The 52,500-nt window shown below is 44.6% G+C and overlaps 1 protein-coding gene across 1 annotated transcript; it reads right to left on the reverse strand.

The window, feature by feature from the left end:
- Nucleotides 1-11,841: 11,841 nt before the first annotated feature.
- dipk2ab (divergent protein kinase domain 2Ab) lies at nucleotides 11,842-38,789 on the reverse strand. The gene is made up of 4 exons (XM_061093855.1): nucleotides 38,403-38,789; nucleotides 31,116-32,005; nucleotides 17,679-17,982; nucleotides 11,842-12,899 (listed from the first exon to the last, which is right to left on the reverse strand). The coding sequence occupies exons 2-4, from the start codon at nucleotides 31,767-31,769 to the stop codon at nucleotides 12,553-12,555; spliced, it is 1,305 nt and encodes a 434-aa protein (XP_060949838.1). The 5' UTR covers nucleotides 31,770-32,005; nucleotides 38,403-38,789; the 3' UTR covers nucleotides 11,842-12,552.
- Between the last annotated feature and the right edge of the window lie 13,711 nt (nucleotides 38,790-52,500).

Genomic DNA, 52,500 nt, shown 5'->3' on the forward strand with positions numbered 1-52,500 from the left:
TGATTTTCCAGACAGAACCAGGGAATCCTTAACATCCATCCCTGTTGTGATACTTAAGTCCGTGTCGTGCCACAGGGTTAACAAGGAGATTAATGTTGTAATCCTCATCAGCTCCTGGTCTGTCAGACTGTCCTCTTAGTGACGAGTCAATCCCAATGTGCGGCCATTTCTTAAAAAGCACGTCCCACAAGGGCGTTAAAACGCTCGATTGGTTTTCACAGAACCACGTTTCCTTGTAAAAATATAAACAAATGTGACCCCACTGCTCGCCCCCCCCTGTCCTCTCCTGCCCGCACTAGGCCACCTATGTCCATGCTGGATTAATGGAAGACCTCCAGGCCGGTTTCACTATCAGCTGTGTGTGACCCACATCCCTCTGCCCCGGCTAATCCTTCTGTTCCTGTGATCTCCGAGCACCTAGCCACGTCTAATCCTTTGTGCTGCTTTGTTTCAGCATTAGATTTCATCTGGAGCGTCTTCCTGGTGATACCCCCCCCCCCCTCATCAGCTGCTGCCGGGCGATCACGGAATCTCCAACCGCCGCAGATTAAATGAGGAGAAAGCTGTTTCTCTTGATTGGAAGATTTATGTTCTGATTTTGACTTATCGCCCCAATGATAGATAAGATTAGTGGACAAGTAATTATTACACTGGGCATTCACCACAGTGGACTGACTCCCACTGTATGTGTAACAATGCAAATTATACAGCAGTGAAACGTATAACACAATCCTTTATGCATTTATTGTTATAATAGTATATTAATTATCCAGAAAAAAGTGTAAAGTTATTACTTGACGTGTGTTGGCATCCAAAGACTTCACTTACACTGACTGGAGGATTTTGTTAATCACCTCTAATGATAGTTTGGGCGGCTGCAGCTCAGGAGGTAGAGCGGGTTGTCCACCAACCAGAAGGTCAGTGGTTCGATCCCTTTCTCCTTCATTTCTATTGTTGTACCGTTTGGGAGAGGTATGTGACATTTTGGTTCTAAACCTTTCCAGCATTTTGTTGTTTGTCTCATTTCGTCAGAATAAACCCGAGATCGCTTCTACAGACATGTGAGTGGCTGTGGGTCATGACGTGGGACGGGTCATCCATTAATCAGAGAGTTGGAGGTTCGATGCCTAGCTCCTCCAAACTGCATGTCAAAGTGTCATTTGGCAAAACCCTGACCCTCAAATTGCCATGACGATAGAGAAAGTGCTGCACATAGATTCACTCTGTAAATGGGTGAACTCGTCTGTAAAGAACTTTGAGCGGCTGAGAATAGAAAAGCGAGTATAAATACAAATCATTTACCCATTCAGGATTTGAACCTTTCCATCAACTCCCAGCGCACCGAATGCAAGGCTACGTTCAAAACCCTGACACTGCCCAGGGTTTCACACAGTTCCTTCCACACATTATTAGTTCACGTATTCATGCTCGTGGATCTGAGCAAATCCAGTCCAATAACAGCTTGTTCTTTCAAACGTCCCCTCCTCACTGCTGACAGGGTGTCAGGACGAATCCACCACGCCACACTCACCGGAGTAAATTGATCAATCAAGTTCAATACAGGAGTTAATACTGTGTGACACATCGGTGTTGATGTTTTTGATTCCTCCTCGTGAGAAGCCAAAGCTCCGGGATGAAGTCCGGATGTTTTCTCTCCTCTTCTTGCTTTTCTCTACAGAGACCCTGACCGGATTCAAGTCATGGCGATGGCTTTCAAGGTTTTTAATGTTGTTTTAATGTTTTTTTAATGACGCCACAAAGAGAATAGGCCACAGTCGTTCTCATCTTTCACTCGTGCAGATATGTAGGCGCGCAAACACACACCAGCAAACACACACACACAAACACACACACACGCGGAAACTAGAATAAATTGGTAAGAGCCCCTTGAGCCATTTAATGACCCTCAACAACTAACCCAGTATATCTGCCTTGATAGATTAATAAATAAAGGTTTCTGCATCTATTATACATGAACTTATATAAATATATATACATAAATGGACGTATAGAAGAGACCGAGCTGCTTATTACACCAACGCTATACGGAGCTGCAGATGAATTATAGAGATAGTTAGTCAGTTGTGCACTTCACAGACTGATCTGGCTCCAAGAACACTAATGCACAAACCATAAACTAGAGGAAAACCTCATAGGAACATACTGCCGCCATGTGCAGTATCTTCACACATGATTTATTTTCTTTTGAGGAGCAAAAATAACCAATGTTTGTAGTCTTAGGTCTGTAGTATCTCCCAGTCCCTCCCCCCCATTCCAGCCACACACCTTCACAACCCTCTGAAACGTTCGGCCTCATGCTGCATCTTTATTTTCTCCGTCACGTGTGAGTAAAAATATCCTTCCTCCTTCCTCTTCTCCCTCGACTCTTTTTCTTGTCTTTTATGACCTTTTCACGGCCGGAGGAAACCAGGCTCCCGCCGCCGACTTTAACTCTCTATTGATTAAAGCTATATTCAACACACTGTATAAAGCACCTTTCTCCCCGGCCCCTTTCACCTGTTGACGGTCTGCAGCCATTTTATTGTGTCGGACTACGAGTCTGACACAATAAAATGGGAACGGTCGGTTTGTAACACACACAATTCCTGACCCGGTGAGAGTTGTGTTTTAAGCATCGCTCTGGAGGGATTTCTGTTTATACAAAGGGATTCTGGTATGATTGAACAAAAACATGAATTAAAAGGCACATAAATATTTGCTTATATTCAGTGTACAATAATAATAAAATCAGTCCAATCTTTTTGGTGATTAAAAAATTTAGTTTTTCTTTAATTAAACTAAATCTAATTATACTCGTTAGCTCTGTGAATTGATTGGTCTCTGGCTGACTTAAATAATTTGTTCAGACATATTTTAAAAAGCTTTTGATCGCTACATATGGTATCGTGGTAAAAAGACTTGAATTTGCAAAAGCATCCGGAACAGAAGAGATGGAAATGAAGAAGCTGGCAGATACGTCTTGTCGCCTGCTGTTAATATGGTGAAGCAAAATGTCAGATTGAACTTGTGTGTTATTCAAAGATATCACTGTGTGGTTGTTAGTTTTCATGTTGGAAGTTACGGTGAGCAGAAGGGTTTTAAATCCACCGTGTCATACGAGGGCAGATTCAACACAAATGTCGCCTGCACAAAATAAAACCCACAAGGTTTTATTTCATTTTGGCACATTGTGGAAAATGCAATTAAAAAGCACAATTATGGTGTAAAGCCAGAGAATAAACAGCAGTGAGAGTCTCTTCCTGCAGCACGCTCCTAATTTACCCATCTCGGCTCAGTCTGCTTTACTTTCAACACATTACTCTTCTTCCTTCTCCCGGCTGCAAAGTCTCTGGTTGGTCAGTCCGGATCCAATTTATGCAGTGTATCACTTTTCAAGGTCAGACGTCTGCACTTCGCTCCTCTGTGCTCAAATCTCATTTCCCCCTCGACTCCGACTGTCCCGACGTCTTCATCATCTTAAAAAGGAGAGGGAGACACATGATGTGGAATTGAAATTTTGAGCGGAGGTTTCTCAGGTAACGACCAAATTCATCGCTGAGATTAAGGATGAAGGGTGAAATGCCACGATATAATTAACAGCATCCAAAATCAGATTTGAGAAATGTTATTAGGGGAGTTGAGGTTCGCAGGAATGTTTTTAAGCCGGCGGAGGAAGACACAAGTCATCTTTTGTCTCAACCTTTGGCTGCACTCGTTTACGCAGCCCTCTCCCTTTCTATCTCTCTCACACACCCTTCCGCAAAAGACATAACTTGGCAGTCAGACACCATAACTACTCAACAAATTGCCGTCCAGCACCGCCGCAGGCCCGGGCGCATCATGTCTCAGCATTCCGACGACAGCTTTGAATTGCTTATTATGCAGTTTCTCCGGAGTGCTCTGCTTGCACATGCACGCCGCAATCTGTGTGCAGCAGCAGCTGACTGGGGAAACTCTGGAAATAATTGTCTGTCGCTCCTTGTTGGCTGCTTTGACGTCTGGCGAATCCCTTTGTGGTGCACTAACAGAGCTGTTTGAAGACTGTCACTGGTTTGGAGGGAGTACACGGTTTGCACTGCACGCTCTGGTTCACGTCTGTGGTGCATTCCAGCGTCCGCAGTGTCAGAGCGGCCGGTGGGCAGATGAGAGGTCGGAGAGGAAGAGCAGGAGGAGGATAATAGCTGCAGGTCTGACCCCGGCAGACGGAGAGGGGCAGCTCCTGAATGGAGATTTCTTTATTTAAATATCATTTTTGCACTTTCCTCTACTAGACAGACCTGGCGGTGTCCACCCAAGCATCTCTTACATGTTAAAGAGTACGAGCGGCTGCTTAATGTTGCACGCAGTAAACATCATGGTGAATTGCTCCATCTTGAATAATTGAGGATGCTCAAAAAGCTCTGATTGTGTGTATATTCTGGAGGGATGTTTTTTTGCTGCTTTGCTATGAGATACGTTCCATATTTTACCATCTGGTTTTGTCTGTAAGGAGAAACATGTTTTTTTTTTTTTTTCAGGCTCTCTTTCCTCTGGTGTGTTGTACAGGATGAAAGGAAACGCTGTTCTTGAAGCTTTTGAAACGCTTTCCTCATTTGTCTAGACTTGTGCGTCATTGTGACATCACAGTGCCCTACATTTGCATAATGCATAACTTTTTTTTTTCTTTTTTTAATACTCTTTTTATTGTTTTTTTACCGTTTTATGAGTACAAACATTAGAAAAACAAAAAAGACAACAAAACAAACAAAACAAAAAAAGTCCCACCCCAAACTAACAATGAGCACTGCAATATATATCCTTACACACATATATATATATATATATATATATACATATACATCCATGTATACACAAACATACATACATACACAATCAGCAGGATGACAGGAGACAGGCAAGGGAATAGCGTGTATAAAACAAATAGTATGAAACAAAATAAAATAAAAAGGCAGTCAGGCCTGCACAACTTTTTAAATAATAACACAAACTAAATTTATAAACCTGAACATGGGCAGAATATAACAACTAAAGATAATAAACACAGGAAGGATCCAGGTTTCCACATTGTCTCTGGTCCCTTTGCTCGACTGGACATAAAGAAATTTGACCTACAGCAACTTCATCATGTTTCCTGCTGAGCGCGACCTGTGCACTGATCTGTTCCCTGCGCCCGGTCGGGAAAAAACATTCAGCCACAGGGACAGAACCCAGGGTGGAACTTTCCATCGTGTTATCAGCTTTAGTCAAATGTCACTCAGTGAGGTGGATAGACATCAGAGCAAATGTTCCATTTTGTCCACTCGAGTGTCAGTAAGTGATGGATGCCTCCGGAGCGAGCCCTGGCTGCGGCTCGGCAGCTGCCCGAGGGGCAAATGTGAAAAGCACCATGGATTTTAGCGCTGCTTTTCACAGGGGCGCAGTGCAGATGCCATGTGAGGTCACACCGGGGTAAATATAGCCCCAAGAGGGTGTTGAGGACGTTGGTCTGGGTCTGTGCTCGTGTCCGATTAGTCGTCCTTGCCCATGCTCTGGAGGGCAGGGGGGGGGGGATTAAGTATATTACAGTATATAGTAGGGACGGGAATCGGCAGGGACCTCCCGATACGATACTATCACGATACTTAGGTGGCGATACGATATGTATTGCGATTCTGTAAGTATTGCGATTCGATATTACGATTTCCTGGGATTTCTTTTGGTTATTTTTTTTTTTTAAATACTGGACCATGGAAAAATGTTGAATCATACCTTCAAATACAACACAGTCAAATTCACTTAGAGCTTTACCAGTTTTATTTCAAATATTAACATTAACTTACTGCCGGGCAGCCAATAGAGAAAATAAATAAAAATGTTCCCTATTATTGTATAGCCCCTGTCAACTGCACACAAACTGACAGATTAAGAAATGTAAGCCACTTAGGATTCTTTTAAACAATAAATAAAAGGTAAATTTAATAGAATGAATAAAAGTTTACTTAGAATATAAACTTTGAAATAAACAAAAGGTAGGCTATTGTTGTTTGCATGTAGGCGATGCAAAGCTAGTGCTTGGGTATGTTTAGATTCTTGTGCAAAAACAAGAGCTGGTCAACATGCTCTGGGGTGATGTTGCCCCCCCCCGGATAAAGCAATAAATATGTTTTAAAAAAAAAAAAAAATTTTAAATTTAAAAATCGATTTGGGAGGCAGCATGGCGATTTAAAATCGTCATTCACAAGAATCGCGATTTGTAACTGAATCGATTTTTCCCCCCATCCGTAGTATATAGTATATTATCCTTGCACCCCAAAGGACAGGCTTAGGGCAAGCAACAGGGTCCTAATGCTGCTGTGGGTTAAAGGGTTTTTTCCGTCCTTGCGATTTCGGAAGATGCGTGATGCGTCTTCTCTCCGGCGGAGTGACAGCGGCTGCGGCGGCGTCCCTCTCTGCCAGCTCGGGCTTTGAAGTGGAAACGCAAACAGTTAGAGCAATCAGTGCAAATGTCACCTCCCATCATCTCCAACGTGCTAAATGACTTTTACATCTCGTCTGAGGCACAGCGCACCATATGCTGGGTGATAAGATTTAAATATATATATATATATATATATATGTGGGATATAAAAAAAGCGACTCTTTATCTGAGCTTCACCGCAGACGCCTTGAAAAAAATACATTGAAATAAAGAGTGGATTTTTGGAGCAGATGTGCACATCAGAATTTGACTCATGGAGCGAGGATCGTGCGATTGGCTCTGTCTGCTCTGGGCTCGTCGGCCTTGTGCGCTGCGGATGATATTTTTTTGTCTTAAGCGGGGATGAATACGAGCCCGGATAAGTGAGTCTGCTGAATAAATGATGTTTATAATCATGGCCCTGGGTGTCGGCTAATGTGCCCGGGGAGACGCGGGTGGGGGGGAGGGGAGAGGTTTGTGGGGGTTGGGGGGGGGTAAAATGAGGAGTTCCAATCATCTGTCCACGCGAGTCCCTCCAAGGCAGATAATAATGTGGGTCTAAACTGCAGCATGGGTGGGTAATGGGATTGTGAGCACGCCGGTCTCCTGCTGGATAAGCTCCCCTGATAGCGGCAATGACCTCTTCCCCAGTGACTCAGACGGGGGGGGGAGTCACAGTGTGGCTACGTTCACTGTGTGTGTCTGTGTGTGTGTGTGTGTGTGTGTGTGGCAGGTGTGATGTACGAGACACAAGAGCAGGTGAAAAGGTGAAAAGGTAGAAGGTGCACACGTCCACAGAGAGTAAACAGAGGACAGCGGAGGGATAGAGGGCTCAGAAGGGGGGGGGGGGGTCATGTTTGCTGTGACAAAGCATTCTGGGAGATTTCAGTTCAACAGCATGTAGGGAGGAGCACGTACAGAAAACTGTGGAGGAGCGAGATCAGTAGTTTAAACACCGTCTGTCCCCTCTCTGCCCGGTTGGTTTCATCCCGAGACCGTTATTCCTCTTTGTGGAGATTTCTCAAGACAACTTCCCCTTTAACACGTTGAGTGATTTCGCATTTTTTTTGTTTTTCGGATGTGGAAACCGCTGATTTGTCCTTTCTTTGCAGCTTTGTTTTTGCCTTGTTCTCCCTTGGCAACTTGAACCAGAACTTCTTCAGCAGCCGAGACATTCGCTCGAATGCTAATTAGCAGCTAATGACCTACATTTGCAAATGAATCATTCACAGTTGAGTCATTTTTCTTGACCTTCGAAGGTCATGAAGCGAAGCGAGAGACTTCGGTTTATTCATATCATCAAACTCTGCCCAAAGCTTTGCAGATGGATGGAGCTGCTGTCAGACATGAGCTGGACATTCTCTAAAGGGGCTGCATGAGTCAGATGCTCGGGACATTTTCCAGAAGTTCTCCTTCCAGCCACCGGGGGAAATGATCGGAATATTCAGAGTGGACGAAGACGATTCAAGCACGTGATGGACGTGTTGGACGTACATTGCACTGACTGTTACTTTGTTTTTTTATACTGTATTAAACTGCCTATAGTGTATTCATATTTATATATATTTATATTTTTAGCCTGCTCATAGTATATTCATCGTCCTTATATCTTTCAATTCCTGTTAATACTGTTATATTCCATATATATTTATACTGTACAGATCCTATTTATTACATTTTCACTTTAATATGCACAATACTCTGCACTTTACTGCCTTTTTTTGCACTTCTGGTTAGACGCTAAACTGCATTTCGTTGCATATGTACTTGTACTGTGCAATGACAATAAAGTTGAATCTAATCTAATCTAAAAACACCAGCGTTGAAATGAGATACCACCCCTCGCCCGAATGTTACAGAACTATACAAAATGTGCCGACCCAATTTAAATTCAGCAGCACTTTAAAAAGAATCTGCCGGTGTCGCCCGTCCTTAACGCTTCTTTATCTTTTATCTTGGAATCCCTTCTCTGTCCATCTGCTGATGTCAGAAGGTGCAGAGTTATTATCATGTGTCCTGCTGAAGTGTGCGGCAGCTTTAAAAGCAAAAAAAAAAGCAAAAAGCAGAGCGGTATCTAAATGAGGCATAATAGATGTGAGAGTGACATAACCATGTTGAAGGGATGTAAGCAGCCTGACAGGAACATTGCTTCCAGCGACTCCTGTGCTGCATTAGTGATGATTTTCCAGGAGGCGCTCACAAAGAGGCTTCACAGCTCGCCGCTGATCCGCAGCCAAACCCGGAAAAGCCCCCGAAACAAGGGGAGGCCACGCTTCACACATTGTTATTCACAACCCACCATCCACACCGGCCAAATTTATTTCCCCCCCCCCACTTAAAAAATAAAAGAGAATGAGGAAAAAAATATAGGTCATTCCGGTTCTAAAAATGGCTGCCTCTCCCTGGGGCTTGGCGGAGCATGAAATAGACTTTACATCACGTTAGCCGAAGCAACAGCAACCAAGAAAGTTTACTTTTTTTTATTTCCCCTCCTCTTCTCTTTTTGTCACTGCCCATTTTTCATCCTCTTTTGTTGCTGTAGTCTCACATGCAGCGTTTCTCTTTCTACCCCCCCCCCACTCGTCGCTGGGTTTACGACCTGAATGAGAAGTCGTCGGTTCAGCAGGTTCGGGATGTGACAGACGAGGCTGAAGTCGTGTCGAGATTTAGATAACGTGGTTTTTGCGAAACATTTGTACAATGGTTTCCACCTCTGCCTTTCAGACCCGCTGCCCCTCCCGTGCTGATAAGCAGGAATTTGAAGGTGGATTTTTTTTTTAAATGCAAAAGTGCCGGCTGATATGACGAAAAAGGGGGGAGTCACATGACAGAGATCACGATTACTTCCCCTGCCTGTTTGTGTTGCCGCCCCTGGACTCAAACCACTGGCAGGTGAATTACATCCGTATCTACGCTTCCTCTGGGTAGCGGCTGCAAAAATACAATATGCACAAAATAAGCTGCTCTCGCCTCCTTTTGTGGATTTTGACAAGTAAAGTCTGCAATTTACGGAGGCGAATTCACTCGCAGCAAATTGGATTATGCAGCGAGGAAATTTGTGGGGTTGTGTTTGCTGTAGTTTGGAGTTTACACACTTCCAGAAGCTCTTCCTCCTCCTCGACTATATCGTCTCATTTTGTTGTTTCTTCGCGCCCTCTCATCACATCCACCTCCTCCTCCTCCTCTCTCTCCCGTGTCCAATGCTCAAAGTCCCTGGTGGCTGCGCCTTGAAATGGCCTCATGTTTATTTAAACTTTTGAGTGTGGCTGCAGCGCGGCCCCGGTGCCTCATTCGTTTTCTCTGTGGTGTTTTCTTACAGCCGGCCAGCCCCCGGAGCCATTCATCAGCCGGGCTAAGTGTAGCTACAGCGCAGAGGGCTAAACAGCACTTCACCACAATGAGTGTGACATCAGCTCTCCACACAAACCAGCGGGTGTGTCAAAGAGAAACACAATTACAGAGGAGGACGAGGGGAAGAGGTGGAGAAATGACCATGCAGGGAAAGAGAGGGATGAGGAAATGAGAAGGAGAAAGAGGGGCAGAGCGCGTCCGTCATGTGGCTTCTAATTTTGGTTTGGACTCGAGCGCCAGGCTGCGAGCACGAGCAGCTAAATTAGCAAAGACGACACAAACACACACAATAATAATGAGCAGGAAAGAGCAGAGTTAAAAAGTAAAATCCCAGAGACGAGGAGTGCACGATAGTGTTCATTTTGTGTTTCCATAATTTAAGTTCCTCTGAACGGCTTTTAAATTTAATATGATGTCCTTGTAAACAAAAAAAAAAAACCTTCATGCAGCCAAAGTGAATTTAAAAAATGATCTCCCCAAATATGGATTAAAGAGAAGGACTCGCATCCAAGTTTAATGGAGAGCACAACAAAGAGAACTTGGGCTGGGATCCAAATACGAGAGATCAAAACCGAGCAGGAAAAATGTGGAAAAAAACTGAAATGGGTTTTGGCAGAAACTGACATCCAGCTGCGAGTCAGTGAATCAAAATGTAAAAAAAGGTAACATCCAACTTACATGGTCAATTACGAGAAAGGAAGATGGAGACAGAATCAATAAAGAGTCCAGACAGAATTCAATTGTATGTATATATATCTATATATATATATATCTTCATTTATTTCAATATTTAAACCCACTAAAAGTTGTCAATACAACTTTTGAATGAAAGGCACAGGAAAAATCAGACAATGCTGATATAATACTCAAAAGAAAAAAAATTACAGTACAAAAGTGAACAGTTAGTTATGCACGTACAAATCCCTCCAGGTTCCTCCGGACGGGGGGAAACAGAAATGTATCGGACACAGCGAAGGAGGGGGGGGGGCGGCTTCAGACCCACATGTACATTAGCCGAACTTCTCTTTATTGCTTTTCCAAACCGTCCAGCGCCACGTGCTTCCTGCTTCAGATGGAGAGGCTCCTATATACGTGATTATCGGCCCCTCTATTGACTCTGTGCTACACAACACTCCACTGGGAATTTAGTGTCTCAGTCAAATGGGATCAGAGTCAAATGAGCCTATATTTGTCGTTATGCTTTAATTTTGTTGCTCCGCTGAGTGTGAAAATCAACCCGACCTCCGAGTGGTGCCGAGCTGTTTAAATATTCAACAGATATTTATGGGCTGCGAAATTTGAAAAGTGCAGCTCAGAAGCCGGCTCCGGAGCCAGGTAGAACACATTTGAATATCTTCATTCCCTTTTTATACCTCGGACTCAACACTAGCAGGAGAGCTTCGAACAATAGGCTTCATTTATCAATTACAGACATTTAAAAAAGGAGAAACTGGCGCAGGAAGCCGCCGCTCACCGGGTTTTATCGCGTTTTCCCGTCCTCTTAAGAATCAGCTCCTTTTCCCTCCTTTTCTTTTAGTCGAGCTTCTTTTGCGGTTGAAGGAAAACGTGCCTCGGCCTAACTGATCGTCATTTATCAATCCTAGGGGAGAGTTACAAAGCAGTGGGGCTTATGTGGCATCGAGTATTGCCAATCTTAGTCCTGGTTCTTGCCTGAAGAGAGAATCAGTATGCGGGCCTGCCGGCTCACATGAGATTGTGTTCACATTACGGTTTCCTTTGGGCAGCTCAAATGGGGAACAACTGTAGGGAGAGGTGCTGTCACTATGTACTGCTCGGGGGGTTTTTAATATTACATATAGCCTCTTTGGTATAGGCACATCTGCATCAAGGGACCACCACTGTATAATAACTCCCTTTCCTTCTTCCTATGTGCTGCTGTCTCACTCGCTCTGGTTCCTATTAAAGGGAAAATAACACCCCAAAAAAAAAAAAGAAGATGATGATTGCCGTGTGATTGCCGATAGCCGTGAAGGGTGTTCGGTTTCTACCGCATGAAAAGCAAAACCCCCCGGCCCCCCCCGCCTCTCTCTCTCTCCGCTCTACCTGCAGTAGCTCGGCCTTCCCTGCTGCCTGACAGCGGGAGATTCATGCTACCTCCACCTTCCCTGCAGTCATGCTACAGAGGAAAGAAAAGCCGTGGCACAGCAAAAATGGAAATGTACCAATCTGCTTAGATTCAGCCCCTGAAAAATAATAAAATAAAAAAATAAAAGAGAGAGAGAGAGATCCTGGGGGCAACATGAAACAGGTGTTAAGTTTCAGTGGTATGAAACAACAACAATTCTGAATAGATGCTGTCATGGCCGTGTGATGTTGCTGCTGCTGCTGTCGCTGGGACGCTCTGCTTTGCGTTAGCCTGGGTCCGGTGAAGGATGCGTTCAGGGGATGTGTCACAGCCCTCTGTCACTCCAACCCCACCCCGGAGACATGGCAGGCCCACCCCGGTAGAGGAGCAGTCACCTCTATCCCCCTCTCTATCCTGGTTCTAAGCAGAATCTCTTAGTGCCTCGCCGCTCGTTCACACAGGAGCAAAGTCGGTTAAAAAGCTCGAGCTTTAACAAATCTGCTTTGAAGTTGGATTCTCACACTTCCTGACGCACGACCTCCAACAGCTTCCTGCTCCGGTGCACAAAGGGGAGCAAATGACATCATGTACAAGAACCAGGATCTCAAAGAGTCTGGAGATCAAGAGTCTAAAGGAATCCAGTCTCTCAGTGCTTTCGGGCTGACGCCAACTCCATTCATTACCTGGCGGTCGCAGAGGCGGAGCCAGCAGCTAGCTGTGTGAGGTATTCGCGCAGTTCCTTGGCCGCCTGGAAGCGGCCGTAGCGCTTTTTGGGTTTGGTGCACTCGTCCAGCAGAGTCTCGAGTTGTCCATCTTTGGCTATGTGGGCGGGGGGGTCGTGGAGGAGGCCCCCGGTGGTGCCCCGCCACGTAGCGTACCGCGACAGCAGGTTCTGGCAGACGGCATAGTAGTTGTGGTCCACAGTGACCCGGGAGCAGAGGGATTCCTTGGAGAAGGACAGGCAGGCCTCCCGGTCGCACTCCTCGAAGCGGCTCTCGTACCACACGTCATAGTTCTCCGGCTTGTCTGCAAGAGAAGAGACACTGACATGAACACACAGCAATAAATATACTTACTGATTAGGGTTGCAAAGGGGCGGAAAGTTTCCGGTAAATTTCCGGAAACTTTCCATGGGAAACTGAGGCCTGCTGTAGTGTGCAGGACTAGTCAGGTAAGTTTTGATGATATTACTGGGAAAATATATTAGCATGCTGATGGAGGATTGTTCATCTGTTCATCTAGCCTATTTCCATTCATCTATCCATCAATTGTAAAATATTTTTACAGACGATTCCAATTGTTTGGCTAACTATTTATATCTCTGGTATTGCATTAGTGTTTTTTTACAAACTTTTTTCTCATCTTATTCTACAGAACAATGCCACGTGCACTCTCTCATGTGTGGAGACATTTCACCCCATCCAATGTAGAAGGAAAGGCTGTGTACATTTGCAAATACTGTGCAAAGACCTATGTTAAGAATGACACAACGATACAGAAGCATAAAGTCAAGTGCCCAAAGTTTCCTCAGGGCTCAAATCAGCCTATGACACAACAAAATGTTTATATTTATGTCTGTATATGACAAGGCAAATACAGTTAGTATAAATTATCCAAAACATTTCCAGTTTATTCCCTTTAATTCCCGTATATTCCCGTTAATTCCCACGGAAAGTTTCCAACTTTGAATATTCCCGGAATTTTGCAACCCTAATACTGATCATAAAAATAACTCAATAATATTGATGGTCGTAGAGGCATAATATTCATTTCAAATATATAAAAAGCATTTGAGTCACTAGCTGGTGTTTTACAGCCTCCATCGAGTGAACAGGTCTTTAAACTCGGGGGGGAAATCATTCAAACAAAAAAAGTCTTTAACAGGTATTCAACAACTTTCTGTCAACAGCGTAGGAGTTCAAACCAACCTGCAGTTCACAGGTTGATGCCTTCCGTTTTGTGTAATAAGATTTGAATCTAAGCTGATTTGTAGTGATTACAATCCACTGAATGACTGCACCCCCACCCGGGGGAATAATAGCTTCCCCCGCATTTTCATTGCAAATTACTACTCGAGAAATCAGCCTGACCAGAGGCTTTTAGGACCAAAGCGTTTCGCTGCCTCCATCCCGCTGCCCCCTCCACAGGAAACTCTTTTTAAAAGCACAAAGCCAAATAAGTCATCTACAATAACGTTTGAAAGAAATGAACCACTTTCCAGATTTATTGAGCAAATAAAAGTCTTTCTTCAGCTCATTTTTTTTCTCCCTCTTTAGAAGCTTGTGCAGAGTAAAGCAGGGAGCCAAGAAAATAACCTGCATGATGAGAGAGAGCTATTGGTTTGTGCATTAAAAAGCAGATCAATAACATTGTTGGGAGGGGGGAGGGGGCGGACCCAGAGGATGCGAACGCATAATCAGTGTATCAGCGTTGTAATGCACTTCTCCTCTGGCTCATCAGAACAACTCAATCAAACATCCAGCGCTGCCCTGTTAGCAAGGGGCCCCTGTGGCCCCCCCGAAGAGGAGGGGCCATATCAACCTCAATCAGAGCAGGTGATGAAGATGGATCCGCCGGAGCATGCATTCCACGAGCTCGCACACGCCTGCATGCATACACATATACGCACATAAAGCAGTGAAGTGATGCCAAAGCAATTAATGTTTCGCGGCCGGCCATGCATCACGCCTCAGAGCTGATTGACAGGTGGCATCAGGAGACTGTCCGACTACCACACACCCCCCACACATGCACACTTACAGAAGGCAAGCAGAAGAGGAGGGAGGAGGAGGAGGTTCAAAGTCAAGGACGAAGAGGTGCAAAGCAAACAATAACACTGACTGAAACTCAAAAGCTAAGAGAAGACGGAGGTCTGTCTTCCTGTATCTCTGCCCTGTTCTCATTGCAGGTCTGACTGTAACAAACTAAATCCTTTTCAATTCAGGGTAATTACTTGCCAAAGGGACTGACAATGTTCAATTTGATTCATATTCTTTACAACTAAAATCCTTCAAAAAGGTGTGTAATTTTTCAGTTTGAATCTTTTATTTATTGTCTGAGACATAGAGGCTTTAAAAAGAGGGATTGTGGTTTAAATTCTGAAATGGTTTGGTCCTGTAGCTGCATATTTGCCAGGTTATGACTTGCTGAAAACCACATTTGAAAAATCCTTTCTAATTTGGATCCCACTATATTTTCATACCTAACCACATCGGACCGTTTTTTATCTGTGGTATTAAATCCTCGTCCTATAGTTCTTTCTAAGCAACGAGGTGCATGTCTGACAAATGATTCACTAGTCCATGGTGAATAGTTCAAAAGACTTTTTATCAGCAACATTGTTTATTTGTGCCATGACGCCTCGTTATAAGCCTCCACATCTCCGAAATTAACGAAGACACTCAAATTAAGCGAATACCAGGAGGTGAATCGGGAGGTCTCAGTTGATTCGACAAGAAATAATTGGGAGAGTGATGAGTAACAAGCCTCCTTTGTTTCCTGCGTATCTGGAGTCGGACTTGTAAACATTCACCTCACTCCTCTGCCTTCCCGGCTCCGCACTTGAGACGGGTCATTGGGCCTGAAATCCTTGTTAGCGTGGCCTTACTGGTGGCATTCAGGAGTACGAGCTGGTTTTCCCAATGCCTGCCTGCGCTAAGGGTGCATTATTGAATGTGAGAGAAAGACAAGTGTGTGAATGTTTTAAGTGCTGCTGCATTTGTGTGTCTGTGTGTGTGTGTGCGCGTGTCTCTCAGTGAGCGAGCGATCGTGTCCGGGAGAGAAAAGAATGAGCGTGAATGAAGTGTGTGTGTGTGTTACATTATACAGCATGTGTTTTCAGAAACCACTAGGGTTGAAACCATTCTGAAACGCCATAAACTCAATGATGGGGAATGGCTCCTTCCGCACCACTGGACTGTGCAAACACACGGGCGCACGGCGCGACTTCAACGTGCCGTGCGTTTCATCTCGCCGCAAACCCACCGCATCAATATGGATGCCAGCGATGAAAGGGGGGGGGAGTGATGCGCGGCTCTCTGTGCGTTTGATCAGCAAATCAATTGGCCTCAGTTTAGACTGATGAGATTTGCGCCACACACTTGAACTCGCTTTTTCCAAAACTCGTGCTCTAATTGCAGAGGGGTTGGACTCTCGGCGCTCGTGGAGCCGTGCGAGGTTACCGCGCCGGTTTCCTCCCGCAGTCCGACACGTGGCCGCGGCCTCGTAATACTCATTACCGCCGTCAAACCCTCTTCTTCCAGCGACTCCGTGGCGCACAAACAAACAAAGCAAAGCCCACAAACGCACAGGGAGCACATAAACATTCCAGAGGCTTAAACTCTGAATGGCCACGGTAAGCAGCTTGAGTTGTCAAGCTCTAAATGTGTCGGGCCAGACAAAGGGAGTCTCAACCTGGATTGTGCTGTAGGACTTGCAAAGGGCCAGCGTGACAGGGCGGAAAATTGCAGCTACCGGCAATAAGGTAAATATACACATTTCGGAGCCGGGCACACAAACACAACAATCCCACAAGAAATAAAGTACAAACTCCAGGGAAAGAGCTCCAGGGCATAGTGGAGTGAAGACATGTGGAATAGCTTTTTGCAATTCTCAGGTATAGGAAATCTTGTAATTGGGCAAAAATGTTACTTTATCCAAGGATGAATACATTACCATACTTTCCCTCAAACCAATAAACGTACACAAACACTGTTTCACATAGACAGGTGCAGACGGTTCATATCCGGCACGAGGCCCAGAGGTAAAATCAAATGTCAGATGATGTGAGCAACAACGTTATACTGATGAAAATAGCCACGTTTCATCATGTTATTAGAATTTTGCTCCTGACCAGACAGTAATTGTTGTTTTTAAATCTGAGCTGGAACATTTGAAATTAAGTGCTATTCCCTCAACTGGAAGGACACGTATTTTTTGTCACATTGCTATTAAAGAGAATCATATTGCAGTAATTACTGTTGTTTTAACGCCAAACACGAGTGGAACCTCAACACCTCGCGACAACTGATCACCACTTAATTGGGATTTCCACAAGAAAGGACAGATCTAAGAGACCCCACTGGGTGGTCACCCGTCTCTCTGAAGTAAACCCAGGAAGGGGTACGCCGGGGTGGGACAGAGAAAGTGTGATGTGTAGCTCTCTCTATTCTTGTTATGAGGTTTATTCTGAGAGGCAAAAAATAATAAACTAGGGCAGTGGAGATGGCTCGTTATCCCAGCGATCTTTGCTTTGATGGGGACGCTTGTATGTTAAAGGCAGACGGGACGCTGGAGGAGTGTATTCTTAGAAGAGAGGAGGCTTCAAGCATGTGCAGATCTGCCCACAGCCGTCTGTCCCCCGAGGCCTCTCCTCAAACCCCCGGCCCCTCCTCATCAGCTACAGTTGATGTGGTTCACATAAAGTGTTTTCTGGAGAATCGAAGCTGTGGTCAACGGTTGAATCACGCGCTGCAAAAATCTGTGACACACTTTGAACGATGGAAAGGAAGAACCACCGCTGCTTTGTGCGTCATAATATGAATGGAATTAATGGTTAATTATCACCTTTTACAGTTTTAGAGAAGCTCTAATCTCACAAGTGAAGTGTTAATGTTAAATGAGCAGCATTTCTCTCCTTACGTAGCCCCACAGCCACAGGTGGTTTAAAGGTGTGATGCATGTTTGAGAACAAAGATGAATCGTGATGGCAACTTCGGGGAAAAAAGCTGCATTAGACATTGCACGCATTCACACACACACACAGAGAAAACATGTGTTCAGGAAATGATGGAAGCTGCCACTCACTCTGCTTGATCAGCCTTTTGTCTGCCACAAGAACATTCTCTGCGTCGACCACGATGACCTTTCCATCGCGTGGGCCGACCGCGAAGTTATCAAAGCTGACGTCGAGCAGGTAGAGGGCAAACTCAAAGTCGTTGTTGGTGAGCTGCTCGGCGATGTCCATCAGCTGGCGCGCCAAGTCGACCCTCTTCTCCCAGGGCGCGTTGTAGAAGCTCCACAGCTCCTCGCCCACGTAGTTGACAGCTACCATGCGCCCGCACGCTCCCAGGTACTTGGCGAATGGCCACCCTTCGTCTGACGGAAAGCTCTGGGAGGGAGAAACAAATGAGAACAGAAATTGTTGATTTAGAAACACACAAAAGGTGTCAAGCTGTGTAGTGTAGACGTTGCTGACAGAAATACCCTACTGACTTTGAAAGGCAGGGGAGAAAATAACACGAATTGCAAGAACCTGGAGAGTGTCAGAAAGTATTTGTTTATCTTTCACACAAATCACTTTAATTGCGAGAGAGAGAAGAAAAAAAGAAACCGAAAAATCCCACACACCAAACAGAAGGTGGCCCTGTGCAGTCTTGGGTAGTTTTTGATGCAGAATTCTGAACACAATTGAAAATCTGCTAAAGGGCAGGGTATCACCGATTCAATTTAATAGAAGAAAAGACCAGTTTGTGGTGAAGCCCTACAGCTATGAACTGATGTATCCTGCCAGACTCGGTGCTTCCAGAGAACTGATGGGAGGTGATTTGTGGTAGCAGCAGTTAGCAGGAAGGCCTGATGTGTTGTGATGCAGCAGTGGGGCGATTTAAGCTGCAGCCTGGTGTTGGCTAACCAAGTTATTGCAGCTTGGGCCGTTGCACAGCCGCCCGAGGAGCCCCTCCCTCTCTGAAAGCCAATCGCATCAGAGATACGGCCGGGAACGCACCAGGTCACTGCAGGTAAAGTGTGAACTACTATGACTGTCGCGTCTTACTTTACTGCTTGTGGTAACTCAATACCTCACCAGCTTTCAATTTCCATCGAGAGAGAGAGAAGGCAGAGGGGGGGTTAAATATGCATGGCTGCCCTAAATCCCTTTAAACTTTAATGAAATACAAATTATTTAGAAACATACATTTAACCCCGCCTCCAGTCTGCAGCCACTCTTTCTCAAAGACAATCGCTGGACTCCCGCCACATCGAGATGCTAAAGACGTCCACGTGAACGGATGACTATGCAGCGATCTGCGGGTTCATTAGTACACCTTCGACTAGTGTGGAGGCATTTTTATCGCAGGCACTCCTCAAACTAAGCTGCTCTTGAGCTTCTTTATTACGCCCCTTGACAAGGCTATAATTTGCTAAGTGTACCGAAGGCCAAAGCATATGGATCTCGCCTGTGCTACAGTACACGATGGAACAAGCTGATTGCAGTTCTAAATAAAAGGAGAAGAGCGCCTGGCTAAGGGGTCCGCGACTGGACTAACACCCTTGGAATAATCTTACCAATGAAAAATCAAGTTCTTGATGCTGTGATGTTTGATAATGATACAGAGAGAGAGAGAGAGAGAGAGAGAGAGAGAGAGAGAGAGAGAGAGAGAGAGAGAGAGAGAGAGACAGTCTATTACAAGTCTGTTTTGGTGGAGTGAGGCTATACCTTAGGGTGGATCTCTTGAAAGAGAGATTCACCAGGAGGACAATGATAAGTTACATTTAGTGCAGTCCTGGTTGAGCCCATTTCCCTGAGGCAACCCAATCAATTGTGAGCCAGACAGAAGTCTGTCTAGAAAGCACCACTGGCATCCAGTCTGTCAGTGCCTGGTATCCCTAGTTTTAGCAATGACATCCCGTACAACTCTTGGATTGATAACCATCCTCTACACTTTATAATGTAACAAACCGGACAGAAAGAAGAATCTTAGGAAGTAGACGCGTCTCCAGAAAAGTGAGGAATTCCAGCAGATGCTGAGAAACAAAAGATAATGATGGGGTGACTGCACGGCCACATACTGTGCACTGGCTGGAAAGGAGACAATCCCAGACTTCTGAGATGTTGCTAGCTAACAGGCATTCCCACATAAGAGATTTTAGGATTAGAGACTTGACAGGCTGAATATCGAAAAATGGCTTGCTAATTTTTGAAGTTGGTGCAGAAAGATTAGGTTCGAGCTGGATCAGTTGGCGGTATATCCCTATTAGGCCCGCTTCCCTTTGACCCAGATTCAAACCTCAGATCGCTTTATGTTGCTCCAAATCTAAGCGGCTCTCGGTCTTGTTGACAAAAGTTAGCCTGTCCAATGTTACGGCTCAACCTGCTTTGTGAAACACCATCCTCCGTCTCCCATCCCCGCAGGGCGGCTGGATGGATGGATGCTGGGAAGTGCATGCCAGTGGTGTGTTGTTGGGAGGGAGAATGCGATGGGAGACGGCAAACACAGGAGACAAACAGAGTGTCTTTCACCTCTCCGCTCCAGTGGACAGACGGAATAAACCAGCAAAGACCTGCCTGCTAAACACATCTCTCTCTTTGTTGTCAGGTTGCAGCTTGAATGGGAGCAAATGTAGAGCGGCGGCAGACGGGGGGGTGGGGGGCTGACGGGAGGGAGGAGAAGGAAGAATGCCCTACGGCTACTTTCAGACACTGTCAACGGCTGTTACGAGAACGCCTTCAAGTCTGTGCAGCCCTCTTCCGCGGTTCTTAACATAGATGTCGCTCATTCACGGCGCTGACAGGCTTATTGCGCTCGCTCAGTTATCGGGTTCCTGACGACTTATACCTCTGGTGCCATTTCTCTTTTTTATGAGCTTCCTTCATTTAAATTTTATATGCAGTAATCCTAAAGGTGAGAGCTGCCGAACAGTGCAGGCAAGCACATGAAGTGGGCACCTGAGCATTGGATTCAAACTCGCCCATTACGGAGGTTGATAAATACTCCACCTGTCCCACCAATCATTCTCCCTTAGCACTCTTTAAATGGTTACTCTGCAGAAGTCATTAACATCCGCAATGAGGCGTTCAGGAGGGGGGGGAAATAAATTGGAAGGCCCGGTCTAATATTACATCCACTGCACAATCTCTGAGCAGACTTAGGAGGCAGTGTGTATTTGTGTGTGTGTGTGTGTGTGTGTGTGTACGGCACAGGTAGTGAGTTTTACCACCAGTCGTTTCCCTATGATGTTATGCTATAGAAAAATGCTGAAGGTGCAAAACTTCCAATGACACATCCCAGCGACTTTTACTGCTTTTAAAAAAGGTCTTATGACTCCTTTTCCCTGTCGTTAGATAAAAACCTTTTTTATCTCCTGCTCAGCAAAACCTTTAACTTATAAAACCAAGTGTCAAAGGCTCCTATTGTCTGTTTTTCTTTTGTGAGAATGTCACGCTGCGTTACAGATATGATGAGGCTGGCTCCGGAGGCGTGAGGAAGTGAAAGGGGAAAACAGACCAAAACAAATCCTGCTCATTAAAGAAGACCTCAGTGACTTCCAGGCCCAAGTCGGACTGATCCATTCTCAAAGGTTGCGCCTGGTGCACTGGAGTAGCACTGACAGGGGGTGTTTGTGGTTTGCACTCCCCTCACTGTAATACAACAGACATACTGGCATCCTCTTGGGGGGGGGGTGGATTGGAGAGGGCTGAAATGAAACAGGGCCACAGACAAACGGGCAGCCTCTGGAGAAGAGGATGAAACGAATGGAGCGAGAGGCACAGGAACACACACCTGCGCCCTGACATCTGCTGACAAAGGCATGCCCTTCTTACTGGGCCACTCGGGGGAGGGCGTGGGCGTGTGTGTGTGCGAGAGAGGGTTGGAAAGAGGCTCTTTGTGCGCATGTGTGTGTGTGTGTCTGCGTGAAACTGGATCTGAGAGTGTGTGTGTGTGAATGAGAACATGCAACGTGACCAGGGCTGATAACAACCTCCATTCAGGGGCCGAGTAAACATGAGCAGCTCCCAAGATATTGGCTTGGCTGGTCTGCAAAGAACACTGGTTCATCAAACACGCAAATAGATACACAGAAGCGCACACGGGCAAATATGGTGGATTCACAGAGCTGTGTTTATAAACGCAAGATTTAAAGGAAGCAGTGGCCTTCATCCTGCCACCACGTCTACTTAGAGCTAGAAGGAAATTGGTAGTTTGCCACATAAGTGTTTCATGTGTACAGCTTGTGAAAGCCCTCGGGGGGGTGTGGCGTAAATTCCCAACATTTTCAGTTCTCGACAAAACCCCATCGCTTCATAGCAAACAAGCTGGGACAGGACTCGTCGAGAGTCTGGGGATCAAACAGTGAAGTTGAGGGAAGTGTGGCGGACGACGACCAAAGCCAAAATTACTTTTCAGTCCTGATGAAATGAACAATATTCGACCGGTTTATCAAAAAGAGCGTAGTGTTAAGAATAGGGTTGCAAAGGGGCGGAAAGTTTCCGGTTAATTTCCAGAAACTTTCCGGAAACTTTCGATGGGAAGTTTAGCTCGGGAATTTTGAAAAAAAAAAAAAAACTACCCAAATTAAACGCTGAGCAATAAAAACATCATTCAAAACTCTATTTTAAAGATGTATGGAATGCAGCACACACTGCACGTTGAGTTTTAACCCTACACTGTGCATTCTTCCATCACATGCACAGATAACTCCCAGCATCCTTCACTCTACAGCAGGGCTACTGAGGCCTGCTGTAGTGTGCAGGACTAGTCAGGTAAGTTTCGATGATATTACTCGGGAAAATATATTATCATGCTGATTGAGGATTGTTCATCTGTTCATCTAGCCTATTTCCATTCATATATACATCAATTTTAAAATATGTTTACAGATGATTCCAATTGGTTGGCTAACTATTTATATCTCTGGCATTGCATTACTGTTTTTTAACAAACTTTTTTCTCATCTTATTCTACAGAACAATGCCACGTGCACTATCTCATGTGTTGAGGCACTTCACCCCATCCAATGTAGAAGGAAAGGCTGTGCACATTTGCAAATACTGTGAAAAGACCTGAAGCATATAGTAGCATATAGCATATAAGTGCCCAAAGTTTCCTCAGGGCTCAAATCAGCCTATGACAAAAAAAAATATTTATATTTATGTCAGTTATGACAGGGTAAATACAGTTAGTATAAATTACCAACAACATTTCCAGTTTATTCCCGTTAATTCCCGTATATTCCCATTTATTCCCGTTAATTCCCATGGAAAGTTTCCAACTTTGAATATTCCCGGAATTTTGCAACCCTAGTTAAGAGGGAGTCACATCTGCTCGGCTATGCTGAGTCCACTTAGGTCTGGACTTGGAAAAACCTGTCGCTGTTCTGTGCAGCCCTCCTGTTGACCCTGTGGGTCGGGGCGGGGGGGGGATGTGTGGCGGGTCCCGTCTGGCGTTTTGCTGGCCACTTAAAGTTTAAAATCCAGTCGGTTGGTCCGCAGCGAGAGCTCAGGCCCCACGGGGGAACCGGTGCTAACTCCTCTCCTCATGGCACACACGGCTCAACCTCTCTCCTCTCTTGTTTCTCGTCTCTTGCTGCTGCTTCTCTTACCAACCCCGCTTCCCCCCCCCCCCACTTTACTTTCTTCCACCCACCAAACCCTGCAATACAGAATAGTGATGCTGTCTGTTCCCGACACAGAAGCCAGGACACGCCTTCTCCGAGCAGTGCGTCTGTGAGGGAGAAGGAAGAGTGGCTAGAGACTGCAAAGTGTATGCATCTGAATTTAGAAAAGGCCCTGCCTCTTTCTTCACCAGACGTGCAGTTCAAAGAGTGCAGAGTCACAGTCTGGCAGCCGTCTTGGGAAAGAGGAAAATCATTGAATGAAGAAGACTGAAACTAAATAGGACTGCTGGGCTTGCGGGTGTGTGCGCGTGTGGAGGAGTCGGAGCCAATAAGAAAGTAAGAGGTCAAAAAATACTCGGATGAGAAATCCAAACCAAGAGGTCAGGTGGAGAAGCCGACCACATACAGTTGTGTGGCACAGGGGGGAAGAGAGTGCACACACACAGACACACACATCATTAGGTGAGCTCTGCCAAGCAGTGATAGAAATGAGTTAGATAGGTCTTTGGGTTCTGTGGGCCTCTGCACTGTAGAGAGAGAATGAGAGCAGGATGAGGGATGAGGGCACAGGACAGGGCAGCTCACGGCTACGAGGACAGACTTTTGCTTTTCGCCGATAGCTGAAACCCGGTGCTGACCTGAACCTGAGCCACCGCGTACAGAGCCACCTCATAAATCCCCTCTGCTGGAAGACGAGGAATGTATTAAGTCATACGCGGCGGTGTTGACTCAGTTTAGGTGGTATTGCCGCCCACGAGGCCTGGGGAGGCACCCAAGAGAAACTTGGCTGCCGACCTGAGGCCTGTGGGTTTGAGGCCAACATCAAGGGTTGTGTATTTCAGAGCAGTCGCTAATTATCCGAGGGGCAGCTGGGTGGTGTAGTGAGAAGGGAGACTGCTGTCACTGACCCTCCACCTGAACCTCTCTGCAGCATCAGGCCAACCTAGAGCTTGAAGGAGGAATTAGGTATCTCACATAGGGTTGCAAAGTGGTGGAAAGTTGCCGGTAAATTTCCGGAAACTTTCCATGGGAAGTTAAGCTCGGGAATTTTGAAAAAAAAATAATAATAGGCAAATTAAACGCTGAGCAATAAAAACATCATTCAAAACTCTATTTTAAAGATGTATGGAATGCAGCACACGCTGCACGTTGAGTTTCAACCCTCCACTGTGCATTCTTCCATCACATGCACAGATAACTCCCAGCATCCTTCACTCTACAGCAGGGCTATTGAGGCCTGCTGTAGAGTGCAGGACTAGTCAGGTAAGTTTCAATGATATTACTGGGGAAATATATTAGCATGCTGATTGAGGATTGTTCATCTGTTCATCTAGCCTATTTCCATTCATTTATCCATCAATTGTAAAATATTTTAATCCCAATTGTTTGGCTAACTATTTATATCTCTGGCATTGCATTAGTGTTTTTTTACAAACTTTTTTCTCATCTTATTCTACAGAACAATGTCACGTGCACTATCTCATGTGTGGAGACATTTCACCCCATCCAATGTAGAAGGAAAGGCTGTGAACATTTGCAAATACTGTGCAAAGACCTATGTTAAGAATGACACAAAGATGCAGAAGCATATAGTCAAGTGCCCAACATTTCCTTAGGGCTCAAATCAGCCTATGACAAAACAAAATGTTTATATTTATGTCTGTATATGACAAGGTAAATACAGTTAGTATAAATTACCCACAACATTTCCAGTTTATTCCCATTAATTCCTATATATTCCCGTTAATTCCCGTATATTCCCATGGAAAGTTTCCCACTTTGAATATTACCGGAATTTTGCAACCCTAATCTCACACACTATAGAAGACTTCTAACATGAAAAGAGGTGAAGGCCTATGACACGGACTCTAACAACTACACCACCACTGGGGAATTTGATTAGATTAAGATGGAATTGCAAGAGTACACATGTTTAAAACTGGAGAATGCTCCAGTATTTCCCTTACCCCACATATTTTCCAACAAGAACTTAGGTGGTTGATGCTTTAATGCAGTTTACGATTTTACTACTGCAGGGAAGCTGCTGTGCTAAAAAGCATATTTTGCTCTAACATTAGTCCCCAGCCCTCTCGAGAGGACGCAGCACAACAAAGAGCCACTCGTCACCGATCTATATTGGCAATCTTAAGTGGCCCAGGGAGAGTTGTGAACGGTGTTAAGACTCTCCAGCGCTGCGGAACTGCATCTTCAGGAGGCATGGCTTAAGGTGGGCTGGGGTGCAGGCTGTAACAGTAGGAGTCCGGGGGGTGGGGGGGGATAAATATCTAAAAAAAGAAAATGGTGGGTGGGAGGAGGAAGCAAGACGGGAGGGGATTCGGCCACAGGCATTCACCTAACCAAACACAGCTGTCATGTGTGCGCTTTCGGTGCGTGTGTGTTTTTGGAGAAAGAGAGAAAGGGATTATGGTAACACAAGCAGTCTGGCTCATTCAAATGGGGGGAAAACACCACAAGGCCCTGGCTTGTACAACACACACTCACAACCCTCTGCTCCCCTCTTCCTCCTCCTCCTCCTCTTCTCCCGTTCCCACTAGGGCCTCCATCCAGGGAGGGCAGCCAAAAGAGGGGAGTCGGGCCCAGATAACTCCCTGTCTTATCCTAACAGGATTCAGTCTGTACACAAAGGCCTATAAGAATAATGAAAGGGGGTTTGGGAGCACTTGAAGCAGGGTTAAGCGGCGTACACATCCTCCACTCTCATGTGCTAAGAGCGCCACAATCCCCCAGACCCAAAAACAAAAGGTACTAATCACAGACTAGCAACTTAAATAGCATTTACCAGTGGACCTCAGCCACTGAGCCGGCCTTTAAGACAGACGGCTTTCGCTTAAGCCAGGATAGCATGCAGTGACTGTGATTAAATGAAAAGAAATAAATAAAACTAAAAAACAAAAGAGGCTTTGATCCTCTTTGTGAAAGAGGCATGACCCAGAAAGCCAGAGCACGAGATTGCAGATTTTTTATCGTTGCTGCACGGACTAAATAAACGGCACAGATTCCGTCCACTCTTTGTCAGACGTGAACATGCAGTAAACAGAGGGATTTTAAAAATATATACAAATATAAATAGATTGCAGGCGGGTTGTGACCACTGCAGCTTTGTAAGTGTGCAAATGTGCATCTCTCATGTTTTACCACTACAGAGAAAATTCAATATTTCATTGTCTTGTGCAAGCAAACACTACAACAAACTACCTGTGAAGCCCCTGAGACAGTCTGAAAGAGATTTCCTGCAGAATAGCAGGGCTGCTTTAATGGGCTGCATTCAATTACAAAGGTTTTGCCACATTACTCAATTTATATTTTATTCACCACTGTAAAACAATTGCTTCTGTCTTGCAGATAAGGTTGAATGTAAAAAAAAGGAAATTGTCTTTCCTCTGTATTGTTTAGTTTAAAATATGGTCCAATGCGAAATCATACTTTTTTTATTTCAGTTACACAGTCATAGAATTACCGGACTCATAGCTGATGTGGGCAGATAGCACATCTACTTCTGACCCGATGAATTTAAATGTATTTTCCAACTCAAAATTACAGCTGGTCCAGTTGGTCACGGTGGAGTTTCTATGTTTGTCTCATTCTGTGCCAGGAAACCCCGTGAATTTATTTTGTTGAATTTGGCTTTGCTTCCAGAAGTGAATGAGCATCATAATAGATTATGAAGGGCCTCATTAAACTAATAGCATACCAAAGAGGTATCAACCCCCATTTAAAAGACAAATTCAAACAAGCTACTGGTGTGTTTTTATAAAGAAACTGGGAATGTTTACTTTTGTTTTCCATACAAAATCTTTGGAGGAATAGAGATGAGGTCATGCATTTCTAATCTCCGTGTTCTGTCTCTTCTCCGATTTTGTATCAGTGTCAGACTTCTGTGTTCTGGGAAAAGACGTGGTGTGAGGCGCTCATGCCCTCGGACGAGTATGTCACCGTGTCCGGTGAAGCCGGGGTGTTGGATGAGGAGGTGGATCCGTGCAAGGTGGCAGGAGACGGTATTAGAAAGAGGGAGAGGGGTGTCTGGGAGAGCACAGATTGGAGTCTGGAGGGCATGAGAGTACTGCTGACTGAGTTAACCCCACAGGCCTGTCGCATCCTATTCTCAGCTTCACTGAGCAGGACAGGGATGAGGACCAAATGGGTGCAAGTGCAGTCACATGCTCCTGGCTAGCTCCCCAAGCTTAATCATTTGGAAGGGAGGACTAGGCTTAAATGAACTAATTTAAGGTTGGGCCAGACGTACTCCCGTCAAACACAACCATCACCTGATAAATCCATGTGTCATCTCACCAGAGGAGAGAAGCTAAGGATCACAGAAAATATGAGACTAGAATAAATTACTCAATTTCTATGTAAACAAAGTCACATTAAGCATGTAGTATGCAACTTCAACCACTAGGGGTTTATCAGTCAAAACACTAAAAAAAAAACTAGTTTGATGACCTTGTGAAGCAGCGAGGGATCATGGGAGTTGCCAAAAAAATGTCCTGACGCAACACAGGTTCAACTGTATTTAAGTTTTAATCAAGCCAAGCCAGTTTTTTTTTCCTTCACCACACATCATTTGCCCGGGAGGTTATAGCAGAGACGTGCAAAGAGATGGGTGAAGAGGATATGACACCAATTTGAAGGCTACGAAAATGAAACATCCCGTTACCTTGTATAAAACTAGGGATTTCTGTGGGTCTAAACACTGTGGGAAACTAGTACACAACACAACACAAAATGTAACATTTGTTTCTACTGGTGGCAGAGAGACAACCCCCTCAACACAACTAGACTGATCATAGTACCTGGAACCTGTATCTGTGCAGCCTCCAGACAAACACCATTGGTTCAGAGGAAACAAGAGCGGAACCAGATGAAGTTGCATTAAGTCCCTCCCACTGCACAAGGATTTTCTTGTTTGGCTTTCGTCATTTTGTCATCCAAAAATATTCATTCCCCAAAGCCAAATTGTCTTCCACGTGACGGAGGAGTGGGAGTGTTGTGTGTGTGAGTGTATGCATGCTTGTTGTGCGCAGAGCACACAGAAAACACATTGTTGGCCGGAGCCGAAACAACACAGCAGATTGTTTCCCACTGACAAAGAGGGTCTGGTTTCTCACAGTGAAACAGGGCCGATTTACTGCCTGTGGCTTCAAAAGACTAGAAACAGAAACCATTCTGAGAGAGAGTGCAGCTTAGTGAGCGCACAGCAGAAACGCTATTCACATATTTAACTGTAGAGGGGAGAAACGGGGGGGGGGGGGGGGGGAGCTAAACCATCACTCTGGCGACGACTGACAGTAGGAATCATTGACACTAAATATAGAACATTTAAATTACACACTGAGCGATGGCCTCTCGAACTTACCGGGGATGTTTGACTACAACCACGCAAATTCCAGCGTCGCTACAGGCCTGACTAGAAGCCAGAGTTACAGAGTAGAAGTGCGGATCAGGTTTCATTAAATAACCGGACATAATCCTGCCAGGACTTCTGGATCTTTTGTTAAAACCAGTCCCCACACAGCAGAACTAACCTCTGGCGAAAAAAAAGGAGACCAAGGTGTTGTAGTACAGCACGTCTCCTGTTAAGTCTCTATGGACGCCATTAATTCTTTATGGTCTACTGCTGCCCAACCTTGTGCATAGGCCCTCTCAGCCTCGCTGCAAATTTCTTTCCTCAATTTTCAAGAGTCCAGTGATGCTGACGAAACTGTCAAGACCCTCAGGATCCGTGATTCTCTAAGATGTCTAGCACATTTCTTTGTACATGATCCATCCCCCCACAATCCGTGTTCACCATCTGTTATCCCCAGCCCAGTAGACACACACACACACACACACATATACAAACACAGACCCTACAGTTCCTTCTAATGCCCACAGGTCATAAGTTCAGGATGAGATCAACAATTCATGATTCTCTGTAAACATGCAAGGGAGCGGGGTGAGGAGAGCTGTGGACAATGTGTGCACACGACGTGTTTGTGTGCGTCATGTACGCGTAGATAAGGGACGGGGGGGTGGGAGGGGTGGGAGGGTAGGGGGAGTGATTCACCAAGCTTCTCAACTGGGGCATAATGGCATTAAAAAACACTGATGGAATTATCTGGCCCGGTTTGTGGAGCGTACACAGAGAAGTAGGGATGGGTGACACAGACAGAGGAAAGACGCAATGAGAAAGAAAGGAGGAGAAAAGGGAGGACGGGGGGGGAAGGGCGGGCTAATCAGATTTTATAGATTGCCCAAACTAAAAGGCTGATCTTGCCTTTTGTCCTCTGGAATGCCTGGAGGTGTCCGACCCTGTGCGTGTCTGCGTGTGTGGGGGGGAGGTTAGAGGTCAGAGTAAGTTATTGGATCTCTACATGGGCCAGGACCATTGTTGTTCTGTCTCCCTCACGAGACGCGGTCAATGCCGGATTTGAAATTGAAATTGATTGGCTGCTTTGTAAATCAGTGAGGGAAAGGGGAAGTTGATGGTGCTTATATGATATACAGCTCTGGCATGCAGGGTGACAGAATGGAGATGGGTTGATATATATCCAGTGAGTCGCGGTATTTTCAAAACCCTAAAAAAAAAAGCTGGATTTTGGGCGCCTTGTAAAAAGATCGCTGTCGCCCACAGAGCGACGAGAATCCACCGGACACAGACTTATATCAAAATTAAAAACAACTTGGATCGCTTACAGATGCATCACTTAATAATTCACAATTGCCCTACATATAGTGTGAAATATGCAGATATTGCCGCCAGCCAAGATCTCTCATCTTTCGGTAGGCCACCGCTCTTAAGCCCTTCTCTATTCTAAGCATGGAGGAATGTTGGTGCTCCAGATAGCGGGAGCGTGGTCTCCATGTAGCCTGGAGTTTAGGGAGGGTGTAATGGTTCATCTCAGATCTTTGAAAGGAGGAAGGAAAAGGAGGATTCCCCACCCTGTAATTTACTGGGGGGGGGGGGGGTTTATGGGCCTACACCCTAGCTTGCTTTGTACCGATGCTCTTCTCTCCTTTGTAGCGACGTTATTCCAGACACTTTACCTCTGAAGGCTTTCAACGGTAAAAGTAAAAATCTGCAATTCCGATAACATATGACTTCAGATAAATAAAGAAATATTGGAGTGTGCGTTTACAGTTCCTTGCCTTCCACATCCTTCGCACTAGCTAATTCAACCTCACAGACACCACCAAATTGACACCAATTACTCTTGAGGGCAGCTGACGGCTATCTGGGGCTATATCGGATCGGCCAAATGGCCCCTGCACCATGGGATCCCACTGTTAAGTCAAATGTTCACATGCTGAGTGTGTGAATGTATGATTTTCCCTACATTTCTCGAGGGCTTGTGTTGAGGTTGCAGCAGTGTTGCACCAAGGATTCTCCCACCAGGGGATAGCCACATATTGTTATGTCTCTCTGATCAGTACAGTGCACCCTATCTGGTTCTTTATAGGGACTTCTATAGGTTCTTCTTATCACTTTTAATAAGTTGTGTTTACAGCAGCACTCAGTCACTGCAGTAAATAGACTAAAACATCGCCGGAGACAAATGTTAAATGTCAATTCACTCAATAATATTTGGGATATGATAACACAGAGACGTTGAACGAACCAAAAAGATATCTGCCACTATCAGTCATCTCCTCCCTCCACCTCCCTGTGCTGCCGATTTATCACCTGCAGGTTAAGCTGCTCTGATAAATCTGAAGATATGTGGTAAATAAAGCGAGCAGCCATCACACAGAAAGATCTTTCTTTAGCGTGCTCGGACCAATTCACTATTAGTGCTGGTGTTGTGCAAAAGATACTAGAGTGAATGGGAACAGTTGAAATGGTAAACAAAATACATCAAAAACACATAGCTTTGAAAATGCTCTCAAGAAAGTTCAAACAGGCAGTACCTGTAGTACGAGTGGTTCCGGGTTGAACGCCAACGTCATGAGCAGCTGCATTCTCTCCGTGTCCTTGAGGTTCTTGAGCAAGAAGCTGCCTGAGTCTTTGGTCTCGGCGTACCGGCGGACCACCCGGTCCAGCAGCCTCTGAGAGGGGCAGTGCACCAGGTCGGACCAGCCCTCCACCACCTCGGGAGTGAGCAGGCGGACATCGCCGTTGATCCGGGCAAACTCAGTCTTATACATGGCCTGGATGAGGTCACAGCGCGGCCTGCCTGTGGCCCTCTTGCAGATTTTCTGGTCTATCTCGGCCAGCTCCTGGTTGGAGCCGAGACGTTTGAGCACCACCCGGCGGGTTCCCTCTCTGGGCTCACCGTACTGTGCAAAGTACACGTTCTTGACGTTGAATACGTCTAAGAATCGCAGGCGACCCCAGGTCTCGAAGGAGACCTGACCGTTCATGAACTTGCGGCACCAGCTGGTGCCAAAGCAGGCGGGACACTTGTTGAGGTTGATGAAGCGGCGGTCAGTCAACTCGTTCTTCTGGAAGGAGGCGAACAGGTTGTGTGTGTTCATCAACAGTACGACAAACAGCCCCACCACAAACAGGAGCTTCAGACAGCGGTACAGGCGACCAAGTTTGAGGGGCAGGAATCGCAGCATGATGGGGAAGGGCTAGAAGCAGGGGGGGGTCTTGAGGGGCAGGGAGAAGGAGAGGTATTGAGACGATTGTCCGAGAGTTAACCTCGATGCCTCTCCGTCATGGCTCACCGGGGGGGGCTTCTAAAGCAGCAAGCGGGGGCGGGGTTGGCACATCTGCCCCGTGCCGGTCTCTGGTAGAGGCCAGTGAGTCATGTTCTCCCTTCTTGGTTATTTTGTGCAACCTCGAGCCAGCAGGCCTAAAATCAAGAAGCGAGAGGGGAGAACATATTACATCAGGGCATATAAAGCAAACAACATTTTATAAACACTTTGCAATTGGCCATGATTAAGTGAATGAAAGGTTCCATTTCTCTTCTGCTGGGGCTGCAACCTCAAACCCTGCGTCCTAACACCAGATACCTTCAATAAAACAAAACAGCACTTTCTCTGGCATATGGAATGGTCTCACAAATTTGAATTGCTCGGGTCATTTGAGAGATTTCATTACTTTCTGAGCTGAAATGAGATGGCCCACAGCCAATGCAATAAAACCTGCCAGTGCCTGTTTGAGAATTTTTTTGTACACTCCCGAAACACTGGACGATAAATAACAAGTACGTTAAAGGGGGAAAATATAGTGTCAGTGATCAAATTAGGAGGAAATGTACAACGTCCTCTCCTAGTATAAATAAAGTGTGATGTGCTCCGAGGATGATTCCTCAGTGGACTACCCGTCAGCAGCCACAGAGGTATCCATCACGTTTCCTCCCATGCACAGCAAATCACTCGGCATCTGCGTTACTCGACAGCTCAGAAGTCTTGATTTTTTTTGTTTTCCTTATTCCAGCTTCTCACTTTAAAAAATGGAGGAATCACACGTTTCATTGTGGAGGGAGTAACGCTGTGTAGATTAACCTTTGATCAGAGCGGCCCTGCTTCGTTCTAATCATGCTCTGAAGTTGATTCTCTGAAAATGGATGGTGTCACTAAAACAGAATTTGTGGTTGAGATGGAGGGGGGGGGGGGGGGTTCTGTGAATACCTCCATTAGGGCATATCGACATCAGGAGTGAAGGAGGAAGAACTGAGCAGGAGAAGAGAGAGAGAGACCACAATCTGGGCTCGCAGTACGAGCACAATGCTCTCGGAAAAAGCCCCCCCCCCGTAGTCCGCCCTGTGATGAAGCCATGTTAGCCCACCCAATCGGCTTTTTGGAAATGAATCTTTTAAGTCGCTCTAAGAAAGACCGACTCAGGCCATGCAAATTAGCCATCCTCAATTAGAGCTCATTAGGACATGCCTATTAGGAAAGCTGACTTGAGAGGGCATGGCTAACGAGCAGGCACACTAGTGTGATTAGCGCGCGTGTCGATGGGTTCCTTGCGTTTTTCTTTCAGATCGAAAAAGCGGCTGAGATTTGGAGGAGCCGCCGGCAGCCGAGAGAGCTGCGGTTGTGGTGGTGGTGGTGGTGGTGGTGGGGGGGGGTGACGTGCAGCTGTGGGGTGTCAGATAAGAAAGCTGGATACACTGGTTCTTACCTCACACCTCTGTCTGAATATACCTCAAGCAGATCACGCCAAATATCAGTAATGTAAAAATAGACCATATCCAAATAGGGGAAGCTACACACAGCTGTTGACATGATTCATACATTTTTCTCTTCTCGCCACAAAATCTAAAATCAACTCAACAGCGAGCGTATGATTTTCTTCGCACCAAAACAAGTTTGGGATAATGGGAGTAGTAGGGTTCCTTTTACGGCTTTTAAATGGAGGCAATCTTTAAAACATTTAAAACTCGGTATTAAATCCAATAGCTACTGTAAAACTCAATAATAATAATGTCACCAATTTCCAAGACGTGGCTCGAGGATTATTTATAGATTTTACTTTTAAAATGAAGCACAACGAAAGTCATTTTAAGCCATAGAAAGTCATCTTTTAGGAGAGATGTTTTGAATTGTATTATGACTTCAAGCCCACATTGAAGTAAAGAAGCTGCTGCACATCAGGTTGACTTGCCTCCAGTCTGATAAATTAACCTCTCTCCATTCAGAACGAACTAAAAGGCCGACACAATATTCTAACAGCGTCTAGAAAAGATATTCAAATTCCACAACATAGTTGTACTGAATTGGAAAGGAAAGATGGAACAGTGTGTGTGACAAACTCCCCAAAACAACAACTTCAGTCAAAATAAAGTTTGCCTCGAGGGTTGCAAAATTCCGGGAATATTCAAAGTTGGAAACTTTCCATGGGAATTAACGGGAATATACAGGAAATGTTGTAGGTAATTTATACTAACTGTATTTACCTTGTCATATACAGACATAAATATAAACATTTTGTTTTGTCATAGGCTGATTTGAGCCCTGAGGAAACTTTGGGCACTTGACTATATGCTTCTGCATCGTTGTGTCATTCTTCACATAGGTCTTTGCACAGTAATTGCAAATGTACACAGCCTTTCCTTCTACATTGGATGGGTCGAAATGTCTCCACACATGAGATCGGAAACTTTCCGCCACTTTGCAACCCTACCTCCTACTACAGGGAACAGGATGAACCGACTGCTTGAGGAAAAAAAAAGAAGCAGAATATCCTGTAGCCCCACGATTTCGACTCAAGTGCCATTTAGCATCCGACACAGGCAGTCACGGCGCAGCCCTGGCTGCGAGATCTTGGGAGCAGATAAGAGATTTGCCTAGGATCAGCGGAGGGCTCAGAGAGGATGAAACATAACCTCAGTCAGGTGCCCACGGAAAAGAGATGTTCACCCCCTCATCCCTGAGAGAAAAGTGGAGGGAGAGCAACAGTAAAGCTGGAGCAAAGACCCTGCGAAAAGACCCTGACAGCACGGGATAATGAGATGCATGAGCTGGAGGCTGACACCGGCAGGATACCAAGCTCCTTACTCGTCCATGGAGTTAGGCCCCAAATGCCTGTGGAGCGTTCGGTGCACTGTGCCAATGACTTCGCCGACTGCCGGAGTGAAAAGGGTAAGCTCCACCTGGCAATTAATTTCTGTTAATGAGCGACAACCCAGGTGTTAAATGCTCACGTGTGAGGGAGACGCACAAATGTGGCAGCGGTGGCTTATCCTTGATCCTGTACATTTGTTGAGCAAAGGAGCCGAGGGGCTTGAGAAGTGAAATGCTCCGAGGTTAGTTTATATCGCCGGCTGCTGCTTTTACACGCACGGTAACGGTGTGAATGAGACCAAAACATTCAGCGTTAATGGAAGGATGGCACAGTTAGTTATAATTTTGTAATTACCCCACCAGACTGCTCCTTGTGAAGTTTTGCACCTGCAGAACCATTCATTTGTCTGCCTCACTTTCTCTCCTGCTGCATGCCCCCCCCGCCCATCGCTGGGAGGGATATGAAGCGTGACATGCGATGGCGAGGGCGGACCGCATAGGCCTCTACAGCAAGGTTGCCTATACTCGGATTCTCGACAAGGGTAAAGTTCACTTTCGCTCCAAATTAAAGCCAGACGCTTTGTATTCCAACGCAGATGTTACCCACCGGAATAGACGGGCAGTGAAATTTAAGGCTGTGTTTTCTTTTGAACAAACCTCATTGTGCCCAGAGAGGAAAAAAGTGTGTTTTAAATTAGCTCCCCTCCTCCTCCATTCCCTCCCCACGGTGCCTCTGCTCCCTCCGCGCTCGGGAAGAAGGAGGGATGCACAATACCAAGAGGGGAGGTTGTTTGGAACGAGCACCAAATTACCTCTCATCGTGCACGGCCGCTTGCCAAAAGTGGGCTAGGAAAGTTTTTCCCGGCGTTCTCGGCCTACAAAGTACACGGAGGGTGAGCGTTTCCGAAAAGGGAGGCAAAGAAAAGGAGGGCAAATCAAAGGATGCCTGACTCCTCATGCATGGGAGATGAGTCTTGCATTCAAAATGTTCCAAGTTTGGCAGATGTTAAGAGCCGCAAAATGGCTCATTACCGGGACAGAAAAGGCGCAAGATGAAGCAAAAGGCCCCAGTGTCGGCTTAAAACAGAATGACAAAAGGTCGAAACTGATGGAGATGACATTGTAATATTCCAAAATTACAAGCTTTATTAAACTTAGATTTTGACAGAGTAATCCAGATAAGAAAATGGGAGGTTGAAAAAAAAAGAAATTTCCTCCTCGAATTATCTTTCCTTCAGCTCATTGTGCAAAATAAAAAAAAGCCGGGGTTGAGATAATGGTGAACGAGTGCAAGGCTACTCCCGGGCTCACCCATTTCCTTCAATGCACCTGAGGCTAAACTTCATTATGATATAATGAAGTCAAGCCACACACATGAACACGCCTGATTAATTCCACTGGAAATGCAGAAGGAAGTGTGGCAGAGAGGAAGGACGGGAATACAGTGCGGGAGGAGGAAGTGGAGGAGAGAGCGAGAAAAAGAGATACAACAAATGTACAGCTAATGGACTGCAAGGTGAGAGAGACTCGGGGTTATTGCTCTTGTGATGGAAATGAATGGAAAGAGATCACTTGAATACAGAGTAGGCAGTTCTCCATCTCTGAATGGAGACACACAAACACACACACACAGACAGACACACACACATGAACGCATCTCCCCCTCTCCGGAGACCGGTGCCGGCATTACCACGAAGCCTTACTCAAAAGATCGGAAAAAGCCTCCTCTGACCCTCCCTCCCTCTCTCCCTCCCTCACCCTTTTCCATTGCAATGAGTGGCTCTCGCTGGAGAGAGGAACTACTGTTGTCAAGGTTATCGACTGCAGGAGTCAATAGTGTTTGATCACAAAAAACATCCAGCCACAGTGGGACCGCCCGAGTACAGCACAGACGCAGACAGTGATGGATAGATACAAACGACACGCCTCACGGAACATAGAGTCCTCAGAATATAAACACCAATTAGCCGGCATCCCCCCCCCCCCACACGAGCGTCGGTGTGTTCATCTCCGGCCCGGGCGCCAAACTGCCTGAGATTTTTAATGAGAAATATCAATGATATCTGCTTCTGCGCCAGAGCGCCGCAGCTGTTTGGAAAGGGACACACTTGAACTGGGACGACTCGGCTCTGGATTCTCTCCGGCTCAGAGCGTGGTTCGGTTTTTTTTGTTTAATTCAAACAGCTGCGCATTTTCACGAGACAGCAGCCCTCAGCGAAAAGTTGGAAAAAAGTTGTGACGCACGAGAATCTCACGTCGGTGTTCTTGCGAAAACGAAATGCGTCGGCGATGTGAGGCTGCAGATGAGGTGATTTAAACAGGCTGCCAAAACAAACTGTTTGGAATAGGCAGATAGGGGTCAGGGTTAGTTATGTGGGTCAGGATTAATTACCTGATAGACATCATTTAATTTGAGGTCACTTCTAATGTAGTTCTGTATCTGTTGTGTTTTCTCCATTTGATTTGCTGGGTCTGGAGGTCAAACATGGAATTATTCAGCTCCTGCGGGAGGTTTTTAGGCTCCCGTTGCAAAAACACTCTCCCTCTGAGCGCCGAGAAACATTCAAATCAACCACCAGCAGCAGATCTCAAGTGCACTGGTCTATTTTCACAGTTCCCTCGCCAAACCAACCTTGCAGAAAGCCTCCGTAATTAGTCTCGTCTTACGGGAAAAAAACATGCATTCATTCATTAGATTGTCAGGAGAAATTCCTCGCGACTTAATATAATCTTTATCAGAACCAAAACAGTCGGGAGTGTTTTGGGAGTCTGTATTTTCCCCCTTGAAGATAAGGGCAGTGGTTTGCACACACACACACTATTATTAATCCACAGAAATCTCAATTCAATTTGAGCTATTAGCAGGAATTACCCTCGTTCTCAGTCTGGAGTCCGAGTCTTTCTGTCCACAAGAAAATCTCTCACCCTCGTGTTTACTCATGGAGGGAAAATACAAGGAAAATCAATTCAAATCAGGTCGGCCGAGTGGAAACCTGTTGGGATACAGCAGTTGTGTATCTATTTTTTTTGAGTAAACAACTAATTGGGAGGGAATAGAGAAAGAAAACAGGTTGCAGCAACATTTTTACAAATGGGAATTGACTCTGAGGTGAATAAAAACAATCTTATAACCAGTGTTGCTGCTTTAATTGCATATGTCCTGCATGCAAAGAGTAAAAAGAGGCTGAAGGGACAATGCAAATCCGTGCAACACATCATCCACATCTGCACCGAGGACAGCAGACTGCAGCTCTGTGCGTTATATCAACTTGTAGTGGAAATAAACTTCAATAAACCAATAAAGTTGAATTGTATCTTATGGCTCATGTTGTGTCTAATGCACGGAGGAGATCAGATTCACTGCAAACCGATTGTAACACTTACACTTGATCGTTTGGAGATCTGCAGAAAAATGACACCACCAGCACCAAGAGCAATACGTGTGGTAACAAAACGCTTCCTGTCCCCAGTTCAGAGGACGAGGGGAAATCTGATACGAGTTGTGTTGATGTTAACAACTCTTTGTGTTGTTGATGCATCACATGTGTGGAACCTGCTCTGACACCGGTGCTGAATGGGAACCAGAGAGAGAAACAGCCTCGTTTCCCAGTCCCTTGGTTTGAACTGGTTTTGCACGAAGCGAGGAGCCGGGGGACTCTCGGGTTCCCGGGGCTGGAGTTCACCTCGGACCCGGCGGAGGGGGAAACAAAGTGGGAGACAAAGTGGGAGACAAACCTGGGACTGGGACTTCTCTCTGGAGCAACTCGCTTATCGGTCTCCGGGTGTCATTCCCTCTCGGCTCGGATCCGTCCACAGCCACGGTGGCGTCCCCCGGGGGAGGGGGGGCAGCAGATCGGCTCTGTCAGGCGAGCTCTCCCGGGCTCCCCATGCTCCGGCTCCCGGTGGATGTAGCCTGTTAGCCTGCTAGCTCCTCCTCGGAGAAACAGTTGGGGTGTCGGGGTCTTAACTCTTCGCGTCCCGGGGCTTTCCGACCGGACGACGGGCTCCTCTTCCCCGCCGGCCGTGCTGCTCCACACCGACAGTCCGGTTCGCATGGGCCGGTGTGCGGTCAGAGATCAGCCGGGTGTCCGAGCTTCTTCTCCGGGGCAGCGACTCACTCCTCTCCGACTCCACAATGGACTCGACTCTTTTCAACACCAGCCTCTTTTCTCCTTCACGACACCCAACGCTGCTTTACGGCCGCGGTTGCTAGGCGATTATTCTAATGTTGTCTCGTCTGGAGCTCCGCCCCCAGCTCAGGGTTGACCCTATCATTTATATTTTTTAAAAAACCTTTAGAGGAGAATAGATTCATTATATAGTTTCATTATATAAAATAATTTGCCAGGAAAATAATCTTAACAAGGAGTAATGATAAAAATCAACACAATATTTATATATAAAATGATGGAAGCTGTGTGTTATATTGTGTGAATGAATGCCTTATTCTATTTTCTGTATTTAGTTATTGGCTGAAGTTATTGTTGTTTATTTCACATTTCTCTTTATCTTTACACTTTTATATAGTTATAGTTTGACCGGAGAGAAAAAGCCTCTTACGATATCATTGGACCTGCATGGGTACAATAACAATAAAGATCTTTGAAGTAGCCTATGTTGACCAAAATGTCAGAGGAATCTGTTATAAAACAGCATTTAATCCTTAAATATGAAAGGAAAATGTGCAAAAACATCACAACTCAGGTAAAGGAAATGCTAAACTAACTGTAAGTGGATATTTAACTGGGCTTTGAAACTGTGGCTGTACTTTGTTTATTAAAAATAGCCCCAACATAATTTGTATTTACTTTACCTTTTTTTTTTTGCCTTAGTGCAAAAGGTCTGATTTCATTTTGAAAAGTTTTTGCATGAGCATTTGTTAGTTTTTTGCATTTGTATCCCACTTTGTCTATACATCAAAGTAAGTGAGAGCTTAGAATGAGTCACAATCAACCCTAATGGTCTGACTGATTAATTAATTGATTGATTATTGATTAATGAAGCTCCATGACTTATTTACTCTGAGCTGAGGGAGGAACCTGCGTCGGGGGCCTCCTGAGAACACCGCGTACATTAGTTTGTATTTACCGCCCCCTGCTGGACAGATTGGGGACGACAGTCAGAGGTTGCTCTATATTCAAATACTATATGAGATATATAGCAACTGTTTGGCAACGTAGAAAAGGTAAATTGACATAAACAGTGTGAGTCGACAAACGTGAACTATGTGACCAGGCCTTAATTAGTTATTATTGTACATGTTTCAATGATTTTGGATTCGAGCTTCTCTTGTTGACATTTTTTTCATGCAAAAAAAAGCTAAATCTTTAAATCTATTGAAGAAAAATCTGTCAAGAAAATCATTTAGGTCCCACATATAGCATTTTCTTATTTTAAGAGGCAAAACTGGCACAAAAAAACTAAGCCAAACCTGCAGGGCTATTTCCCAGCAGACGATATATCTAAACAGCTGTGAAGGCCTCAGTCTGGGCTGCTGCTGCTGCTGCTGCTGCTGCTGCTGCTGCTGATGTCCCTGCAGCTAAACTGAGTTCAGCACTTGCTTCCGAAATGTTTGACCTGCGGTCTGCGAGGATGTCGAGCAGCATGACCTCAAGAGCCCAACTCTGTTAGTCCTCTCATCGGTCAGCCCGGCTCTGATCATCATCCTCAGTGTAAAGAGGCTCAGACACTTTAACTCATAGAGGAAACAGGAGGTGCAGTGTTTTATTGTGAGTGGCCTGTATAGAATATAGAGGACAGATGCAGCAATCCAAAAACACGTCAGTTTTTAGTTGCAGAACATTGTTTAGAATGCGGAAGATTCATATTTAACTCAGCAACTAAAATCTGACGTATATGTTAGCTCAGATAATTAATCTTCACAGCCAAAAGGAACGGTTAAGGAATACGATACGATAAAGCTGTGATATATGATGTTGGGGCGGTTATTTGGTTTTATGGTGATAAATCAAATCTGACTTAACAAATGACACCGAATATGCCGCATTAATTTCCAGTTATTTCCATATACAATAAACTGCCTGTAGTAAACTTTATTATTGCAATATTTAAATGTTTGCAGTTTCACCACTGTTTTACCACTGCAACATGATTGTTTTCTTTAATGTGATACATTTAAAGATGAGACTGAAGACTCTCAAGCTTTTTAAGTGTCCTTCAGAGGGTTTTATCATCATCAACATCACTTTATTCTATTTTTTACTAGTTATTTAATCCTTTTTTATTGTATTTCAAATTGTCTCCTCGGTTATCGTACAGCACTTTGGTCAACTGTCATTGTTTTAAAATGCGCCACATAAATAAAAAAATGTTGTATAATCTTATATAGGACCTTTATATATATTTGTCAATTTGTAACTGTGACTGATGATAATGATTTTACTTTGTGCGATTTCTTTCTTTTTTCTTTTTTAACTTTAACCTGATCAGTTGGGCAGTTCTCATCAGCACTCCTCAAAGTTTGATGGTCAACATCACATCACACGTGCACTGCTAAAGGAACAGGGGAAAACCCAAGATCTCCACAGACATCAGCCCTTCATACTGTAACTGTCTTCCCTGCAGATTCACAAAAAAAAACTGAAAAGAAAAGGCTCTTCTAGTGCGTAAGTGCTGCACATTGTGACATATTAAAGGCACCATAATGAAAAATGTTCTCTAATAAGCTGCATAATTGATAATTCTAGTGGGGATTTGTGAAAACAGACCTAAAATAACAATTTCCTTTCCCCTGATTATGTCTGAAACACATTTTTTTCCCTGTTCATCACATCTGTATTTGGTCCCCTCGTGTCTATATTGGCTATTTACCTCCACCGTCTCCTGTAATGCTTCCCAGTGATTGGTTTTCTTTTAAATTACCTGCATGGCTTTTTAGTTATTAGGGAAACAAGCGAGTGGTGGAGCACAGAAAAAAGGGGACAGCAGAGCAATTGAACCTATATTAGGTTTTTGTTGAAGAGCAGATAGGAGAGATTACATTTGCAGCCGTGCTTTGTCGACAAGGGGAAATTAGACGACAAGTAAACACAGAAACCAATAAACAGACTAAATACAGAGAGGAGTGGAATGGAGCAACACAACGGGTTTGATCAATGAACCAAAACAAGGCTTTACACTAACATTTATGTTCAAGTAAGTTCCTGCAGACAAACTGTGCAAAAACCCAATTTATTTTCTTGCAGTTGTGGTGTTTACATGCAGAACTCAGATAATGGAATAATCTTGCCTGTGACTCTGGTGCCGGATTGTTCTGCACCGCAGGAAAAACATGAGAGATGGGCATCTCAACCTGGGACACAGTAATGGATGTGAATATCCGTTATGTGCTGGAGGGGAGTATTTGTTGTAAACAGCATTCCGAAGCACAACAATGCTGTGTACAGTCACTGACAGCTGAATTAGCACAAATCCATTCTTTTTATGAAGAAGGTGCTGTTGGTTCATTGGCAATTATGTACACTTGCAACATTAATCATCATTATATTTCTTTAAAAAATCTCTATTTTATTCAATGTCCTCAATATAACTAATGTAGTATGCCATCAATCGTATATATTGTTTTGTTAGTATTTAGAAATATGCACTTTACACCTTAAAAGTTGTCTTTGTGTTTCTAAAACCACTCAGTAGAGAGCACACCTCCACCAAGGCCCAACAGTCTCCTTATTAAATCTCATTTAAATTCACCAGGGTTGAGAGATTTAGTTGGATCTGCACCAATTTGTACACACTCATGCATAAAAGTCCCCTAAACATGCCTGTTTATTTTTGTAAAGATCCATGAATTATTCTCCTGGATCATCCCCAGATCCGCAACCAAAAAATTGAATGGCTGCTTCCCTGACACGTACCGCATCCTTCCGTCAAGTTTCGTGGTAATCTGCTAAGTAGTTTCTGCTTAATCCCTCTTGTAATCCAAAAAAGCAACCAAAAGACAAACAGAAGGGGGAAACATAACCTCTTTGGTAGGGTAAGAATAAGCACATCGTCAAAATATGTTTCTCTAAAAAGAAGACGAGACACTTGTGTTTTTAACAGGAGGATTTATGTTTTGTAGATGTTTCATGTTTCATTTCACCTTTACATCCAAATATTGTTAAACAGTTTATCAAAGTGAAGTGTATTTTGCTTTATATTTATAGCTGAGGTGCAACAAAAATTGTGCTTTCACTACAACTGGGGCTAAAATCTCTGCTGCAAACTAGTCACAGCAGAAAATTGGAATTAGTCAGCGACTCTAATGTCACTGTAGAGTGGAGGAGACTAAGCCTTGAGATGGGCCTCTGGTTGTCATTAGTATTATTACTGCTTCTGAGTCGCTGTCATCCTATATCGTTGGAATCCGAGGCGTTTGTCACATGAAAGAGGCCGAGCATAGAGCCGGAGTTCCAGCCGCACGGTGACCAACAAGCACCACGGGACACGGAGCGGGTGTATTGGAAAATGCATTTCTTAATCTCAGAGGGACACATCAAACCGAGAGAAAGGGAATAAATGAACCGTGAACCTTACAAATCATCCGGGCCAAGTGTAACTCTTCACTAATGGCCTGGACTCTTTGGTCCCTTTGAATGCCGGGATCTCATTAGCACACCAGCAGAGGGTACCACAAAGGCCATTACATCGGTCATGGCGTTCTGTGTAGCCTTCATGCCATTAAGCCGGCAACATATGGGGGCCGAGCAGGCAGAGATAAGGATTTCATTGCATTACCGAGTCCATTATGTGCCACCGGGGAGTTAGGCATTAAAGTTTGTGGTCTGATTAAATTTAGTGTTGCTCAACTGAAGAGGCAATTAGTGCATGCAGCACACTTCCATCTTTGACTCTGTGGTGCAGGTGGTCCTTAGAATAAAACCACCAGCACATGCATAATTTATCGATTACAGTGTCCGTATTAGTCTCTGTCATGCAGTTTTGCATTTGTCAGGCACAGGCTGCAACAAAAAAAAAAAAAGCAACGTACATATTGTTGTGCTGTGTGGGTAATTGCAGCTGCACAGAAGTCATTTATACTGAGGCAGGTGATAGCGGCAGAGGGATAGGAGCAATTTGTAGCTCCAGCAACCATTTCAAGTGTGATTCACCGAGAGGCTCTCCAAACTCTTTATGGGGCCTTCCGGCATTAGAGCTGGTAATTAAAGTAGAGATGGAATCTTCCACAGCCTTTACATACATGTGCAAATGAAAAATTCAACGGGTCCCGGAAATAGAACATTTACAGAGGCAGGCTCCTTTTTCATTCATCCAAAAATTCATGCTACTCAGGCTTCAACCTTTTTGTCTGGGTTTTTTTTTGGGGGGGGAGGGAGAAAAATCTAGGCCATTCTCATAGGTCTGTAGCCAGAGTCTGATTTCGGCAGGCAGCATCATCAATTGCTTTTCGGAATAAAATGTAATTGGATCCTCCTTGTTTAACATTAGGAGACCTTGTGGGATGAATGAACCATTGGGGGAGTAGCACTGGTTTTGATCTGTATTGAATATCACCGCGGTTTGATCCTCGGAGTGCGTCCGCCCACAATACACATGAAAATGATTGAAGGATGAAGGTCATGAAAGGCTACCTGCTCTGAGTGGCTCGCGTTGCATCACATCGCAGGGATGAGAAACAGACAAGAGGACGTGCTCCGTGGGAACAAAGGGGGAAAAGCCGCCGTGCTCTGGTTACCTTTCTGTGTTGTGATGTAGGCATCTGTGATTTGAAGGTTGGATTATTTTTGCATTAATGTTTTTTCCATCTGCTCTCTGCACACGTGCGGCCACACTAATGGTGCTTGCTCATTCCCATTCTAATGAACGCTGGGAGCCCCGGTGGTGAAGACTGACACAGCCGGGTAGATTTCTCACTCTGTGTTATGATGTGCTTTAATCGGCTGTGGAAATCTGAGTCAGAGCACTTGGGCAGACTGCTAATGCACATACTAAAGATATTATAGGTGAGTGGGGGTGAAGTGATGCACCATCTAGTGGCAGGTTTGTTGTGGAGAAGATACTTGATATTCATTTAGAGGCATGGAAGCCCTAGTTTTTGCAGCCAAAATAGCCTCAGTGGCATGTGAACCATTTCCCTATTAACCACAGGCGCTGAAGGGAACTGTGTGTGTGTGTGTGTGTGTGTGTGTGTGTGTGTGTGTGTCAGTCACACTTAGTAAACGGAGTCCTCTCGCTCCCCACGGAGTCCTGTCAGTCACCGACATCACAGCTCTGTCTTTTACAGGAGACCTCTGATCCTGATGTCCTCTTCAATCTGTCCCTGCCGCCCATCATCTTCCATGGAGCTCACACCCTTAATCAGGTGAGACTGCTGTCCTGACACGTCTGCAGGGTCAGGGGGGAAAAGGCTTTATTTAAGGGCTGTTACTTTTATATGGGTGCTACGTCAGTTTGAAAAAAGACTGCATTAAAGTGTAACTGGAAATTCTAAATGATTATTGATTGATTGGAGTCCCTTGTAGATTCGGTTAAATGAGAATGTGGGACCTGTTCTGACCTGTGTGACTGAAGTGGAGTATGTGATTCACACATTAGCACAATAAAGAAAAAAAAACACAAAAGATTATTTGTATTGCATCAAATCGCAACATGCATTAACTCAATCGTTAGCGCGAGGCCTTGTTAAAGATGTTATAGAGAAACCCGACAGTTTCCATAGAGAGAAAATACTTTGGCAACAGCGGAGAGAAAAACTCCTTTTCAAATATTGTTATTATTGTGCTGTTAAGTTTGTAAATTTAAAAGCTTTGCCCCATGCAGCTCTGCACATTTTCAATCAACATAGTATATTATTGTCAATTATAGTCAAATTGACTTTATTTATTTAAAAGTGCCAAATCGTGACAGGAGTTATCGCAGGGCACTTTTTATACGGAGCAGGTCTACTCTATATTCTATATAATAATATGTACAGAGATTTAAGAGTTCCCATAATAAACAAGCATCTGGCGACAGTAGCACATTAAAAAAAATCCTCCTTTCATAAAGAGCCAGACTCAGGCTGTGGGCGACCCTCTGCACAATGCAAGTCTCACATAGAGATTTAAAGGAATTTTAAATAGGGGAGGTCAAAATAACAAAAACAATAATAATGATACTAATAGTACTGTATACATAGGCACTAATAAGAGTTAAAATGAACTGTTATTGCAGAAGGTGAGGGGGCTGGAACATGGGGCCAGTAGGAGGTTTGCAATCACAGATCCAGACTCTCCAGCTCCAGAGTCAGAATACACCTGCAGAGAATAACAGGAGGAGAAAGATGAGAAAGCACAAAACTCCAGGAGAGAGAGAGAGATGAAAAGAGGGAGAAGAGAGAGGGAGGCACACAGCCCGGACGCTCCGGTGCTTGAAAGAGCAAACAAAAGTACGAATTTTGATAACCTTATCAACTTAAAAAAGAATGATGTATAATATGTGTGCTGCACGAACCCCATAGCAAAACGAGGTGTTGTTTTGTTCGTGAGAATCTTTCTGTGGCCGTCTGATAACATCTGCAGTAACCTCTTGTTGTGGTGCCTGGCTGCTGAGTTCGCTTGGTGCAGTGCGTCAGCGAAGCAGGAAAAAAGCCCAGATTGTAGCTAATAACATTAATTACTGCTCTGTTCTACACAAGTGTCCCACTCAGCTGTTCCACTGGGCAGCACCACAGACCCTGGAGGTGACTGACAGGAAATACAGCCATCGTTAATAATGTGCTTAATTACATCTGTGCAGGAGTGTCCATGAACTGCACACTGAAAATAATCAATTATATTTAAGGCAATGTAGGTGTGCATCTTGAACTTCAGTCAGTCATATGGAATTGGGGGACTTAATACAGTGCAAGGGAGCACATTTGCTATTCCGGCCTCATAAAGCTAGATGGCGCTCTCAGACTTTGGAGGAAACTGAGGTCTTTGCAAACCAGACTCTTGTGTCTCACTAATTTGTTTCAAACAGACTGAAAAATTCATTACTCCTGTCTTTTTTTGTTCTCGCCGGTCAGAACGTCCTTGACTTCATGAATAGTTTTTAATGGGCCATGTTCTTCCTTCCTTCCTTCCTTCCTTCCTTCCTTCCTTCCTTCCTTCCTTCCTTCCTTCCTTCCTTCCTTCCTTCCTTCCTTCCTTCCTTCCTTCCTTCCTTCCTTCCTTCCTTCCTTCCTTCCTTCCTTCCTTCCTTCCTTCCTTCCTTCCTTCCTTCCTTCCTTCCTTCCTTCCTTCCTTCCTTCCTTCCTTCCTTCCTTCCTTCCTTCCTTCCTTCCTTCCTTCCTTCCTTCCTTCCTTCCTTCCTTCCTTCCTTCTTTCTTAATTCCTGCGCAAGGATTGTCTCCTCATAGTTCTCCTTGGAGGCAGGGCAGGGTCTGACATGTTGAGTCACATGCACATTCTTTGATGTGAGATACCTCGACTCGACCAATCCTGTCTCTTGTTCAGCCAGTTTGCCTTAAACATAAAGGAGATAAGAGAATGTCATCCATCCATCCTCCTCTCTCTCTCTCTCTCTTTCCCTCTATGTGTGCCTGTCTCTGAGGGCGCTGCTTTAAAATCCAGGCCTTGGGGACAGGTCGGTCGTGTGCCATCACCATGGCAACAGAGTCATGCCAGTGGACAGGAAGGAGCCCCAGAGGAGAAGCTGGCACGCTGGTCATTATGGGATGCTCCACGGTAACAGGATTAGTGTGTAACGGTTACCAGAGAGAAGCTGGCCTGCAGTGTTAAACGCTGAATCAGTGTACAGTGTATTTATATAGGGGGGGGAAGTGGTGCATTCAGGGACAGTTATATTTTGAAGGTTTGTTTTACTGCAACGCCCCAGAGCTGATAAAAACACTGCTATTCTTTTATATTTCTGTCACAGTGTCCTTCACAAATTCTCCTCGGGGTGATTCTGTGTACTCGCACACACACACAAACAAACACACACACATCACTCGTTCGTCCTTTTATTATGTCAGAGTTTATAACACTGTGATAAAAGGATTCCAGGGGTGAAGACGTTTTGATGCTGAGGCTAAAAAGTATTTGTTGTTTGTAGAACTGTGTTTGTGTGTGTGTGTGTGTGTGTGTCTGTATACAGGGTGTTGGATGTTTTTGGTACAAACACACACACACACACACACACACACACACACGAACAGTAGCTATATTTAATACCCAGCAGAGTCACAGCTTTGCGATTCACCTGCACGAAACATCCGCTGCACGGAAACGGGTCAACTCCCCTGCTGGTAGCGTCTGGCCCCATTACCCAGACTGCTCTGGGGGAAGCCCTGCTTTGGCTATAGAGGAGTGACTGATACCGGGATGATCTTACTGTGTATTCCTCTGTCTGTTTCTCATCAATCCCAGGGCCTGCATTTAAGACTGATGGTAAAGTCGGGCCCAGCAGCGAATGGAGATGTAAATGTAAATGTGAGCATGACTGGTTGTATCTCAGCCTTGTGAAGTGAAAATGTCCGGATCCCCACCATAATTAAATGGGTTCTTCTGTGACCTGTACTGCATCTGTCCACCAAGTTTCATGGTAATCTGTCCAGTTGATTCTACGTAATCTTGTTCACATTCAAATATACGGTGGGGAAAACGTAGAATCCTTGGTGAAGGTCAAAATGTCCGAGCAGCACCACATGATGAGACTGAATCAACTAGGTTTTGATTTGTTGCTGCAGATTCTTGCAGTTCAGATTCTTGTTTTAACAGAGGGTTACATATTAACAAAGGTCAAACCCAGTTTATAATGTTCTTTCAAGTTAATGCTAAACCTCCTGTTCTGACTTTGTACATGTACTCATCCGTTTCCTTGCACGGTGATGGATAAATGAGATTGATAGCCAAGCTTCACGCAGGAACAAAGTCACGATGTCCCCCAGAAGTAGTAACTGCTTTGAATTCATCGCCTGAGTGGAGCAACGATATAATCTATGTTCTTCAGCAGCAGTCAAGAGGGATGTCATAAGGCGTCCTGTGACTCCGCGTCAGTGGCAATGTTAATGTCCCCATTCAGCGATGAATTATTTATATCAATAAGCGTTTGATCCGGGTGAGTGTCGGAGAGGAGCTGTAGATTACAGTGCAGCCGTCACGCTGACTGAAGTTGTTTTACCACGCACACGCCGGGCTCATCTCCGCTGAACCCGGCGCCCTCGTCACTTTCATTAGAATCACGCTGCAGTGCTTCGATGGCCCCGAGCTCCCAGACCCGGAGGCTGCCTCCATCTCGTGCTGTCCCAAATATTTGATTTTCTGAAGGGGAGCCATTACAATTTCTGGTTTCTCTCCCTGGCACATTTATATTCACCCGGGGGGGCCGAAGCAGCCAAGCAACAGGCCCGGACAAACACACACACACACACACACACACACACACACACACACACACACACACACACACACACACACACACACACACACACACACACTGAGGCAAAGTGACTCTCTAAACACACAAGTGCTGAGGAATAGGGCTTTTCATCCATGTAATAACCCACATGTAATAGCTCTCTGTACTTGAGTGCAACTATGTCACGTACCGACTGGAATCACAGAGATGCTGAGAACACGGTGAAAGTCACCACAAGCAGCCGGCCGAGCTTTGAAGCCCAATTTATTTGCCTCTTTGCGCTCAGCTGTTTTTCTCTTAATACGAGAGATACTTGATAGTCCAGCTATTTGAGCGCTTTAGTGACTTGATGCTCGGTTCCTCTGGGAGTAGCAGATAGTGCAAGCAGAACTAATTCAAAATGCTTTTTGGAGGTTTTCATTTATCTGAGTAGGACTTTAAATATCTAAAGTGAATCGTATGAAATTAAATATGAATCTGATCATCTACATTTTTAATTATGACTGTTCAGGCAAATCAAATGAGTTAAATTAAAACAGGCGGCATGGACGTTTCTCTGAAGGAGAAATAGAAGTAGCATTTTAATAAACTAGATAAGGATGGCTGGATATTTAATATTCCCCTTTTCCCTTTTATTTTGAGCCTTTGTTTTTATGGTGTTGTGATAATCGGGTTTACCAGGAGATGGCAGCGTAATCAAAATGACTTTATACTAGAGCTTCAGCTATTGTGGTAGAAACTTGATTCTTTGGTTTATCTTAGTACAGGGACTTCACAGCCCTATCAAAAATGTCTTAACTACTATATCCCTACAATTTCCAAAAATAGAATCGGTTACTTTAAATGATGTATTGCATTATGCACTCTACCCTCAATCCCATGAATATTTGCGATAACTATCTGTTCAGATGTTTTATGGTAATTTTATTGCATTTGTTGTGGTATTTAGCCGTTTAACAGTGCACATTTTTAAAAGTCCCGCCTAAAATGCAGCCACGATTTTTAAAGGTTAAATGGGATTTCCCAGCTGTAATATCGAGGTGATCTTGCTTATTTCATTCAATCTAATCTATTCTATTAGATCTATTCTACATAATCGATTATCTGAGAGCCATGTATATACATTGAAAGGTGCATATGAAATTTCTGCATGAGTCAGCTGCTTTTAAGTAATTTATATGTTATAAAAACATAAAGGGCCCAGTATAGCAGCCTGTGGCACACCACGACATATTGTTAATTTTTACTTATTAAAATGCAGTGATCTGCTGTATCTGTGGTTTTCTGCAAAGAAAATATGACCACACCACAAAACATCCCTCTATAAACATCTCTGCTCTGTTGTTTACTGCAGCTCATATTGCAGCTCATATAAAAGGTTATTGTTTGAAATGTATTCATTCATCAGTTCCTGTTCTTTCTATTATTCTCAGAAGAGCAACTTGAATGGAAAGTGGACACTGGTCGGTATTTTTTGTGGGTCAAATTTGAATTACTTATACCATTATAACTACTTGTACCATTTATAGCTTATGTGGAACATAACATTACCTGACTGAACACACATATAATAGGGACATTAATTAAATGGGTGATAGAGGAGGGATCCCGTCTGGAGCAGCTGTAGAAAGAATCGTCCCTGTAACTGATCTGCCTTCAGCAGGATTCTGTTCACTAAGCAGCTTAAACACAACTGCTTCAGAAGCTTTGGAGAACTTGATTCCCTTTTGTGTATAAATGTTGTTCTGCAATTTTATTGGAGTTGTCATAACAATCATAACACATACAGAGGACGCATTTCATAGTCTCACAGCTTTAAGTATATCTTTTTTTATCCATGTTTTATATCTCTGTGTTTTTATTGGAGCTTTGCTTTTAGAAATAATGTTTAAAAGACTGAAAGCTTTTGTAAATATCCTGATATTGAAAATATCTTGTACTTTTGAGTCATCTTTGCACAAGAAGCATGTTGGTTCATATATCAGTTGAGTTAACCCAGATTCTCACCACATGTTATCATAATATCTAAATATGCTTTATACAAAGTTTGTTTTTGTCACCCGAAATAATAACTTGTAATTTGCACAGTTGTAATTAAGCAGTTTTTTAAAAAGATTTTGATCCTGGAGCCTGTTGGAAACATTCTCCTAGAAAAAGTTCTATCTGACTAAATAGACTTTAATTCTTTGTGGTAAACGTCTGCTCGAAAATTAAAATCAATGTCTCTCTTCACAATCACCGAACCAACCCCCACCACTTCTTCAATTTCTGTTCCTTCTCACAAGTGTGCAGTTTTCTAATTATTTTTCGTACTCGTATTTCAAAGGCATGACAACTGGACTGGTCGTTTGGAGAAATATATATTTCTTCCAATGAGCTCAGAACATAGACTCCAGCCTCCACTGACTATTAAGGAGGGCGAGAAACCTACTGAACTGCTTGTGTGCAGCATCTTAATCTTAATACTCCTCTTGTGATGTTTTACACTGAACTGAGTCTCTCTTCCTGGATTTTTATGAACCCGTTGACAGCAGTTGAGTAACAGTTTTAATAATCCCCTCTGATCGTCATTTGGAAATGTGTTTTTTATGAGGCTCGCGACGACAGTAGCATGCCCTCATTTGTTTGCTTTAGTGTTCTTCCATTGATTTTTAAATCGTTAGTTTTATACAAGTCCCAGAAGCTGTGCAGGCGTGAAACCTGTTCTTTTCGGAAACAAGGTTCAGGTCCTGAAGTGGAGCGCCTGCTGTGCTGCATCCTCTGGCCTCGGGGATGTGACAAGAGGCGGCTGAAACCCTCACTTAACTTCTCAAAGGAAAGACCTTTTTTTTTTGTTCTTTCTCTTTCATCTCTGAGTGTGTATTTATTTATTTATGTTTTCTCACGGGAGTTCTTGGTAAAGACAACAACTCCCATGATCCCGTGTTGCTTCCCAATGTTGCCAACTAGGTCTTTCATTGTTGTTTTGATTAAGAGACCCCTAGTGGCTGAAGTTACATAATGTACATTTGTTTTTCTTTTCTAATTGCATCTTATAGGGATATTTACATGTCGTGTTTTCGAAGGGAACACGTCCTGACGAGCCGACTGTGAGATTCAGAGTGAATCAAATCAAACTGGACGTACCGGTTTTAAAGTACTTTACTTTAACTCTGCTAAGATCGCCGCAGGGTTCTCCCGCTGCCGTCTTCTGACCCCTGTTGGTTTTTACTCGTTAATGCCTTAAAACATTGAGCACTCTTAATGCAGAGCTGGGGAGATCAGAGTAATTCCCTGTTGACTGTTATCTCCCTGCTAATGCATCACTTTCAGAATTACATCTGCCTAATTTGGTCGAATCAGCGAGCAAATCCCAGCTCTCTGACTGCGGTGGCCGTGAGCTCTGCCTCTGCTAAACCTCCGCAGCCGGGTAATTTGACCTAATGAGGCTTCCGTTCACCCCTTTCAACTGTATTATGTCTGAAATAATTGTCTACTCTCTCTCCACCTT

The sequence above is a fragment of the Limanda limanda genome, chromosome 20, assembly GCF_963576545.1.
Source record: "Limanda limanda chromosome 20, fLimLim1.1, whole genome shotgun sequence".
NCBI lineage: Eukaryota > Metazoa > Chordata > Actinopteri > Pleuronectiformes > Pleuronectidae > Limanda > Limanda limanda.

Bases quoted from the DNA above. Each gene is read 5' to 3' on its own strand.
- dipk2ab (XM_061093855.1), bottom strand. From the start codon at position 31,769: ATGCTGCGATTCCTGCCCCTCAAACTTGGTCGCCTGTACCGCTGTCTG. The intron at 17,983-31,115 runs GTACTGCCTGTT...TCTCCCTCCCAG, and splicing joins CGGAACCACTCGTACTACAG to AGCTTTCCGTCAGACGAAGG. The intron at 12,900-17,678 runs GTGAGTGGCAGC...CTTCTCTTGCAG, and splicing joins CAAAAGGCTGATCAAGCAGA to ACAAGCCGGAGAACTATGAC.